Source organism: Athene noctua, chromosome 1 (assembly GCF_965140245.1).
Source record: "Athene noctua chromosome 1, bAthNoc1.hap1.1, whole genome shotgun sequence".
Classification (NCBI taxonomy): Eukaryota; Metazoa; Chordata; class Aves; order Strigiformes; family Strigidae; genus Athene; species Athene noctua.
Genome location: NC_134037.1, coordinates 261,515,638 through 261,586,833, shown reverse-complemented (window position 1 = coordinate 261,586,833; position 71,196 = coordinate 261,515,638). Strand labels below are relative to the sequence as shown.

The 71,196-nt window shown below is 47.4% G+C and overlaps 1 protein-coding gene across 5 annotated transcripts; it reads left to right on the top strand.

Moving 5' to 3' along the window:
- The first annotated feature begins 20,871 nt into the window (after window positions 1-20,871).
- TSKU (tsukushi, small leucine rich proteoglycan) lies at window positions 20,872-37,865 on the top strand. 5 transcript variants are annotated; one of them, XM_074933039.1, is made up of 4 exons: window positions 21,013-21,027; window positions 22,767-22,891; window positions 23,519-23,600; window positions 36,794-37,865. In XM_074933039.1, the coding sequence occupies exon 4, from the start codon at window positions 36,801-36,803 to the stop codon at window positions 37,857-37,859; it is 1,059 nt and encodes a 352-aa protein (XP_074789140.1). In that variant the 5' UTR covers window positions 21,013-21,027; window positions 22,767-22,891; window positions 23,519-23,600; window positions 36,794-36,800; the 3' UTR covers window positions 37,860-37,865. The 5 variants fall into 5 exon arrangements, with proteins under 5 accessions (XP_074789122.1, XP_074789140.1, XP_074789160.1 ...); XM_074933021.1 differs by lacking the exon at window positions 22,767-22,891 and having other exon boundaries at window positions 20,872-21,027; XM_074933059.1 differs by lacking the exons at window positions 21,013-21,027; window positions 22,767-22,891 and adding an exon at window positions 21,829-21,848.
- The last annotated feature ends 33,331 nt before the right edge of the window (window positions 37,866-71,196 follow it).

Sequence of the window (71,196 nt, the reverse complement as noted above, 5' to 3'; positions counted from 1 at the left end):
AGGGCTGGTCTGCACAAGGAGCATCCTGGGATGGGATTTAGGAGAACCATACTCATCAAAAGGAGGGGCTAACTGTAGCATTTTGGCAAATCATTGCTGTATCAATTACTATTTGCACAAGGCACCCAAAATACAGGAGGCAAAGGAGAACTCTATACTTTCTTTGGAATACTTACTTATTATTTATTAATTATAATTATTTATTAATTATACTTTACTTATTATTTACTAAGACTTATTTAACCTATTTATCTCCTTATCTCATTCATAGGTTACTTCATTCCTTCAGGCTAAAAATCCTACACCTCGTCCAGCATTTGGTGGTGCATGTTTTCAGCTCGGGTGTTTGAGTCTGTTCCACTGCCCAAACAAGACAGCTTTCCTTTTGGGCTGAATAGGACCAACCATGACACTTCTCAGATTTAAGAATTTAAGATTTTCTTATATTTTCTGTAAAGAAATACAAGACAATGATGTAAGAAGTTTCCAGTCTCTCTCGTAATGCTTCTACGCACGTGGAGCTGTAGAGATCAGTGAAGATCCCGCGTTACTCAGAGTCTGGTTTATGCAGTCAAGCACAAATGAAATCACAACTGCTTGTGCGCAATCTCTCTTCCTCCCTCCCTTCCTCTGTCCCTCCATATACCTCTGTATCTACCTACCATCTCTGCTGTCCTTGCAGTAACTGAACACCTTCCCCCTAAATTCAGTGCCAATGGAGAGGCTCCCAGTGATCTTCCTAGAGGCTGTGGAGGGGTTGGCAGGGTTAAAACACTTTCTGTGGCCAAGTTCAGGGCTTGGATTTTGAGATTTAATTTTCTTCACTTCTTGATAGGTTTTTATTGGGCAAAATCAACCTACAGAGTACAGGAGAGTTTTACAGAGAGTATGTCAGTCCTCAGCATCATATAGACTCCTGCAAGATTTTATCCGAGGTCCTAAACCAAACTCATTGTTGTTGGTTGGATGAAGCTGTGCCTGGTGGGAAGTCCTCCAGTCTTGTGTCTGAGGACCTCCCATGCCTCTCTGCAATTCTCTTCCCCGAGGAACTTCCACTGCTCTTCTTATTTCCTCCTGGTCTGAATTTCTCAAATTTCAGTTTGGCAAACTAAACTCCTTAAGCAAGAGAAAACAGCTTGCTGGGACTGGTATCAGTTTACATAGAGGTGCTGGGGTAAAAGACACACATTGTTTGGAGTATTGGAAACAAGGACTGGTGCGTGAGAGGGGTCAAGGCACGGTCTAGGGAGGAAAGATGAACACCGGCTTATTTTTCTTTCTCTCCCTGAGCAACAGCCTTGGAAGGAATCAGTGAAGGAAGATGTGACCCGACGTGTGTGTAGAGAGCTGCACCAAACTTGCCAAGAGAGCTGAGGAGGCTCTGAGGTGCCCAGGTCTGAGGGAGCTGGGCTCTGGCTGGGCTGTTTGTAATTGGTGCTTGGCTCTGGAGATTGATTTTGGAGTGGAATTCAGTTCTCAGCCACCACTTAGGGCTGCATAGAGGGATGGGAACCACCAGAGAGACCTTTTAGCAGCTACCGTCCCCATCCCAGCTAATCTCCCTTTCCTCTCTTCTGCCGTCCTGTTGGCATTGCAGCTCTTCCCATCTCAGATCTTCCCATCTCCTCCTAAACATGGAGCAAAGGATAGAGAAGGCAGAGGAGAACAGTGGGAATGGTGTCAGTACTTGGATACAGTAGGGGAGGGAGGGCAGTTGAAGAGCTAAAGCTCTTTTAGCCCTCTCTAGCACACAGTGGTTTAAGGGATGCTTTACACCACGAGTAGTTCTGGACCCAAGGCAGAAACAATCTGGATTGAATAATGTATAATCCCTGCCCATCTGGGCATTTCTCCGTGCATGTCCCCAGAAAGCCTATGTACACATCTGGCTTGTCTACACGGTGCTGGGTCTTTGGTGGGGATCTGCTTTGCTCCTGCTTTTTTCTCTGGGATAAGGGGTGAAAAGGGAAGGTTGGTAGGACAGAGAGCAGCATGTGATGAGCCAGGGAGGGGGTAAGAAGAGAGGACATGGAGTGTTAGGGGACACACAAGGAATTCTTTGTAAACTGCAGAATTTTGTGGTTTCAAAAGCCAAACATCTTTGCATTTGTCTTGCAAACAAAATATGTGGGGTTGGTTTCTCCTTTATTCCTGACTTGGTGTCTAGAGGCAATTCTGGCTCTGTGAGAGGCCGGGAGCAGTGTTACTGCTCCTGGTATGCGAAGATGAACTTGTGGTCGAAGGCCAGGCCAAGGAATCTGGCTCCTCTGCCAAGCCCTGCAGTGGGCTGGCTGCCTCAGACTCACAGCACGGCAGCCGGGCATCCCTGCAGCTCGAAATGTTTAACCATCAGCAGTCTCCAAGGGCATGTGGCTCCGAGGAGAACGAGAAGAGGGAAGGGGCAGCTTGCCCCTGTCAGTTTGGTAAATGTTGAGGAGCAGCTGAAAAATTTTCCTGGTGAGACGGACACCTTTTCGTAATGAGGATTCACAGCACCTTCAGATCAAATTCTGAACCAGAATATACACTGAGACTTTCCACAACGTTAAATTTAAGAGGAAAGCCTCTCTCTGTTTTCTTCATGAAGGTCAGTGCCTAAGTGCAGTCAGACACATCAGATACTTAATTTTCTTAGGCTCACCCATCATTCCTTAAACCCTGGTCAGGGTCTCCTGGGCACATCCTGGTGCTCCAGAGCTGAACAACGTCTTCTGCCATGTGGTTCCTGAGCTCTCATCTCCATCAGCTTTAAAGAGGATCTGAGATGACAGCACATCATGAGTTCACAGGTTATTAGCATATTTTAGCAGGTAGCGGCTGTAATGTACTTTATGTATGTGTTGTTGTGTCATGTTTTATCATGTTAATGATCACAAAGCCCTTGAGACCCTTAGGAGTAAAAAAAGATTAGGAATCAAGTGATTGCACCCATTGAATATATTGATTTGCTGAGCAGGGAATGGATTTAAGGTTTAAGAGGCTTAAATGCAGCCTGAAGACAGCTCAGTTTGTTGTTTTTATACAGTTCTGCTATGACAGCACCTGCTGTAATATTATTCACTGCATTATTCACACCAAAACTTAGGAGACTCCCATACCTCCAGAGTAATACAGGGTGGTATTTTCTTTCTGTTTTCTGTTTCGATTCCTCCCTCCTTACACAAGCTGTTACATGTGGGCTGTAAGCTGCAGGCTGCCCACCCTTCCCTCTTCCCGAAGGTATTTCTGCTATTTCAGGTAGAGTTTTCCTTCCATACTCTCAGTTCTTATTCCATGTCAGCAGCTGGGTTAAATTTTGAAGGGTTTGATCTGCAGGGAGGGAAAAGCAAGCAGCCACAGAGACAGGGAGATTTCTGAGCCTGGCAAGCCAAAGCGATCTCTTCTTTCTGTATGCCTTCCCATGGTTTTATTGTCTGCATCAGCCAGGCTCTTGGTTCCAGCTGCAAGTTTTTATTATTCCAAGAATAATCGTTTGGCTAACAGAGACCTCTCCCTGCAGACAGAGGGAAGGAACAACCCAAATTGATATTGCAGATGGAGGTTCACTTGGATCTGCTCACAATACCAAAGTAAAATAGAGAAGGCAAGGGGGTTTTTAAGAGAAGAATCTAATTTTTTTTTTTTTTTTCTTCTCCCAGTTGGCCTTTCTTCCTCTCAAAAAAAAAAAAAAAAAAAAAAAGATAGATAGAAACAAAGACGCATGAGTGAATAACTGCATAACTGGAAGGAAAGCAGCAGAGGAACCTTAAGGTCCCCTAAAAGGCAAATTCAAAACTAGTGGCTTATAGCATATTTGGGTCAAGTCCTTTGGAAGAAATGGAAAAGATATCCAGGAGAGGCATCTACAGCATCCAGTTGCCATGGGTTGTTATGAGTCCTAGAATGGCTGAATGGCTCCTCACTCCTTGAACAGAGGCATCAGAAAAAGGGCTCAGAAGATGGTCCTTTTGCCCCAGTTCTTCACCCATCAGATGGGGGTCAGCACCAACACAGCAATGGGCACAGGAGCTAGGGAGGGCACCAGTTACTACGGCAGTCAGGCGATACGGGTGCCCAGGACTGACAATGAGAGCTGTGCTGGACACAGAAACATTACTCAGTCTTGTTTCTCTTTGGTTCTTGCCTGATTTTGCTGACCAGGTTCATTCCCTTCTCTGCGCCGGGTTAGCATTAATCCAGAGCATCACTGCTTCCCTCCATGGTGCACAGCCAGACTTCTGCCATTGTACTGGGGAGCAGAATATATGTCCAAAGTGTAACGCTGTCAGTCCCAAACAGGCTCCTCTGCCTGCAAAAACACCCGAGACTTCACTTTTGCTAGTCTCGTAGTCTGTAGTGCTGAGGTCCCCAGTGCTCGATCCTGAGTTATTGTTGCTAATATGAACTCTACACTTAACCCACAGATCCCAGTTGCTCTCCACAAGGGATCCAGATGTATTCCTAGGCTCCACAGACCTCACTTTTCCATAGTCACAGCTGCATGACTCAGTGCTGCGCAGCAGTTTTCATTTCCAAAGTGTTTTGCAAACACGAGCTGACTAAGCCTTGCCAGACCCCATCCTTTGCCAATTGGATTGAAGGGGCCTCTGAGGAGCACGGCTGCAGCTCAGCCCAGAGGTGTAATTTCATTTTCAATTGTATAAGCATTTGGGGGGAGGTTGAGAGACAAAGGAAATTGTTGTTCAGTTGCTGCTGAGATTTTACGTGTATTTCTAAAATGCGTTTGACATGCCTCCTTGTTCGGAAATGCAGCATCTTAGGTGCTGGTAACAAGCTCCCCTCAAAGCATGGGAACTTCTGTTCCCCCGGGGAAGCTAAGAAAGGTGATATTTAGTGCCTCTCCAGTTTTAAAATCTGTGACTATAAGAAAGCTGATATCCTGCTTCTAAATCTGTAATCCATCTTTCTTGTCCCACCTCTACCCCGAAGGCTGGAGGGAATTAGAGCAGGGGTTGCAGTTTGTGCAGATTAACAATTCTGGCTGCACTAGAACCAACGAAAACACAAGGTCTGGTCTCTCAGACTTTTCATGCTATAGCCTCCTCCTCTCATTTTATACCTGGAGACCCTCCCCATGTTGCACCGGTGGTGGCACTGCACGGACAGATTGATGATGTACTGGGAACAGCACAGCATGGGGAGAGCATCTCCACTACATGTCTTCACAGTTATTTAATGATTTTAATCTTCTAACACCTAGTAGGATCCCAAGTTGAACTAGGATGAACTTGATCCTGGGACAAGAGTTGGCCCAGTGGTTTAATACTGTGAGAGACGTGACAAATACATAAAAAATAAGTTCTAGGACTGAGATAGGAGAGTCAAGTGCTCAAATCCCGGAGAAAGAAATTCCTTGTATGAGTTCAGACCACTTGCTTTGCATCTCTGCAAAGACCTGGGATTTTCCAAGTGGCCTTTGTATTTGGAGGTTTGTTTCATTAGGAAACACACACCCAGATGCCCACAGGCAGCTTGGAAAACCTCTCCTGTAAGTGCTAAGCTTTATCACTTTTAATGTGTTTTGATAGAAAAAGGAAGTGGAAAGTGTCACTGGAGTCCCTTCCAGTGGAAACTGTGAACCTTCCTCTACTCACCGTCACAGACATCACAGCACAGCATCAAGAAATGCTGAGCTGTGCTTTGGTTCTCATTAACACTCGCTGTGATTTAATTAGGCATCCTCTGGTATTGAAGTTTGTGGGCCGGTGCTTTGAATATGGGAGGCCCAATGCTCTAGATGCCATCACTACCTTCAGCTCTCTCCTGCATCTGTTGGGATGGTTCAGTTTTAGGGTCTGTGAAATGAAGCTCAGGAGGAAATAAGTCTCTGCTTAAAATACTGTCACAAGACATGAATCTATCTGGAAGAATTCATCAGAGAAGACTTGGCCTGGGGAAGAGCATGTCTAAGCAAGCCATGGTCTGGTCTGTATCACCCTTCAGTCTAAGTCACTGAATGCGTCTATATCTTGACTGTGCAAGAGGTCATTCAGAAGCTCAGCCCACCCCTGAAGGCATAAGCAGAAAAGAACAATCAAGAAAATCACCAGGAGAGGAAATCATGTGTTGGCAGCTCTCTGGTCTGACCGTGGTCTTACTGATCATTACATCCTGTAGAGTAGCTTTGGTAATTAGATACGTTTCATTGATTTTCCTAAATGCAGACTCTGAGTTATGTATTTTTGAGAATTGTCTATCAGTTTCTCCCATACCTAAGTATATATTTCTATTAAGGTATTGACTGTTCCTGTAAGATGCTGTGAGTCAAGAGTGGAGGTCTCCTGAGAAGACGTGCTCTGGCATAGTCAGTCCCGTATCGGTGGACTTCATAATGAGTGAAATTTTGTTGCTTTAATGATGCAGCAGGTCAGATTAGATGATCATGCTGGTTCCTTCCAGCCCTGGGATCTCTGAATTGTTGTTGGGACTTTGGCTATGGCTGGTTAAGAAAAAATATCAGTTACAGATGGTGATGTCTTTCATTGTCCTATTCCAGCCCTGGTTAGGCCCAACTGTATATTTTAGCTGTTAAGGAGGGCAGGTGATATGCAATGAATATACACATTGGCATAAACGATTCACAGAAGGGAATGAACTCCATGATCACAGAAGGATCACAGCTGATCTACATTTACATCACCTGCCTTAGATATATTTCTCTTGAAGCACTGCACATTGCTTTTTCTACATTGAACATGACAAAACATGGACGAAGCGCCTCTGCTCATCACATTTCAGCTCTTCCCTCCATACAGTGTTTTCTGGTATGGTCCAGTTGTTCAGAAATGCCATTAGGGATCACTACTGTTTCTGGTTTGCTGTGCATTTTGAACCCTACACTCTGGGATCTCAAGGAGTGTCAGTCTGCGGGATACTCATTAGGGCTGGTAGGAAATTCCCAGTGGAATTCTGGGAATTGCCCTGGATTTATTCATTTACACTCCACAAAATGAGTATCAAAGACCACCGTCTGGCCATATCTCATGCCATTTTTCAGTGGTTTAAGTGACAAAACTGAGAGCAATGCAATAGTGATTTGCGCTTGGCTGTTTCTGGGAGGACTCTACAATAAACTCCTAAAAACTGCATTGAGTGTCTCCTGTTAATCCAAACTCTGGATGTTTTGAGGTGGTAACGGAAGAGGGTTAGTTGAAGCCGATGACATCATTCCTTGAGGTAGCTGACTACCCTGTTGCACCCTGGTGAGGCACATAAGTGTAAGTGTCTCCGTGAGCATCTGAGACTGCACCACAATTAGTAGAGACTGGGTCAGCACCGTTGACGGGGCTGCAAATGGCTTCAGGTTGCCTCTAAAACCCAACACCTGCGTTTGCTTAGCTGAATCTGGACTACAGCGACCGTGTTGCCTAGAGGCTCAGCTAGAGCAAACGAAAACACCAACTGCCTTTTGAGGTGGCATCGGGTGTCTGACACGTCCGCATGGTGCCGGATGATATGACACGACCTGTTCACTCCTGCGCCCTAAGGGACTGACAGCAGTAAAGCCCAGCCAGCATCTCACATAGCACTGCATGGCTGTACTTAGGCAGCAACTGCATTTCTGCTCACTGCTGTGGGAGCTTAGATGCATATTTCACATGCAGACACCTAATGCAGGTGCCTAAATGTAGGTATTTTGATTTCAAACTGAATCTCAACATTTTACGTCCTCTCTGTTCCCTGTGTTTTCTACTTTTAAAAGTGAGTGTAGTGATAGAACAAGGGGTAATGGCTTTAAACTGAAAGAGGGTAGATTTAGATTAGATATAAGGAAGAAATTCTTCGCAGTGAGGGTGATGGAATGGATTGCCCAGAGAAGCTGTGGCTGCCCCCTCCCTGGAAGGGTTCAAGGCCAGGTTGGACGGGGCTTTAGGCAACCTGGGCTAGTGGAAGGTGGCCCTGCCTGGGGCAGGAGGGTTGGAACTAAATGATTGCTAAGGTCCCTTCCAACCCAAACCATTCTGTCATTCTATGATACTTCGGAATATTTTAATAAACAACTTATTTTGTAGCCTAAAAATTAAAGGAAGACATATTGTTCCTATGCCGGGACACAAACTATTTGCATCTCCATATTTAGGTGACAGACAGGAACGACCCGGAAATGTCACATCAAATATTACTGAATACAATGTCAGGAATTTTTCCAAGGGAAAAAAAAAAAGTTTCATCTTCTGTTAAAGAAGTTCACTTCACCTCGTCTGGGCAAGATATGTAGGCGGAGAAAAACTCCAAATCTGGAGTCAAAGCAGTACAAACTTCAGTTGTGAAAGGCAAGATATGAAGGTAGCACTGATACCCATGCTAACAAGTCCTGCAAAGGATGGCGAGGCTTTCACATAAACCAGGTGGGCACAGCTGGTCATTACATCCAGAACTTGCTGCAGAAAGAATTTTGCAATTCAATCTGACTGATGACCCAAACACATGGAAATGGTCATGGAGGTTGGAGAATGGCTGAACGTGCCACACAGCTTCTGCGATGGACTCCTGGACCTCCCTCTCACCCCAGACCAGTGAGCAACACAGCTGAGTTGTGCATCCACAGCTGCCAAGCTGGAGACACCCTGAAGGCATGGATAATCTGGATATTATACTTTTTTTTTTTTTTTTTTTTTTCCCCAGATGAGTAACACTGCCTCCATGTGCAAAAGGAATAAGGACTTCTGTGAACAGGAAGATAATGCCTGAGAGGATCATCACAGCAATATTTACTGCAACCTGCACTAATCTTTGCCTAGCTGTGATTTGCTGTTATGCACCAAAACAAGTTGCAGAGAAGGGAAAATATAAATTTTATCAATATGGCATCTGAAACGAGGCCCCAGCTTATGAGGCAGTTGTGAAAGTGAAATCTGGGAACATAGAGGATGAAAGCAGAAATAACAAGCAAAATAATACTCTGGGCCGCATGGGACTGGAAGGAGTCGAGCTGCTGAGAAGTTGAGTAGTTGCTGTGAGGTGCATAGTCTGATCACTGGTGGCATTTGGCTCCCTCATGGATTTACAAGGGGTCACCAGCTGGTCACACACAAAAACAGATGGACCACATGATTATCTGCAAAAGGCACAACAGAGTCACTGCTGGATGTGAAAGTCTATAGCGATGCTGAAGGGCAGCAGAGATCATGAATTACTTATTGGAAAGATCACGAACACATTCAAGCCCAAGGGAAAGATGGGTGACACTGGAGTTAAATTTGATCCTGCAAAGTTAAAAGGCAAGTCTTTGAGAGAGACAGAGAAGGTAACGCTTGGAGAGTGTTTCAGGACATTAATCTGGAATGATAAAGAAATCTCAGTGGAGACCAGATGGGAAATATTTAAGGAAGCAATAGAGAACACAGTAGGGAACTTATTGGGAGGCCTAAGCAAACAAGGAGGAGCTGGACAAACATCAAAACAAGAGCATTAGAGGGAAAATGCAAACAGAGCCAAGGATTATGGGAGAGTGGAAATAAAAGCACAAAACAAAGCAGAGGAAAATTTCCAAAGGCAAGTAAACCTTCTCAGGGTATAGAGAAGCACCAGGAAAACAGGGTGTGAAATTGAGATGGAAAAAGATTGTGTTCGATAGAAAAACAGTGTGCCGGTGCTAGGAGCACCAAGAGGAGTCCGGGTGGCCCGAGAGCAAATGTGAATGAGAAGGTGGAGCTATGGAAAGAGCATCTGGCTGAACACTCTCGTCTACCTGGACACAATCATGCCAGACCAAGACCAAGAGCACAGCCTGCGAAACAAAAAAAAAAAAGTTACCAACTCTGAGCCAATGTCAGATGATGAAATAGAAAGGGCTATATAGCAGCAACAGCCCTTTCCATCCGTTGAGCAGCATATGTTCACATACTCTTAGAGAACACCTCACACCTAAGGAAAAAGGAAGGTATCAAACAATTGGTCAAAAATATTACACATTTGACTCTTGTTTACTTGTGTTGTCTCCAAGGGCAACATTAACACTTTCCAGGCATTCAAGAAAATCCACACATTATTGCCACCAGTGAAATTATGAAGACATATATTACAGGGCAGTGGGAAAAATCCCAATGGAAATAATTGTTGACTGCTTAAAGTAAATTACATAGGAAGCAACAGGTGGAAAACGCTAACGTGTGTGAACGGGTTCGATCAACTGCTTGTCTATGAGTAGAAAAATATTGAGGATGGCGGTTAGAGGTGGTTTTGAGGATTTATTTTATTTTATTTTGAGAGAAGCACCACAGAAAGTAACAAAATCAGATGTGTTTCAGCTGAAAGCATTGTAACTACAATGGCTCTGCGGAGCAGTAGGGGCAAGGAGAAAAGTAACGCTTCAAGTCAGAAGGCTGCACAGAGTAACTGTTAATATTTCATCATCTTCCCATACAGTGTAGTAACAACCCAAGCTGAGATGAATCTCATGACAACGGGTGTTATACCATTAAGATCCTTATCTTATGCAAATGACACCGAGCAACGGGCAGACATATGCGAATCGGTGATGATGATTTTCACACATAGTAAAAATACTTTTGTTAACACAAACAAGCTTCCAATAAACACTGAAGTGGCTGGTGCAGGAGTAGGGACAGCACTTGGAGAGAGAAAAATGCAGGGAGAGAACAAAAAGATTAATTTGTATTTCTCAGACAGTGTACGCATACCTGAGGACTTTCTCCAGAAGGGCTTTTTAAAGACGTCTTCCTTTAGTAATGCTGTTGCATAGAAAGTCGCAGCCTCAGAGTCTAAGGGCATCTTCATGGGGCTGATTCAAAGATACCTATAGTATTGTCCTGGGCAACAGGATCACCTGCCTTCAGTGGAGTAGACATCAAACAGAATGAACCATGGATGACTTTGGGCCAAAGGAGATGCAAAGTAAACCAATTTTAAGATTAATAAATAAGCAAAGGGAGAGGACACAGGTCAAGGGAAGAGGAGAATCAAGGAGCAAACTGGAACTGCTGAAAGATAATGAAGGTAAAACAGAAAGCATGGGGGTGGCAAAAGACCAAAGAAATACATTCAAGCTTGATAAGCATGGCTTAGTCAAGAGGTTATCAACCATGAGCAATTATGCATTCCAGCTCCTATGAGTGACCTGGGTTACTGGGTGGGAGCGGACAGAGAGAGGGGACTAAACCCCAGCATATATAAAGACCCACAGAAGTCTCTGTCTGCTCCACCCATCCTTTGGCTCTTGTTTACTTGTGTTGTCTACAAGGGCAACATTAACACTTTCCAGGCATTCGAGAAAATCCACCTGACTGAGTTTAAAAAATAATTTTTCTTGCATCAATCTGACTGTGTGAACCTTAAGGAGATAATCCATATTCCCACCCTCCGAGGAGCTGCAGCACCAAGGCTCCAGCTATCACTTAAAGCTTGAAAAGAGCCATTTTTTCTCATTAGTGACAAGAACAAGATGACACATGGATGGGAAGAGACCCCAGGTTATCCCAGCCATGGCTTACCCACACTGGGAGGAAGAGTGGAGCAGAACCCTTTGCCACCCGACTTGGGAGCTGCCTCCTGTGACAGCATGAGCTATCTCCATTTAAAATGAGAAAAGAACAGTTTACAATCAGGGAAGGATCAGAAGTTGCAGTCCATCTGAGGCCCGTCAACCTCATCACACTGTTCAAATGACAAAAAGAACAGAGAAACCTTGAAACTACTAGGGACCCCTCTCCCCACCACGTAAGCCAGAGCTCCTAAGAAATCCGTGTGTTTAGCCTGTTTTTCTATGAAACTAGGCTTTTGCATCACTTCTCCTCTCTGCTTCTGCCCTCCATGTGCTGTTGGCCAACAGAAGGGCTCAGGGGTAATTATATTTCCTTGGGCTTGGAAAGAGCAGGCTTCTCCTAGGAAGCCCAGCTTTCAGCTATTCACTCATTCACCCACAATAACGTCTAAAACCATAAACAATTTGGACAATAGGGTCCAGCAGCCTCACCAACACCCTCACCAGTGGGAGGAGGTTATAGGCAAAGATAGCAGAAAATCTTTATATCATTCAGGGGGAAGGATAATCTGCCAAGAGAGCCAGCTCTGTGGGAAATACAGCTTCATTACAGCTGGCACACACAGACGTCTGGTTTTACCTTAGCAGGAATAACATGCACAACCCCCGCCAGCCCAGGTGTTTATATGTTGAAGCGCAGTGGCAATTCCTGCAAACGTGCCTCCCGGTAAAATGGAGCTGCCTTATTATCTTCCTCGCCTTTTTATCTCAGGATAACTCGGGCACCTTCATTACTCCATCAGAAAAACGCAGTTTTTCTCTCCCGTGGAGCCCACTCTTTGCTGCACGGCTCTCTGGCACGCTCTGAGTCATCAGTGCACTTCAGAGGAAACCGCGGGGCTCAAGGTTTGGGATTTGGGGTTTGGGTGGGAAGTGAGCTCCTGGGGAGCTCTGCTGCAGGCAGGATGGCAGAGTGAAAAGGGTAAAGGAGGGAGACGAAACCCACCAAACAGATATGCTTTTGCCCACAGATACAAAATACGATATTCCTCCAAGAATTAGCAAAGCCTTCTGAGGCATTATATCTATGCCTTGCTAGCTCTATCTCACAACCTGAGACAGAAAACATTGCATTTCCAGCTATAATACATTTCTGCCCCATCACATCCAGTTGTTCATGTGCCAGAGGCAGCTTTCAGCTTAACCATCTCTTTTCCATCCCCGGTGTTAACATCCCTGTGCATTTAGGTAGAGCAACTGTATGTTCATTCAGCTTCTGTTTGGCAAGGCAAGGCCTAGCAAGGGTCGGTCCTTCAACCTTAAAAGGGTAAAAAGGATTAAAAAATAGGCAGGCAACACAGCAAGCTCAGTGCTCTGGAGGGGAAACGAGAGGACCTTTGCTATGCAGCGTTACGGAACCAGCATCTTACTGCCGGACTTCTTCAGGCCACCCTGGCCAAGGCTGGTGTGAAGTCTGGTTAATGTCAGGGACTTCAGCAAGTCCCTTTCCTTCTCTGTTCCTCTTCCCATCTAAAGTCGTGTGTGCCCGTCCCCGCTGACATGTAAGCTCTTTGCAGAAGTCACCATCTCTTACTAATCCAGCTGCTGTCTCAGTGAAGGCTTCTGGTGATCTTATCTCTTGCAGCAGAAATAAAGTCTACTTGTTGCTGAGGGACTCCAAGAGTGGGGACAAGCTGTGTTAGCAGCTATACCGCCCCACACACCCTTCTGTGATGGAGAAGACCAACTTCTGCCTTTACCATTAAACCTCGAGCTTTCTCTGCAGGTAACTCTTTGTGAGATGATGTAAATCTTCTGAGCATTGCTGACAACTGTCTGCTTGTTTCTTTATGACCCCGTCCTTGGGTTCACAAGGCTTCTGAGCATTGATGGGTATGTGTTTGGGAGCATGAACAAACAGCCAGTGGATCAATGTTCGCTGGTGCAAACTAGCTGAGATAAAATATTGGCTTCATTTGTTAAACTTTAATGAGTGACCTGCCTGACAAAGCCAAGAATGCAGTAACTCCCATTTCTCTAGGCATGTTTAGCTGTTGGGTAATTACGCTTCAAGCTCAATGAACATTGTTTCTTTTAAAATATTTTCCTGCCACTCAGTTAAAAAAATACATGTAATTAAACCTCAGAGGAATGGATCACGAACGTATGGTCCGTGTGAAGCTGGTTTGAATGACAACCCACCAGGCTCCGCGGCGCCAGCGGTTCAGCGGGTGAGCGTGGCAGTTGCCCTCAAGGAGATGCAAGCCCATGAAGTCAGCTTACGCACGTCCTTTGGGAAACTCGGCAATGAGGGAAGACTGCAGCCTAAACAGAGGAGCTATTAAGGCAGGAAAAGATGCATATGTCATCTTGTCTGTGATACATACCATGCTCGGTTACCATAGTGATGGACATTATAGGTAGCTTCAGAGGAGGGAGAGAGTGATTAGCAGACAGATAAGGGAGAAGGCTGTGCTGTACCCTCTGTAGTCAAGAGTATTTTCATTAAGATTACAAGTAACAGGATCTAGATATTAGGCAGTAGGTGTTTTCATTCTTGTCTTAGTCTAACTTTAAAAGTATTAGCAACAAGAGCATCCCTTGCTTCCCTCAGCAGGCGATTCCACCAGATAAAAGATTTTCCCAGTATTTGGCCTCCTATTTTCTTAATTTCCCACTATATGGTGCTTAATCTTCTCAAGTGACAAGCAAAAGCACCCCAAGCCAATGTTTTCTTTTGAAATTTGGCTGCTCAAAGGCTAACTTCATCGAGTAATGATTTTGTGCTTTGGGCTAAAAACTTGCTTCCAAATCTTCAATGCATAGGTGAATTGTATCTTTCAAATTAAAAGAAGGAAAAAACTTTCATAACCATTTTATCTTAGACTAGATTCCTTCCTCCACAGGAATATCCAGGGAGGGAGACACATAGGGGAGAAGATTAATGTTGGGGAATGGAAATGGAAAACATGCTATCTTTTATTGGACTGGAGTTATTTTGCTCTCCTAGCCTGGTTCCTGAACAAAATGGTGCCTGTGTGGTCTTTTGCCTAGCCATTAAGCATCAGCACTTTTAAAACTGTTGGCCAGTATCACCCCACTTTCAGAAAAGGGTCTTTGCTGCTCTGTGCGGGTATGAAGTTCCTACAAGTTTCATTAATGTCGGCAACCAGGGAAAGGAGAATTAAAGGCAAATTAAAGGAGAATTAAATGCAAATTAATCTATGTTAATGGGCTCACTAATGGAAAGGCAATTCCTTACTCATCCTGCGAGACAGCAGACAACTGATCAGTCAGCAAACGCCTACAGGTCCACCAGCTGGTACCTCAGGGCCCTACCAGCAATCATGTAGGTTGCCCTTTCCTGACCAAAATGGTGGGGGACACCGGGAGGAACTGGGAGTACGGCAGGGTGCAAATGTGCACGGGGATTAGGATGCCAGGTTTCATTGCTTAGGGAGCAAGAAAAGTGTGTCAACAGCTTTCTCCGACAGCAGCATTTAAAAAAATATCTGAATATCGTCCATTGTTTCCTTTTTTTTCCACAACACGTGTTGCTGCAGGGCTTGTCTCAGCAACGTACTTGTAGCCACGCATTTAACAAAGGCCACAGGTGTTTAGTGAAACTCACAGCCCTCTGTAAAAGTGAAGTCAGTGGAGCTTTAGCAAATGCAAAATGTTAAGTGAGTGTTTAAGAGCTTTCTGTGATGACAGTTGGACGTAAGTTTGGAGTTTTGGACCAAAGACCTCCAGCCTAAATTATTCTTTGAGTCTGCATCTTGAGAGCTGTCTCTGTGTTCTGTATGCACGGTACACAGCTCTCACATTACTCCTCCCTAGTTCTCACCTTGTCAATGTAAATTAGTCTTGTTTTCCAGACTGTCCTCCAAGAGGATTTTCAAGTGTTTAATTGCCTGGATAAAGGGCCTCAACCCATGCTTCAACATCCTTTCTGGGAGATGAGATGACCAAAGTAGCTTGCAGCATACAAGTAGGGTGCTGGCTCCCTGAATACACCACACAGACTTTCTCAGTATGGATTGATGGGGTAAACAGGGGCCACACAGTCTGGCTTTGATTTTCAAAGATTTCCACCTTCTCGGAGGGATTCTGTTTCCATCTAGTTTCTATGGGAAAGAGACATGAAGAAACCTCTGGAGGATCCAGAGGACTGGAGGATCCAAAGACATAGAAACCCCAACATGACATTAGAAAGATGCCAACACTCCTTCAATCTACAGATTGATCTGCTAATGCCAACATGAAGCTGCTCAAACAAGACAGAAGAAAAAAAGAAAAAAATCCCTGTGTTTTACTTCCTTCCTTGTGTGATCTTATGAACCATAACGACTCCAGGTAACATTCAACACAGCTGAGGATGTGACCTTTCATGAGTGGAATGAATTCCATCTACAAATACCATTGCAAAAACAGGTCTTGAAAGCATGACAAGGTTTTTCCCACCCATTGGCTCCAGGACTTAACCATGAATGATAGCAGAAAGAGCTTAGGACACATTGATTTAGTCTAAGTAAATCTGCATATTTATTAACTCAAGAGCTAAATATTGACTGATGTCAAAGGGAAGTCAATATCTGCAATGAGAGACTCAACATATATAGAAAGGAAACAAACAGCCCAGTGAGCAGCTTGCTGAGAAACAACCACCCACTTGCTGGAGCAGCTAATACAGCCAGATGGACAAAAGCCCACACTTCCCTTGGACAGGCTATTTAGGCTCCACAGTACCTGAAAAGTAGATGTTTGTCTCCAGTGGGATGATAAAACTATCACAAGTGCCCAAGCCACCTCCACTGTCTGTGGAGAGAAGGGATCTAGGGATGATTCACTAGACCTGTACAAGACCCTTCTTTCCTCCCTCAGTGGATGAGATCGAGGTGATCCCATAGGAAACTCAGTGCTCCTGCATGATATTCAGTGAGCTAGGCTACTGAATAGCAAGGGGAGGGAGCTGCCCTCCCTTCCTACAGCTGAATTTTTGTTGAAGTGCAGAAAAGAAGGCCTCCCTAGCCCAATGGAGCTGAAATCCATAGATCCCGCAAGCCAAAACAGTGTCAAATCCAACAGACTATGGAGCAACTGGGGTGAGGGGACAGCAGGAACAGGGGATAAACAGTGAGGAAGGGGCTCTTTCTGTCCCTCTTGCTCAAGCTGGGTCACCAGGCACTAAGGAGAGCAAAATTCATCTGGCCAGACAGGAAGAATGAGCAAGAGGAGCCTTGACCTTTGCCGACAGCCATGGGGCTTCCACCAGGAGGAGCTGGGTTCTGCCTCCTTTCCCAAATATTCTTTGTGTATTTTTCCTACTGGCCCTCAATCAAGAAAGAGACGTTCAACACGGTGAGCAAAGAGGTGACACAGTTTTCCATACAAGAAACTTGGTCAACACAGACCGAGCGAGTTGACTGCAGACAATCACTGATGAGCGGACTTCCACCCATAAGACATGGTCTAGTGACAGAGGGTGAGGATGGACCTACAGAAAAACCCGTATAGAGTGCAATGTGTTTCCAAGATTGCTAAGCTTCCCTGAATGCCACAGGCAAAGCTGCAGGTGTGGGTTTTTTTAAGTCTCGCTTGTTACAGGAGTTTAAAAAATCTCTACTTCGAGTTCTGACTTACTATAGGACTCTCACAAGGGTAGGAATCATTCCCAGAGCAGATAAACAGACCTACCTCTTTCACATTTTCCCAGTGGGAATTGGTGGCAGTTGTTTGCTATTATTGTGGTCAGCTTTTTCGCTTAACTTCTTGCAATAACCAAACTCTTCCACAAGTAATCACGCTGACTGCTGCTGTGGATGCTTCCTTATGAGAAATCCCATCAAATGCAAGCGAGCTTGGAGAACTTCCTAAGACATCTGCTCTATCTCAACCACAAGGGAGAGAGTTCATGATCAATCCCTTGCACAGCAGAAGGGGAAGGCTCCTTCCTCCACAGAAATGCCCGAGGAGGGAGACACGCAGAGGAGAAGACTAGAGTTGGGAATTGCAAGGCGAGTGGCTTTCTGGCTTTTTCCAACAGTTTTTGGTGCATGAGAAACTTCCTTTGCTGGGATTGCATAAGAAGAGAAAGGGAAATGAGATCTCAGGGAGGGACTCAAACATCACAGGGCAAAACTCCAACGTTAGCTTTTCTTACTAATCCAGTTTATGTCAGCCTCATTCACTCTTTAACCCCTTTTGTCTGATACGTGTCTATCAGAATTTATTCAGGGGAAACTCAGAGCGACTCGGATATCTTTCCTTTGGCTGAAGAGTTGTCTGGGCTTTAACAAGCCAAAGCAGGCATGATGTTATCAGATGTTGAGAAACAAGGAACTGAGCTGGTGTCTTCTTGGAACAGAAGGTCAGAGGAAAGCTCAGCATGGTCCTGGAAGAACTGAGCTGGAAGAAGATGTCTTATGGTCCCCAGATATGTCAGGGTCTCTGCAGCAGCACTATATGAGGGCTATTTGGAGTGATGCTGTTCAGGGACAGAGAGAAAACTGAATGTCCATCTGTGCTGGTGTGGAGCTGAGCTGGAGAAACGGGCCATAAACACAGACCAAACCCTCACACTTGGACACAGCAAGAGAGGAAAAAAGCTGGGCTGAGGGACAGCACAGATATCTGGCTCTCAGCTTTCTGATGTCTAGCATGGTGCTGGCAAAATTCTATTACGTCTAGACCTTAAAATCACGGTGAAATAGAGTAAATTTAGCAGAATCGCCCTCATCTACTTTTCCAAAGTGAAAAGGAAGGTAACCCATTGCTACAGCAGTGCCTAAAACCCCCAAGTGAAGTCCTAGCATCATTTGGTACTGCATGGCCTCAAGCAAATCCCCTTCCATTTCCACCTTTCATCCTACCCTGGTGTATTGTGGACTGAGACAGGTGAGGAAATTCGCCCAGACACCATGTGGCTGCCTTTGCCTGTAAAGGTTCAGCCCCACGGGACCACAGAGCTCTAGGAAAACCCTGTTCTATTTTTAAGAAGACCCTGGTTTATCTGTAAGAATATGTGCTCCCGTGTGGGAAAGAAATAGAAATAGTAATGGTGGGAAACATGATCTTAAGACTAAATATCCTCTAAAAATGACGTTGGGGTTATCATGATAATTAATTGGGTTTGATCTGCTGGAGGGATCATCCATCTATGGACTGTCCAGCCAAGGCGCGGTGCAGCGGGGGGGTTTCAGGGCAGAGATGTGGGTCATGGCAGCATGAGGCATCACTTAGTCATCCATCCCTGCAGGGCGTGGACTGAGCACCAGGAGGAGGACACCCCACTTCCAGGAGAAGTGCAGATTTCAGTGGAAGACAGTTGAAGGAGCTAAGAAGCAGAGATGGACACACACCAGGACTAATTTTCTGTTAACAACACACCAGGGCTAATCCCTATCCCCAAATAACCCAGATTTAAATTGTCACTCCTCTCCCCGGCATAATTTTAGCCAACTCCATTAAACTGGGGAAATTTTATTAAAATCTCTCTTAGCATTAGAAGTTCAAGCCAGAACACCTCTCAGTTGATTATTTTTTCATCTGAGCAACAATATTTCTGAGTACACAATTTCCCCATGTCCATCTACCAGCAGCTATTGCAAAGGCTTCGAATAAAGAAAAAAAAATAAAATAAAATCTTTGTTCAGCAAAATTCAGAGGTTTTAAGCCAGGTTCATGTTTTCCAGTTCTTTATTTCAAATCACCAGACCTGGCAGTGCTGACTGCTGGACTTTATCTCAGCTAGAGGGTTTAATTCCCAATTCCTCCAGCTTCAAACTGGCGTTTTGCTTTACTGAAGCCAACTTTGACATGGCGAAGGCCTAGCATGAGGCACGGAAAAATGAACAAAATGGAAAATTAAACAAAAGCTTCCAGCTTAGCAACTTCCCCTACCCAGAGCTATAAAAATGAACAGCGCAGAGACCTGAGTAAATGGATCCTTAAAGCAAACTGTTCATGTCTGGAGATATCACCGCCACCATTACATGGAAAATCACAGCCCAGATTAAGGGGTTTTCCCAGGGTTTTCCCCAAAAAGCAGTGGGCTCAGCTGAGTCTTGAGCACAGATTTCCTCTGTCTGGCTCCCCAGGGCTGCTCGTCCCTCCTTGGCAGAGCTCTCAGAGTCTGATGGTGATTCCCAAAAAGCAGCTCCTGAGATGTGGGTGCAGAGGGAGAACATAACCCGGATAAGCCACGCTCAGAAATTCAGAGGGTGCAGAATAAGCACTGTGATCTCTCCAGAGGCCCGTGGTATCTCCTGACTTGACCCCCAGCCCCTCTGATCAGAGCTGTGTTCCTTTGGGGGGGTAGTGTTACCCCAAAAACCTGCAGGCAGGTTGTGGACTGATGGGCTCGGAGAAAGGGGCTGGGCAAAGCAAAAAACCTGCCTTTTCGCCGCCTTTTCATCACAAAGAGATGCTAAATGCAAATCTCAGCAACACGCTGGCTTGAGGGGTCATGGTCTGAGCAAACGTTGATCACTGGTATGGGGCATGTGGTGTATTTCTGAGCAACGGTGCTACTAAAAGTAAACACAGGGAGCCGGGTTGTACCTTCTCATCCCAAACTTTTTAAGAAACACTAATCGTGGCCAGCACACGGGGGGGTGCAGTGTGGGAAGCTGAAGCCAGTGGCAGGATGAGTCCCTGTCACTCACGGACCCTTGGGGTCCGTTTTGCCTTGTCTGCTGTCACACCACCACCACACTGGGAGGGCTCCTGGTTCCTTTACCAGTACCAGCATCACCACTCGAGGCAGTGCCGGGCCATTGCACAAGAAATTCTGCTGCGGGGCTGCTCTTTCACAGCCTCCTTGGAGAAGCCCCAGAGACTGCTGATCCTACAGTGATGGGGTCCAGTTCCCCAAACTGTGGACTACTACCCGATTTTATTTTTTTTTTCTTGCTTTCTCCTATTTCAAGGGCTTGCACCATACGATTTATATGCCCCAGCCTCCCCCCCTGCCTGCTCAGACCTTGGTGCTGCCTTGTCCTACCCTGCACCCTGAGGTGCTGGTGCTGACCTGGGCTCTATACGCCTGGAAAACTGGGTGCAGGTGATGTTCAGGAATAGGATTTGCTCCTGCGAATACAGCCCTGCAGAGGTCAGGGCTGGAACCAAGGCTGTGCTGGGAGGGGGACCCTGGAGTGATGCCCAAGAAAGCAAAGGGACAACAAGGGATTTTACCCAGGGGGGAAAGAGAGCAGCAGGGAGGGGGGGGGGGGTGTGTGCAAAGCCGGCTTGACACCCCCCTCCCTTTTTTCCCCGTAAGGGGGGGGTCTGCCAGCTCAGGAGTGGCACAGCCGAGCACAAGTCCTGCCTCCTTCCTCCTCCTCCTCCTTCTCCTCCTCCTCCTCCCAGATGTTCCCTTGTGTGCAGCCATCTGTTGAGCTCCCTCCTCCTGCGAGGAAGGGGGCAGCCCGTTTGCCCAGCCAGCTGCACGCCTTGGACGAGAAGGAGGAGGAGGAGGAGGAGGAGGAGGAGGGAGAAGGAGGAGGGAAGAAGGGGACACCCGGCCCCAAGCCTTGCTGCTGCCGGCTCCCCGCTCCTCGCCGTGGGAACCGACCCCGGCCCCGGTGAGTCCCCCCCAGCCGCCCCCATCCCCTCCCCGGGCTCGCAGGCAACCGCCGACGTATTGCACACCCCCGCCCCCCATCACCCCCAATTCTCTTTTTTTTTTTTTTTTTTTTTTTTGGTGGGGGGTTAGTGCTCGGTGTATAGGGGTGAGCTGAGCCTTCCCTGGTGCCTCCCCGGGGAGCTGGGGATGCCCTGGGGGTGTCTGCTGGGGAGCTCCCCCCCTCTCCCCGCAACCTCCGAGTGGGGAAACTTTTTGGATGTGATGAGTTTGCCTCGCGTTGGGGCTCAGCAGCCGGCGGAGCGGGATAGGGCGGGGGGGGTTATCGGCTTCAAAACACCCCGGGTGGGGAGGGGGGTGAAAAGACGGACGTCTGGGGTGGAGGTAAACTACTTTTCCCCCACCTCTGCCCTTTCCCAAAGGGAGGAATTTTGGGGTGTAGCGGGTGAGCAGGAGCCCCCAGTCCGGCTTCCTCGCCCCGGAGGGCTCCAGCCGAGATGGGGGGGGACACACATGAAGAGTCTCCAGCCGGGATCTCTTCCCTTTTCCTCCCCCCGGTGCAATGGTGGTTTGTGGAGTGCTTTAGGATTGCCACGGCTGCAAAGTAATCCGAGCAGCAGCTGGAGGCTCCGCACCGCCTCCCCTGCCCGGTTTCGGGGCTTTGATTTCACACAGGGCTCCCTGTCTCCCCTCCTCCCCCCCCCCCCTCCGCACTCCCTTTCCCCAGCCCTCCCCTCCCAGCGCGGCGGTCGGAGAGGAAAAAAAAAAAAAAAAAGCTTTTTGGTCGGGTTTTGGTGCTGGGAAGCTCGCAGCTCACCCAAGGTAAGGGGAGAAAGGAGAAGTGGGGGTGTAAAGCTTAGAAGCGGTCGGCTGGATGGGGTGAAGAGGCTGGAAGGTGCAGAGGGGGGGTCCCCTCCCCCGGGTTTCAGAGATAAAGGCAGAGCAAAGCTCCTTGCCTGGGAATTTCCCATGCCTGTAAGTGGATTAAGCTGGAGGGGAAGGTGTGTTTGGGGAGGGGGGGGGGGGAAGGGAGAGGAAGCAGACTAGGATTTATTTGTTCTCTTCTTGCAAGAAATAAAATAAAATAAAGCTGCTGGTTGTGACTTTTGAAGCAGGAGGTCAGAAAGCACGGGGTTCCCCTGATAACGCACACACCCTGTAAACTTTTAAGCAGCTCCATGGAAACTTGTTATTAATGCTGCAGTCATTAAAAGGCGCAGACCACGGCAGATTTATTAGCCCAGTAAACCACAACACGTGCCAGCTCTCTGGAAACAAAAGGGTCCGTCAACTTTACTCCTCTACTTTGGGATTTGGGAAGGCTCTGGGAGGGGAGCGGCGAGGATGGAGCTGGTGGCTTGTGTCGTAGGGAAGTGGCATCGCCTCCGTTAACCGACGCTCCCCATCACGGTTAGCTAACGTAATTCGGTGGCAACGAAGGCATTCGAGCAGGGGTGTAACAAGGAGAGCACGGCGAGCCGTTGCCGAGCTCACGGCGTTTCATCGCGGCAGCCGGGCAAAGAGCCTCCAGTCTCCCGAGTCGAGATCTGCCATGATAAATCAGCTGCCGTTAGCCTGAATAACCGCATTCACTGAAGTTACAGTAGGAAACTTGTCTGGGTGGACACTGTGCCATTGCTCTGCAGAGAGCAGCCAGTGCCGATCGCTGGCGTTGAGCTGAAATATTGCATTGATCGCGGCTCCAAAGCTCGCCTGGCAGCGCGCGGGGTTTTATTGCAGCCGTAGAGAACAGAGCGGAGATCGGGAGAAGAGGCGCTGTGGAAAGGCCAACGCCTCGCCGATCTCTCCGGGAATAAGGAGCACGCTGGATGTCTTAGATGCTGAAAGGACCGAAGGGAGCCCTGGTATGTCCCTGGGAGAATTTGCTGTCTAAACTTGGCCGGCTGCTCGCCGCCAGCGGCCAGGCGCTGCACCAGGCAAAGTGGGTTAGTGTCTGCCGTCGTGTTGGCACGGGGCATGGCTCGTGTCCCTTCACGACCCACGGGAGCCAGTCCCCGTCCTGGGAGGTGTTTGCTCACATGTGGGCTATAAATGGCCCGGTGAGGCCCTGATCCGTCTCCTCTCCGGAGCTGGTGGGTGAGTGACGCTCTGGACCGGGGTAGGCAGGAGGTTGGGTGGCAGCGCCCGGGCAGGTTTTCCCTTGCAGCATCCTGGAGCGGGTGTGCTGCGGGGAGACGCTGCTGGTTTGTGAATGAATTTGAGCAGCTGCTGGCAGAGGCAGTGGGGAGCAATTACAAAACGCTCAGAGGGAACGAGGACGTGACGGACATCCCAGGGGACATTAATTTTTGACAGCGAGATGGGCTGGCAGGGAAGGCTGCAGGGTCGGGGTGAGGGTCTCCTGCACCCCTGTTCTTTAAGGTTGAGTGTAAGGAATAAAACAGCATGGAATGGGTGGGAGAAAATTGGGAGAGCCGCGAAACAAAAAACATGAAAAAGTTGGTTTGCTTTTTTTTTTTTTTTTGATACAGAAAAAAGCATCTTGTGCTCCCCCAGCCCCCAGTGAACAGCAGCGTCTGCCACCCCGGTGCGAGACAGAGCTGGGAAAAAAAGGTGAGCCACCATCTTCCGGAGGTTTAGAGTTTTCCCTCCATCCCTAACTGCTTTTTTTTTTCTGCTCTTTTGGTCTCTTCTCCCTCCTCCTCCTCCTCCTCACTTGTCAGCTGGTTGTTGGGGAGAAGCAGAGGCTGGAGGGTGGGATAAGACAAGGCATCCTTGTCCGGCAGCCCTTCTGACCCCCGGCACCCCGGGCCGTGCGCGGTAGCCGCAGTGCTGGCCGCCTGGCAGGCTATCAAAAGAAACTTCCGAATGCCGTGATGATGTTGAGGGCTGGGAAGAGATAAAGGCTGGCTTGAGCAAGCTGTTTCTTGTCTTAAAACTTGGCACCTGGACCTATCAAGGGGAACGTATGAACGGCTCAGTCATTCATTACAAGGAAGCCTTGAAATTTTCATTTGTATTGCAATTTTTATTTTTATTTTTATTTTTTTAAATTTCCTGGGAGTTTTCATCATTCTCCCTTGGACTATTTAAGATGTGGAGCAGGGAGGGGAAGGAAATACGTGCTCTGAGAATCACCCTGGCCTCCCCTCTGGCTTGCAGACGCTTTCAAGAGATTAAACCAACCTGGCTGCCTTAGCACGGGACATTCCTGAGTTGCATTAACCAGGCTGGAAATCTGCCTGTTGGAGCAGTGGCAAACTGGAAAAAAGCACTTTATCTTTGCTGTAGCTGAGCAGAGGGCCATGTGCTGTGTGTAATATCTGAGTGCTGGCATCTGTGGGTTTTCTTTTCCTTCCCCTTTTCCCCCTCCTGCTTCTTTTTTGCTGTCCTTGTATCTATGATGCTGACTCCTTTCTCCTGGTTCGTGCCCAGCAGCTCAAATCCAGGGTGGAGAGAGAAATAAGGATTTTTATTTTATTTTTTTTTAACTTTGAATAAGATAACCCTCATCAGGAAAAAGTGAGACTTAAAGGCAAAGCTCTGCTGTGGCAGATGGGTCAAACCAGATGTGATTCCTCACCCCCATCATGTCTGAAGTGACAAATGTGCACAGAGCTCTCCGAGTAGGGCAGGACAAATCCAAAGACCCTGACCCCAGAGTCACCCATTTTTTTCCCATCCTAGAGAATGAGATGTCTTTAGCAGGAGACATGGCAAGGCTCTTTCACACAGCAGGGTGGAGGAGACCCTTCCTCCAAAGCCCTTTATTCCTGGTGCAAAGGCTCGGTTCCCACCCAAGGTGCAGCCCTTGTATCTACCCATTGCAGTCTCTTGCAAGAGATCTCCAGCTCAAAGGATTACAGGATCATAGGGTAACTGAACCTGGCCAGTATCATGCACTTCTGGACTGTCCCCAAATGCCCCATGGTGATGTCCCTATCTCTTGTGTTCATAACATGGTGCAGCGTGACCTCCTCTGGCTTTGGGGGAAGGAACAGGGTGCAAGGGGCCAGCACCGTATAACCCATACAGAGGACACACGTGAGGATGCTGTAATTTGGGAAGTCTTACTCTGCTGGTCAGTGAAATCAGATCAAACTAGAGTTAGGAGGTGGTTTAAGACAGGGTTAAATGGTAAAGGAGAACGGTTGTGTGCACCCTGGGTGACTCACGGCATCTCCATGGCGTGGCAGAAGTGCCACAGAGCTGTGCCGAAAACAAGGGGACGGGGATGGGGACAGGATGGAGCCAGGGGAGGCGAGCAGCATGGGTGGGCAGAGGTCCCGGGGCAGGCAGGCCTGTTGTTGGCAGCCACCGAGACTGCAACCACACTTCAGAGTCCACAGATGCTGACTGGAGAGGCACTTAGATACTTCTCCACCGCAACCACCTCCCCACGTGTCCCCTTCCCTGTCCCTCACCCTGGCTGCCCATTTTGCAGAGAGCAAAGCAGGGCTGGTGTCTCTAGAGTGTCCAGGCAAGACAGGAGCTGGACATGAGGACAGTGTTAGCATTTGTCTGGACCGGTTGTGGCAGTGGTGGTGTTGGCAGGGGGCTTCTCCATGGGGTGACACTGGGATGTCTTGGCTTGTGCTCCGTTCCCAGTTAAACTGGTGGGATTTGAACCTGAGGGTGAGACCCCCCATCCCCACTCAGGGACGAACGCCTCTCGGTCCTGGGGTTAGTCAACCTTAAGGCATCACGAGGGAAACTGAGGCACGTGAATGGCAACTAGTGGCAAAATCAGGGGAGAGAAGTGGATCCTGCTGGGGATGTGGCTCTCCCAACCCACTTTAGATGACCCTTCTCTCCAAGATCCTGCACCAGCCAAGAGGGACTAGAGGATTCTGGGCCAGGGAGGGGAGGCAAAGAGCTAAGGAGATGCCACAACACCACATCACTGGGGCAGTGAAGCATCATCTGGGCTGGGAACCGTGGTGAGGACAATGCCCTGCTGCTAAACCCTTTGTCAGCTTTACTCAGACCCCCTCCCCAAATCCTCCCTTCCCAAATCTTGTAGGAGACCCGCTGGGCGTAGCGAATGTCTGGCGCGCTTCGCTGGGGTGGGGGCAGCTCCTGAAGTCCCAGCTGATGCTCTACCGAGCAGTTTCACTGGCGTTCATTGTTCGCAGCGTCACGTTGCAAGAATTATTGGGGGGGGGGGGAGTGGTGGTGTTGAGAAAAGCTGAGAGGAGAACGAGACAGGAGCCTCCAGCTGTGCTGTTTGCAACAATAACGGCCAGGATTGTATTTATTATCTCCTCGGTGGAGGGTCTGCAGCTGCACGCTGAGAGCCACAGGCGGCAAAGAGGCCTGGAGATTATTGTGCATGAAAAAAAAAAAAAATACCCAACCACAAAAATAAATAAAAAGCCCACAAAGAAGCCCTGGGCCAGCTGGGGCAGTGCCGAGGGGCACCCAGCCTAATGTTGCCTCCTCTCTTTGCCCTCCGTTATTGAAGCCAGCGGCTCCACAGGGCTCTTAGGAAAAGGGGAGGTTGGGAGCTGCTGCCTTTCAGAGAGCTAAACCCGCATGGGGTCCTCTGAAAACCCTTCTGCCAGGGCTGGAGGCGTTGCCCAGCTGGAGTCCCACTGGGGCGAATTTCTTTCCCCTCTGCTTTTTGCATGATTTCGGCTGGTGCCAGCTGCCTCTGCTTGCTGGAGCTGGGCAGAGCACAGTGACCAAGGCACGCTGTTGGAGGCAGAGTTTGGACAGCTGATTTGCAGTCACCTCTGCTTCAAGGAGAAAGACCTGGAAAGCCCTTAGAGATGCAGGATGATGGGGCTGCTATGAGCTATTCGCTCCCAGTGGGCCGTATCTCACCTGGGAGGGAAGAAGCATCACCCTGGGATGTATCACCTTCCCCCAGCACCATCCTTGCTCTCCCTTCCTTCCCCCTGCCCAGCTCATCCTCTCCAGGGGAACCCATCCATGCAGCACAGTCCTTCTGCAGCTCAGGCCAGCCCACCGGGGCGGTTGCGAACGAACTACATGGGGAATGTGGGGTACAAGCACAGGCACTGTGCTTTTCCCTCACGGACCAGACAGCCGCTGGTGGGTCCTGGCATCCTGCCCTCTCCTGGGGTGGGATGCGGTGTGTGTGCCATCCCAGGGACATGCACGGCACGTGGCTTTTCCCAGCTGGGCACGATGATATGGCCAAGCAGCTCTATTAACAGTTGAAACCAAGAAGCATCCATCCTGGGTAGGAAGTTTCCTCTCCCTGTGCTGCACCTCTTAATGTTTTTTGCTGGCCTGGTGTGTGGTGTTCGTCCCTGAGTGCATTCCTCTTGAATTATATCACGTCTCTGGGAGCCAGAGGGCTACAAAAATGTATGGTCATAGCAGGAGCTGGCACAGGAACCTGCTGGGGTTGGGGGTCAGGTATGGGAGGGCATAGTCAAGGGCTGAGGCTATAGAAGCAGCTTGCTAGGATAGTTTTAGCTTTCAATAATTGACCAGCTAAGATGTAAGGCCCTGCCTCAGCTTTATCCTTAAAAAAATCACATCAGCTTGTTGACTTTCTGACGCCAGGAATGGTCAGAGAGGAGGGGGAAGCATGTGCAAGCATGTGCAGATGAAGCTGTGATCCATCATTTTTAAATTGATCTTTTGCAAAAAGGGATGCAGCCCCCAAGGAAGGAAGGTTTAATCCTCCCAATGTTACTGCTGTGATTTGGATAAAACCTGCGGCCTCACTCCCTCCACCACAGTGAGCCCCTGGGCATCGGAGGTGATGGGGCAGGGGGATCTGTTGGTAGCTTCACCATGTCCCTCTGCAGCAAAATGCATTAGGGCTGGTGTAAAACTCGGTGTAAACCTCGCCGTTTCCTGTGAAGTGCCATCCTGACAGGCTGGTCTGTCCTCCCGTTTGTGCCAGAATAACTCCTCTGCAACAGAGACCTCCGGTTCTGGGAGTGTGGCTGGGTTTATGATAAAGATCCTATCTGGGCTGAGTTTGAGGCGGTTAAGAAAATATTTGTGTTCCCGGCTGAGATGAGGTCTCTTGCGCTCAGCGAGCGCCGGGATAGCGAGACGTCTTGTTCTTGGAAACGTTCACGGTTAAAAAGCAGAGGGTGGAGGATGGGAAGCAGGGGTAGTTGGGGGTAAAAGCATTTGGGGTGGTCACCCCCAGGGTGATGCTGGAGCAGAAGAAAGCCCTGAGCTCCTACATCCCTTGCGGGCACCTTGTTTGAGCCTGTGCATCCCGGGCTGCTGGGAACCAGTGCGCAGCTGCTGATGCTCCCAGTTTGAGCGGTCCTGCTGCTGGCATAGCCAGGAGGCAATAGCAGGGCTGGGATGCTTGTGTCCCATCTGCTCCCGGCAAGCCCCCCCGTGTTGCTGGGAGGTGCCACGCTGCTCCTTGCCTTCCCCTGCCCGCACAGCTCCAGAGGCTTGGCAAACTTCATTTCCTTTCGGGAACGCCTCCTCCGAGCACAAGCACAGCTCGGTGTGAGGCTGGTGAGAAAAATTGCTTTCAAAAGCCACGGGAGACTATTTCTCCCACCCCAATAAAACTGCTATTAACCTGAAAGCTTCCTGGGCTGAGCAGGGAAGGGGGATTTTTGTGCAAAACCCTGGTGCCACAGTGATTTAATTCCTAATTTGCCCATGCTTGAGGTAGCACCGACTTTTTCCCACTCAAGGCAAAATTCCCAGGAGTTGGGCTGCCGTTTGCTTCCAAGATGTGGCTTTTTAAGGTGTGCAGCTCTTGGGGCATCAGAAATTGTCCCTATTTCAGCCATGGATGTAAATCAGCTGGAACTCACTGTATGGGCTGGCAGACCTGCCTGTACAGGTTTCCTTTTGTCAGAGCCCAAAATACACCGCACTGCGCCTTGATTTCCTCCTTGGAGGTGATGAGGGATGCTGGAGGGGGGAGATTGCACAAGTGGAATAAACTATTAGCTGTTTAAACTCTAGGATGATAAATTAGCTGTGGCTTCTTGCAAAGCAGATGGGATTTGTGACATTAACAGTTGGAGCAAAGATTGTTTTAATAGATCTCTCTGTTTCTTTTCTAAAAAAATTATATTTATTGGGTTTTTACTTTAAAGAAAAAGAGCAGAAACTGTTTCAGCTGAGCAAGGGATGTCACATGTTTGAAAACAAACCCATGGTGTGGGGCTGTAGGGTTTGGAGGTGCTGGGTTCCCTCCAGATCAATCCCATATGTTTTCTCTGCAGCCCATGTGGTGGGTTGAGGGGCTGTTTGGTTTTGGCTCTGGGGTTGTGAAAGGCTTCTGGTGCTTAAGAATTTGGCTTTGCACTTGCTAATCTTATCTGTCCCATTCCCTGTAATATCTACGAAAATCTCCTCAAAGGATGGACAGCATGGGTGGGATGCTGGTTCATCATTGCTGTTTTGGCTCAGCGGTTTCTCTGTATCCAGAGTCGAGAAAAGTGAATGGAGATAACTGAGATCTGGGAAAATGAGGAACCGTGTCTTGGTTTGGTTTTTTTTTTTTTTCCTTTCTTGCCTAGAAAGCTGTCCACAACCCAAATTCCATGTGTTTTGGTGAGATTCGAGTCTTGCAAAGACAGACTTAATGCAGAGCAATGGGGTTCTTGTCCAGATCGGGGAGCAGCATCTGATCTCTTGTTTATGGCATTTTTGTCCCCTCTTGAAATCACTGGAATGGGGACAGAGCACTCCCCAGAGCAAATAAACCATTAGCTCAAGGTCTGCTTGTCTTGGCTTCCTCCTGTGATGCCTCTGGGGACCCTCAGCTTAGAGAGGATAAATCCCATCCTGAGCCCATCCGTCCCCATCACATGGCCCACCCTGGTCTGCCTTAAATACAACCGCATCTCTGCACTGAGGGAGGAGAGACGACTTTTTGTTTCCATCCCCAGTTTGGTGCCTGCTGTATTTTATTCTTCCATCGCCTGGTAATGTAGATCCCTGATCCCACTGGGTTAATACTTACTAACAGCTCCCCCTTTGGTGGTGGGGCTCTTGACTGAATGCAGAGGAGGTGCTTTTACATCCAGTGTTAGAAATCATTAAAGCAAAAAGGAATTCGTAGAGAAATCTTTGATTTTTTTTTTTTTTTTCTTCGTTTCCTCATTCCTGTGCTCTTTCTGATTGTCCTCAGTGGAGGACGGAGCAAAAAGTGTTCAGGTACCTGCAGGATGATTTGAGCTCCTGTTCAGGCCCTTGGTGTCTCTTTACATTGAGCCATAAGGGCTGAAGCCACCAACCCAGTTGCTGAGTATCCCCCCATCCCAGTGCTTACATGCACTGGTGGGGGAAATAGGGTGAGGAGAAGGGTTGCACATCCCCTTCTTTATATCCCGATGAGTAACTGGGGATGGCTGTGCTGTCTGAGCAGCTTTGCACTTCCCACTGATAAAATTACCAGTGTGAAGTGGAGGGTGATAACTTACCACCCAAAAGTGACTTGTTCAGTGGCTTCTGATGGAGGGCTCCATGAAATCAAGCTAAATTTGGAAGAGCCAAGGGACTAATTCTCATCCTGCTGTTGTTGACATCTAGAGTAATTCCACTGAACTCCTCCAAACCCAAATGCGGGATCAAACCTAAATAGCAAATACTTCTTGGATTCTCATTAGCTCTCCTCTCCCTAAATCCACAAAGTTATGAACACCGAGTATAAAACCGGGACAATGCGTACCCCAAACCAACAAGCAACGAAAAATAACAAGTGGGTCAGACAGCCCTGTTCCCATTTACACCAAAACTCCTTTGTGAGGAAGCACTAACTGGTTTAATAAGCTTTATTGAGGGGGTAAACGCAGCTCTTTGCTGCATGAATGTGGGGACCCCTTCTGCAGGGAAGAACCGGTCTGAAGCAGGCAGAGCAAAAGCCTGGATGACCTTTACTTTCAATGGATTCACACCAAAAAAAAAAAAAAAAAAAAATAGAATAACTTTGTCAGCAGCAGTTTCTTTATCATGTGAGGGGTGTGTGCCTGCGAGTTAAGGGATTAATAGTCTCTGGTTGTGGGCTGGTTTGAACCAGCTTTGCTGTCTGCTCACATTGGCACATGGGATCTGGAGACCGGGCTGCGATTGCATCTGTGGCGTCACTTGGACTCAGCCCGGGAGAGTCTGCACTGGAAAAGTGTAGCTGTTGCTAGTGCTGCATTTTACTTGATAATTATTCTTATTTTACAGAATAATTAATGGGAGCAAAGGGGGGGAAAGGTCTCTGAAGCAATTTTGTTGTTGGAGAAGCAACTCAGGAGCATCCTGGTGCTCTGGAGCTGCCGTCCCAGCTGCCTCTCAGAGCCTCCTATTTAAAGAGAGAAAGAGCCAACTATCTTTTTTTTTTTTTTTTTTTCCAGTCTGGAGGATTTATGGCCTCTATCATAACCTATGCAGCTTGTTTCACTTTCCAATAGCGTTCCCTTTCCCCTGCCCCCAATTAGTGAATGCAGCCAAGTGGGCCTTGTGGGCCTTGCTGTAAAGACTTTACTTTTTTTCACTTGGCTGATGCAAGAAACAGAAGACAATCCCCAAATTTTCTTCCCAGTGAAATATTGTTGCTAATCCAACCCCTGCATCCTTTGCTAGAACAGCAAATCCATTTAGGATAGGCAGGGTCCAGACCTTCCTTTTTGCCTCTTTCCGTTAAAGGGTGCGATATTTGTTATTAATCCAGCGTTACATTGGCAAGAAACCTGGAAATTGCCAGGAACGGTTTGCTACGTCTTAGACCCATGGGGATTCATGATGTACCTGATCTGCTCTGATGGTGGGCTGCTCTTGAGAAGACAGGTCCTGTTTTCCCCATTCATGTCTCAGAGCTGGTAACCCTGCGGCTGGGCAGCTCAATTTGCTTGAAAACTGACCCACCAAAGGGGAGAAAGGAGGATTAGGGGTTTTTTTTTGTTGGATGAGTGAACTGGGTTGATTCATCCTGCGTGCATAGGGTTGCTGGTTGGGATTTGGGTTGGGAGGATGCAGCCAGGGATGGGTTGGGAAGCAGCAGCCCAAGGAGAGCAGGCATCCCGCTCCACCATGGTCAAGGGGGAGATGGGGCATCTCCAAGAATGGGTCTGGTCTTAGGTGGGTTTCATCTCCTTCTGGAGTAATTTCCTTCTCTTCACACCACGGTAGAGAAAACCTGGGGTTTCTGTGCTTCTTTCTTATCTACTTTAAGCTTCACTGGGTGACTTTGGGTCTTCGGCTCCAATCCCAGCTTCATTTCAGCTGGTGCTTTTCTAAATCACACATTCAGGGAAGCCAAGGGGTGCAGCATGAACGGGGGGGGGGGGGGGGGGGGGGGGGGCATTTCCTGACCATCAAACAATTAACTTTCAAATATTTGGTTTTTTTTTTTAATTAGTCCTTGATTTTTGGCTATAGGGATTTCTGGCTTGGTGGTTGCCAGGGCAACTGGAGGTAGTCTAAGTAGCATCCTCTTCATCTCCACATTCCCACGAGGTGGGGACCAGTCCCTGAGCAATGGGCTGCCATCCAGGGTAGGATGTGTTAGCATATCTCCCTTGAGTAGGAACGAGGTGGCAAAGTCTCAGCCGTGGATTGAAGAACACTAGTGAGAAAAGTCTTTAAGGAAGTGGAGAGGGAGGAAATAAAATGCAATGAGAAGAGTGAATTTGCAGCCACACTGTAGCAGGTCTTTCCTCTCTCCCACCTCCCCAACCATCAGCTGACACCTAGGTTTCCTCTGCAGTCTGCTTTTTAAATCAGATTTTTTAACAGGTTCTTTGGCAGGGAAATCTCAGTGTGAGGTTTCCGCCCGGGTCCTGCCACATGACGGTCCCAGAGATGAGCAGAGCAGGGTAGAGGGGTCTGGACATCTGCAGGCTTGGGGAGAGATGTGGGATTTGGGAAGGAAGGCTGGTACCCTGATGGGAGCTTGGTCCTACCCTGGCTCCATTACCCACCACTGGATCTCCCTGGGGTTGTCTCAGGATATTTTCTGTGCAGAAAGAACGAGCAAGATGCAAAGACCAGAGCCCTGAAGCCACTCCGGGCACCCGAAACACGGGGGATGATGCTGCACCCCCAGCAGCTCCAGCTGAAATCAGTGGGTATAACAAACCTCCCAGACAAGAGCTGTCGGTTGGCCAAAAATTTATCCCTGGGGTCTCTCCACACCACAACAGCCATAGAAAAGAAGAGGTCATGGCTGAACCAGCCTGAGAGCAGACTGTTTTCTCCTGGGTGACTTTTTCCCTCACCATCCCAGGTGATGGGGCTGGTGGTTTCTGGCCCATGGTGTTTCCTCACGGTGAATCTCCCCAGTGAAGCAGGAGAAAAACTCATCTTCCTTTTATGAGGGGATACCTTGGCTTCCTGCCTTTATCAACAGAGCAGCTCGTAGGCAGCGATCCAAAGGCAATTTGATGCGGTTTCAAATGCACGCTGTATACAGATGAACTGTAAATGCCTGTGGCATGTTTCTTTACCCATTTCAAAGAGCGCTATCGATTGCTCCATGCGATGATGAAGCATGCCTGTACCCGACTAAGATCTTCGCTGATTATCTGGCAATGCAGGTGTCTCTTTCTTGGACTGGAAGATGACCAGTACCTTTATTCATCCTATCCTTTATCAGAGCTATTGTCCAAGTGGCTTGTTAGCCTGTGAACGCTTCGTGCTGCTCCATAAGGGAGTTTTTAACTGGTGGTAATGGATTGCATCTCATCTGCAAAGCAATTGCAGAGCCGGGAAGGGAGAATTTGGGGCAGTGCTGCGAGGAGGGAAGAGGCAATAGATGCTGTGCAAATCCCTAAGCTGAGCTTTGCATACTGCATTTCAGCTGTGTGATGTTTTCCTGTTGCTGCTCTCTGGAGCCATGGAGGTTGCAGTGGGAGTCATTGTACCTGCCCACTTCTGGTGATAATTTTTGGGGCTGATTGGGAAGGGAATTCCCATGTCAAAAGGAGTTTGGGCAGTCGCATATCGAAGACCAGCACTGGCTTTGATTGTCCTCTCAGTTCATAGAACCGTAGAATCACAGAACAGTTTGGGTCAGAAGGGACATTTAAAGGTCATCTAATCCAACCTCCCTGCAACGAGCAGGGACAGCTTCAACCAGACCAGGTTGCTCAGAGCCCCATCCAGCCTGACCTTGAATGTTTCCATGGATGGAGCATCTACCACCTCTCTGAGCAACCTGTGCCAGTGGTTCACCACCTCATTGTAAAAAATGTCTTCCTTATATCTAGTCCAAGTCTACCCTCTTTTAGTTTAAAACCATCGCTCCTTGTCCTATTGCTGCAGTCCCTATTAAAAAGTCCATTCCCACTTCAGCTAGGACTTTGGAGATTGCCATCTTGCTGTTCTTCAGGTGGCCCAGCAGGAGCCCATGAAGGTCTTGGCAGTGCTCAGAAAGCCGAGTCTCACACTGATGTGTCTTTCGACCTGCTGGGTTCTGATCCAGCTCCCACTGGAGCCAAGAGAATTACATGAGGAACTGATCTTGGCTTTTGAAGGAGAAGTTAGGAGGTGCTTTCCCTGTTGAGACATCAAGTGGGAATAGCCACTGAGTGGGATTTGGGAGAATGAACACCAGTAGACTGAGCTGACATGAATGCAGATACTTTCCTGTATGTGAGACATTTAACATTTGAGTTTTTGCTTTTTTAGTTTCCAAAGAGATCCCCACTGCTGTCATTTCCCCTGGTAATAAAACATTTCAGTGTGTTCCAAATGCAGCTTCATGGAAAAAAAAAAAAAATGTAGTATTTAGTTTAGGAGGGACTGCAGAAGTGAGCAAGCTATGCTCTGTCTGCACAAACCCAGAGGGGATCAGCCTTATGTCATTAAGAAAGGGATATCTGGAAATGTGTCTGCAGAAAGGAGTTCTACCCCCTGCATCCCTTCTGCACACATGTGTTTTCTCAAGAAACAGTTGAGATGGGCCGGGACTAGGGCTCATCTTACTGATTTTCTGTTGTTTCTATAGAATAATGGACCCCAGAGGATTGCGTGCTGGCCTTTAGCAATGCTTTGGTTGCAGGCACTTTGGCCAGAGTCCCAATCTCTGCTCTTTATTTGCAGGAGGTCTGGGAGTTACCGCCAGACAAGACATATCAGTGATCAGGACAATATTTTTGCAATGCTTTTCCCCCTTTGCACTTCTTTTGCACATTGGCAAGTAGTCCCTGATCCTGGGAAAAAGCACAGAGCTGGGAAGACCATGCTGGAAAGGGAGAGAAACTGCTGCCAAGGGGTGGGTGAGGGAAGATGAAAGGAAGCATGGACTTCTAGGAAATGGTCCTGGGAAGGTGCAAGGGCTGTGGGGAAGGCGCCTCAGCCAGATCAAAGGGTGTGTGGGAAAGATGATCCTGCAAGGAAGTCAATAAAGTGCTTTTAAACAGCGGTGGGAAAAGGTAAGAATAGAGACTGGGGGGGGGCTGAGGTGGGGATGGAACACACATTTAAAGGGGATTTTTTTTTTTTTCACCCACTAAATGAGTGCTCAGCACATGAGCCTCTGCCAAAGAGCGGAGCTGATCGAGCTGCTTGCCTGCTTTGGTGAGAGCTTTTGTTGCCGGCCTCCCAGAGACTCTGTAAGACACAAGGAGCCATCACCCATGACTGCAGTGGGAACCAACGAGGACAGACCTGTCTCTGCAGACCTGCAGAATGCTGTCACGCTCCAGTTTAGCCTCTCCAGAGATGCAGAGCTAAAGCTTTTTTTGTCTGGCTCTTGAAATCACGCAGCTGCTGTTGGGCGCAGTTGTGCGGAGGAGCTGTAAGGATGCAGCCTAGACAGGTCCAGCAAAGGCAGTGAGGTGCAGATCAGCTCTCCTCCTCCCTTGGCTGCAACGATGGAGGGACAGAAATGTCTCAGCTGGAGGAGGGTCAAAACCAGAGAGGTGGAGAGAGCTACTTCCTTGCTGGTATTGTTAATCAGAGATAATACTTAATGTAATTAGCAAAGACTCCCCAGAGGCTCTGTATGAAACAAATTGGCTCTCTGCACTAAGTGCCTGTGGAAGAGGCTGGGCCAACCACAGCAGTCTGGGTTAGACTGAACAGTTCTTGGTTCCTCTGTTCAAGCAGACATCGAGCTAAGGTGGCCGTTGTCTGTCCTGCCTGCCACTACCCTGAGGAGGGTTGGTTTTAGCCATAAAACAATGATCCTTTTTAGGTAGGTCTAAACACGTCTAAATTTGCATCTGAAGTCTAAGCAAGGGAGGAATGCTTGTCTGCTTGGGCAGTAGGCAGCTGGCCCTACAAGCTGTTCATCCTGGACGATGTTCTGATGATGCTGCTGTTTCTGTCCCTTACAGGAAATTTGAACAAATCTTTGGTTTTTCCATCCCTGATAAGGTTTTTGGACACCTAAGGGTCCCACTGGGCACACAACCTGAATGACTTCTCCAACCTGGCAGTGCAGAGTCTTGAAACCAGCACTCCCAAATCTCACATGGATGCCCTGACATGAAGATCTCTGTGTGTAAAATGCCTCAGTGTGTAAAATACCTCAGTGTGTAAAATCCCTCAGTATTTGAGCTGTTATTTAGTCTCATACGTGGTCCAGTCAAAAGGGTGTGTGTCACATAGATCTCACTTTAAGGCAGCCTGCAGTTCTTAAATCTAATTTCCAGATGTGCCTTAACTTGGGTATATCTTCAAAGGCTCTTAACCCTTTTTTTTTTTTTCCTTCATTAATTTCCCAGTGGGGTTCACAACATGAGAGACAAAGCATTTCGGACATCCATGCTGTTTAAGGGTATACTTAATCTAATCCTTCAGAAAGACAGAGGAGAAGACCACATGACTTAAACTGTTACGCATCTTCAGTAAAGTAATTTCTACCGTAATTAAATGTATTTTCTTATCATCTTGTTTTCCAGGTCAACAATGCAGTTCCTAGGCTGGTTCAGTTTGCTGCTTCTCCTTCCCTGTTTTGGTACCACCAAAACCTGCTTCCCCGGCTGCCACTGTGAAGTGGAAAGCTTTGGTCTATTTGACAGCTTTAGCTTGACCAAGGTGGACTGCAGTGGAATAGGCTCACACATTGTTCCTGTCCCAATCCCTCTGGATACCTCCTACTTGGATCTGTCATCAAACAAACTGGAAACAATCAATGAATCAATGCTTACTGGCCCTGGATACACCACCTTGGTGAGCCTCGACCTGAGCTACAATAAAATTGCCAAGATTTCCTCCACAACCTTCTCCAGGCTGCGGTACCTGGAGTCCTTGGATCTGAGTCATAACTCTCTGGAAGTCCTTCCAGAGGACTGTTTCTCCAGTTCTCCTCTGGGTGACATAGATTTGAGCAATAACAAGCTTTTGGATATAGCAGTGGACATTTTTGCTTCAAAAGGTCAAGGAAAACCCCTGAATGTGGATCTATCCAATAATATGCTCAGCACAATTACGAGGCACCGTGAAAAGAGCATCCCCAACATTCAGAACTTAAATCTTTCCGGAAACAGGCTCACATCTGTGCCAAACCTTCAAGGGATTCCTCTCCGATACTTAAATCTTGATGGGAATCCTCTAGTCAAGATTAAGAAAGGAGACTTCACAGGGATGAAAGATTTGATTCATTTATCCCTCAGTGGCCTGCGTGGCTTTGGAGAGTTATCTCCTTATAGCTTCAAGGAACTACCAGCCCTCCAAGTCCTGGATTTATCCAGCAATCCCAACCTGAAGTCACTGACTGCTGAAGTTATCTTTGGTCTGGACTCCCTACAAGAGCTCAACCTCTCTGGGACCGGTGTGTCATCCTTGCCAAAGACAGTGCTGAAGTACCTGCCTTCCATCAAAAGCATCACCTTGGGGAAGAATATACAATGTCTTAAGACCATCAAAGAAGGACAGTACCACCGACAAATTGGGCTGACCAAAAAAGAGGTCCTCAGTTGCCACGACAGCCATGGGTCTGTAGCAGCAGCGCCTTATGTTTCGTGATGAAAGCTGGGGAGAAGGGGTGGGGAAGGGAGGGAAGGGGGGGGGGGGGGGGGGGCAGGGATTTGTACAGGTGTCGGACTGAGATGGCTTGCAGTGTGCCTTTTGTAAAACTGTCAATAATTTATATATTTGTATATGCCAATACTTGATTGTTTGTGGATTTTATAAACTCTCAAATCCTGGCCCAAATCACCTGCAGGCTCCAGATTTTGCCCAGTGCATTGAGGTCCTGCATGCAGCCCGTTAGCTCAAGAGTGGTGATGCTAGACAGCGGGGACCAAGCTGCTCTGAGGGTCCCAGGGCAGAACAGCCGGTCTGGAGCAAACCTTCATGCCCCAGACACGTTTGTAGGAGCAAAGCTACGTCTCTCCAGAGCACACACCAAAACACACCAACTCTGTAGCTGCTTGCTTCCAAACCCATGCATCATTCTTTTTTTAATTACTCCCCAAGAAGTGCCTTCTGGTTGTTGCCTTCATTAGCAGCACCCTGTTCCCTGTCATGCACTTTCAGTCTTGAAGAAACATTTCCAGACAAACCTGAATACAGGGTGCTCCTAATGTGCTGCTTTTTACATGTTATTTGCATAGGTGTGCAATGAACATTGAGTAAGTCAAGAACTTTTCCCACAATTTTCTCCCTGTTTTCCCATCTTGATCCTTTTCACATCAAATTACTTCAAGTCCAACCTTGGCAACCTCCTGTCTTTCTAACCTTAGCGGGCTATTGCTCAGAGATGATGTGCGGCAGAGCAAGGGAAGCAGAGAGGTCTGCCAACAGCCGCATCTCATCCAGGAACCAGCCTTCAATGAAGCAAATTATCTGAGCTGCAAAGTGAAGAGATCATGTAGCCTATTTAAAAAAAAAAAAAAAAAAAAAAAAAAAAAATCCCTCTTCCCTTTCCGGGGAAGCTTGGAAGAAAACCTGGACAGGGATTCTCTTCTTGATGACCTTATCAAACCAAGACGCAGACCCAGAGGATGTGAGAGTAAAGCTGCTGTCCCATGCTGACGTGCCCCATCTGAACACAACATCTGTGACTCAGCTGGGCTTGTGTGAGGCAATTTCCAGTGCCGAAACATTGAAACATTCTCCAGAATGTGCCAAGGGAAGAATTAATACTGACGCCTGCAGCCCTGGAGTGCTTTGCTTATCAGGGGAAAGATCTTGGGGGTTTTTTTTCAGAGTTGTGGCTTTTCTTTCTCTCACACAGCTCCTTGGCTGCCAGCTGAAATCTGATAAAAAGCCTGGTCCTCGGAGATTTGCTCATTTTTTCCTCCATTGCGAAAATATTGGCAAAGCAAAGGGGAGCCCCTCTCGTCCCTCTTCTTCTCCAGGCTAGAAGAAAGTAGGGGAGGGCAGCACAGTAAGCTCAATGCCGTGGGTGAAGCCTTCAACTTGCTTAGAGGAGCTCCTGCAATGGAGGTGTCTGCTGAGGTCTGGGCCACATCTGGCACACTCTGTCCTGGGGATGGGAAGGGATGTGGACGGGGGTCCTGCTCGGGTTGGGCTGCAGCTTGGTCTCTAAACCCAGCCTGGCATCAGGGCAACCTTCAGGCTCTGAAGATGGTTTAGGGAGGTCCACGCAAAGGTGATGCAGATATAAAACTGTCCCACAACCCTCCTCGGGAGCGTTGTGAGGAGCTCAGGCTTCGTCCTCACACCCCAACAGGTCTTTGCAAATGGAAACCCTGTTGCCCAAAGCAGCTCTCCAGGGATGGTTGAAACCCACTCACCCCATAAAAGCCCAAAGCCACCTCGCTTTGGATGCTGAAATCACTCTCTCACATTTTCACCCATCTTCTTTTCAATCACTGGTCTTAGGGTGGGATTTTAGTCCTTTCTTTCAGTGCTGGGGGTTTTCCCCCTCTACTGAGCCTTTGCAATGTTCAACTAGCCTTCACAGTCACAAGAAATACTGATTTTTCTTAAAAAGGCAATGGGACTGCCTACAGGCAGGGATCTGGAGGGGAAGAGCAACCAACTGCAGTGCAAGATGGGGGCAGTTTGGGAGGAAAGTGTGTTTTTTTAGTGGATCTTGCCTTTTTAAGAGAATTCTTTTCTGCTGGCAGAAAATGTAATTTTTTAAAAAGTTGTTTAATTTTATAAGTCTGTACGTAGATGAAATGTTTCGGGAATCACATACTGTCAGAGTTACTGTCTTTGCGCCACTGTGGTAAGTTTAAAACCCAATGTGACAATCCAGTTGAAGACTGCAAGATTTCCTTGTGTAATCTCATGCTAGCTGCTAGCTAAACAAGCCTTAGCAAAAGCTGGCAAATACCGTCGCTGTGTTAGTTTGTTTTTTTTAAAGAACCTCTGCAGCATTGTAAGGCTTTGTGATTACTCACAATATAATAAAGTGATTTGGAGGAGAATAAACCCAGATCCCCTGGATTTATTGCCTTCGTGCTGGAAGGGCGCCAGCTGTCCCTGGGTGCGAAGTGCAACGCGGCTTCTCTCCTTGCTCTGCTCAGCTCCACCAGCCTCATGGGTGTTGCATCTCCAAACTGGGGGCAGGATTTATCCTGCTGTGTTTGGCTCGCTGGGCTCCTCGCTGGCAGAAAGGCTTGAGAGCTTCACTGGCTGACTCAGGGGAAATTATGGACATGTGGCAGTGAAGCAGCACAATAGTATCTGGAGCAAATTTTCTCCCTACAGGATCTGCTCCAAACCTTGTCAGAGATGGTGGGGATCTCTTCATGGATTTGGACAATCTGGGACACAGTCTGCTAGGGTTGAAAGGCTGGATTTGCAGAGTGGGTGATATGGGGAGAACCCACGAGCTGTTTCACAAGACCATGGAAGTGGGAGGCAGTGAATGAGCGCAGGAGCAACGCCACGGCACGGCAAGCTGCATGCTGCCAGACAGCTTTAGGTGCTGAGATACACGTGGTCTTCTCAGCACCTCAATCCAAGGAGCGGGGGCTGCTTTGTGGAGGGCTAAGAGCATGCAGAGCCATTGCAAATAAAGAATAAATAGAAACCTCTCAGGAGGGCTTTGCCTGCTCTTAAATAGCAAATTTAATTTTAAGCACTTCTCGGTGCTGCCTATAAAAATGGTGCAAGCAGAACCCCAGTGAGGAAACCGCCTCCAGGAAGTGTTCCCGGTTCTCCCAAGCCTGAAGGAACAACTGCATCTTCCATCCAGGCAGGCAGAGCTGCAGGCTGCCCGGGAAGAAGCTGTTGGTTCTCCAACTGCCTCCCAAAACTGCCCTGTCCTGCAGACTATAACCTGGGGGTTAACGTCTCCAGGAGAGGACAGATCTTGCTCCCAGCGGAATTATGGACTTCAGGGGATAAGCCATCACCAGCCCTTGGAGATGACTGTTCCTCTGGTGGCCACCATTAGGTTGTGACCATTAGGCTTACACCACCATGATTCTTCTGGTTGGGATCCCTCCTGCCTTGGGATGTGGGCTCAGTTGGAGCGGTGGAGAGTGTCCTGCTGTCCTGGTGAAGGACACCGTCCCAGGAGCAATGGCTCTGAAGCTGGATTCTCCCACTCCTTTGTGAATGCCCCACTTAAACAATGCTCCAGTGCTGTGCTGGACCTTGTCCCTCCCAGTACTCCTTTGCACCCTTGCCTTAACATCTTATTACTTTGTTAGTGATTTTTATTAGTATTTAAATATCCTTTCCGAAGCCCTCTGGATGGGAAGGAGGATGCAAATCTCCATCAGCAGCGTGAGCCCCCACATTGCCCACTCATGGTGTCCCTCCCCATGGGACGTGGACACCTGAAACACAGCACTAAAGTCCCCACAGAGGAGGAAAAGGCTTGGAAAAGTTGAGAAGGTCCTCACGCCAGCTTCCTGAGACTGCTGTCAGCTTGATAACACGGCGTGATGGACTACACCCTGGTGTCAGCCACCATCGCAGCTCCCCGTGCCAGGAGAGCCTGGTAAGCTGCAAGCTCTGTCTGTCTCCAAGACCAGCTCAGCTCTGTGGCTGGATACGTTTGCCCTGGCAAGAAAGATGGGCGTTTTAATTAGAGGCTGAATATTTTTAGAAGCAGGAAAACCTCAGTGGAGGCTGGGCAATAAAGATAGGCTGGGTTAGAGAGGGGAAGAAGTGGCTGAGCTGGCATTTGCTTGCAACACTCTGTCTCCTGGAGGGTTATCAGCATCTCACCCCGCTTTCCAGCATGCCGGGAAAGACATTGAGGGTCGATTCCTCTCATCTGCCTTGTGCTCAGGGAAGCATAGGACAACTTTCTCTTTATTTGAAAACGTGCACCTCTTGGTACCCATAAGCCCGCCTGCTGGAGCTGTTTCTCCTGGCTGTCAGCTGTCAGCATACAGAAGTCCTTCGCTGACTGATTATGTGACTGACTTTACAGCAGCAGTAGGTGCCGTCCCTTTTAAAAATAGCTGCTCCTCTGTACATTTTCCATTTTGCAGGAGGTTTTTATTTCCAGCACGTTTGTTCCATACACCCTGTCTTGGTTAGGCTGGAAAGCGCAGATGCACTCTTGCCATGCCAGAAAATAATGCTGCATGGTTGGGCATAATCCTTCTGGCTGCCCTCGGATCTGCCTCCTGGGAAAGCTTTAGGGCAACGAAACCCTCTGCCCCACACATATTTCTAGTGGCAGCACAGTAGTATTATTCCTGCCCCATCGACCCTGGGACATCCCCTTATTTCTCTTTTTAAGTGGACAAGCAGACCTGGGAACCAGACTAAAAGGTGGAAAATTGGAGCTGAAACTAGGCCATCAGATAAATCCTTTCCTGTAATAAGCAGGGAGTCAAAGCACCGGCCCTTAATCACAGTCTTTGTCTCTTAGCATTTGTATGCCTGTGTGCACGCGTCCCTCAGCGCCAGAACAAACCCGCCCCCCTCCTGCCCCATCCCCACCCCGGCACTGCCTTTCATTAATGGTATTAAAATAAAAGTGTTTCATTCTGCCACAGAGGAGCACCCTGGAGAAAGCAGCAGCCTGCTGTGCCAGGCGCTGTGCATCCTTAAAAAAAAAAAAACCAAACAAACCCTGCCATCTGCAAGGGGGTTTGGGCAGGGGGATGTGCTGCCACCCTGCCCAGCTCCATCCCCTCCAGTGGGCCAGCCCCCACTCCAGGTGCAACCCCAGGAGGATGAAGCAGCCTGAAAAAAACCCGAAGTTTTGCCCCCTGGAAACTTTCCCACCCCCGTGGTGATGTCCTTTAACCCCCAGAACTGCCCGCCTGGACGTCTGCACCATGTGCTCCCCTCCTCTTCCTCGTTAGCAGTGGATGTGTGTCACGGTGCTTGCTGGTAATTGACTGGGGCCGTGCTGGGAATTTGAACCTACATTTCAAAGAGATTGTTAACCTCCTTTTCCTTCTCTTTGAACTGCTTCACGCTATTGTAGGTTAAAGGAAACACAGAGCTTCTTCCTCCCAGACCCCCTTTTGATGGAAGCACGGCACGTTAGAGACAGTGATTTTTTTTACCAGTGATGATGGTGGTGGTGGCATGGTGCTCAGCGGCATGTGATGCATTTTGGTGGGATCAAGCTGCCCCTTGATTTTTGAGGGGATTGGAGGTAAAGGGATGGTCCAGAGATGGCCAAGGGACTGGCAGGGGCACATGACATTGCTGTCCTGGCAGCATGTGGAGGGGCTCTCAGCTGACAGAGGACCAAGGAACAGCCACAGGTTTTGGGTCAGTCACCCAGAAACTAGGTTCAAGCCCCTCTGCCATGCTGGACTTTCTGGGTGGGCCTGGGAACATAAATGACAACTTTTCTGAGGTGTATTTCCACGGGTGGTTTAAGTCACCGTGTGACTGCAGGGCAGCAGAGTGAGGTTGTCCTGACCTTCCTTGCCATTACATCAAAGCCAGCATTTGCTCAGCCCTTCACTGTATCAAAAAAAGAAAAAGAAGACCAGATTTCAGACAGATCAGTCAGCTGAACCAACCCATTAGGTGGCCACGGAGCCGCTAGCAGAAATATGCACCAAGAAGAGCAGAGTGTCCTGCAAAATGAGCACTGTGAGTCCCTCTTCACAACAAAATCTGGACTCTGTGAGAAATGTCTGCATCCATTTTAGGTTCAAAACAGGTGGACTGGATGCTCCCAAGTACTTCTGAGCATCTTGCCTGCTTATAACCTGTAACTTGGCCCTGGTTGGACTGCTATGAAGATACACAGTACATAGGACTGTGAGGCATTGGATTATTAGATTAGACAATGTCCTGAAAGAAAAGCTCTGCATTACCAGACCTGACACCTGCATTGGTGGGTCTCCATTGACAACCAGGGTCATCCTCGGCCCTATAGTTCTAAAATCCTTCCACTGTTAATGGCACTTTCTCAGCTCACATTAGCTATCCCCTTTGCGCCCATGGTAGATGCTCTACCAAGCATCTCCGAGGGGCTGGAGTATGTTCAATATCCATCTTGTCCAATAAGTCTTTAAGAGGAACTATCTCAACACCTTTTCACCACCTGGGGCAGGACCAGGTGTGATGGGAAGGAAGAAAGTCAGGGATGGAGCAGAGCTCTGACATGGCTCCAAAACTGAATTTGGGGTCCTTCACGGGGCACACACCTCTACGGCTCTGATGAGAGCTGTAAGGCCTGAAATCCTTTCCAGCCAGTGCTGGTTTTCATGTCATTTTGACTTCATTTCAGCCGCTCTTGAATTTGGACAGCAAGGCTTCCATGTCCTCATGGCTCTACTACTGTCCATAGTTCAACCCCACCAGGCTGTTAAGTGCCCTTCTGCCAATGACTGTCCTTACCTTTTTGTAGGACTCATGTACACAATAATTATCGCAGCTTAGGAAATCCCTAGATTTCAACTAAGCCCTGCTCACTTTAAAAATCTACGCTCTTAGCTTCAGCTGTTATGAGGGAGAGCACATCAGAATAAACTTCAGTCAGACATTTACGCTAATACGTCCTACCTCATGGTTGCAATGAACTAAGTGCATATAGTTACCACAGGTCAGCCAGCATTCATAAAACCTCATTGTGTTGATCAAACATCTAAGAACTCATATTTAAACATAAATCAATCTGTGCTGCTCCACAACCTTAGGATACTTCTGAAGAACAATATTCTACAGTCTTTCTTTGCTTTACCCGTACTCACTGCCATCGTTTCATTTATCGCTTCAGTGATTACAAAACCTGAAATAATGGATAGATTTATTTGCTGGAAGAACTGGACATCTCTGGAGGTAATTCTCAGACCTGCTAATCTGATGTTTCTGTCTAAGGTAAGAAACTCCTGAAGACAGAGTAGCTTTTCCTGTGAGATATGCTGAGGAACACATTCCTGTTTGGTCCTTACCTACAGTCTCTTTTGCAGGAAGACAAGGGGGAAGATTTTTTCCTATTTTGCCGCTAATCCTAATCACCAACATAAAAAAAAATCTCCATTTTCTCCAGGATTAATCATTCATGGAATTTTTAAAACTTATTTTTTTTGTAAAGTGATTGCTTGTCTTAAAAAAAAAAAAAAAAGCCCAAGATCCCAACAGCTGTCTGCTTGTCATAGTGCCATCTGGGACCTGCATCCTAGAGACCGCAGAGGTGAAAATCCCCTTGAATAAACAGGAAAGGAGAAGGGCACAGAACATATCCCTGTGAGATCCCCTGGGAAATGCCTGGGTAATCCGTGGTGGTCATTGTGCCACAATGCTATTTTTACCACTGGTTCTTAAATGTCCTGTGGCAGCATCCTCAACCTCACAAGACCAACGTTCCTCCATGGCTAACTTGGGAAGGATCCTGCCCCAGAGATCTTGCAACCAGAGAAGACCTCCAAAGAGGATGTTATCATAGAAACATGGGAAGATTAGGAATGCGTTTCAGTCAGTTCTCCTGAAGCCTCATCACAAAGCTGTATCTTTTCCTTGGTTTGGGTTTGGGTTTCATTGGTCTGGGGGAAAAACAGTGCTTTTGTGTGGTGACTCTGCAAATAATGTTTGCTGGGTTTCAGCAACCCCAGAAAAGCAGTGGCAGGTCCTTTATGCATGGAGAACATCCCCCAGTCACAGCCTACAGTCCACGGGCAATCAGTTTACTCAGGGAAAAGCTCTGTCTGGAATTGCTTCAGCTTCCTCCTTCCAGAAGCTAAAATGTGTGTTATGTGAGCATCCCAAAGCAGAGTGGAAGCACCACAGCTGGCAGGGACCCCATCCTAGAGTCACAAAGTGGATATCAAAATTATGGTAACAGCCCCAGCAGCCTGATGGAAAGGAGGTGGTAATTCCTTTGCTTTCTCTCTTCAAGACACAGCAGAAGAGAAGAGCCCGAGGACAACCCTTGCGTCAGGACATGTCCCCGTTTCGGTGCCACAGATCCCTGCGTTATCGGCTGCAGAAGAGAAGCTGGTTGCCCCGTCTGAAGCAGCAGTTTCACATGGCAGAGCAGAGCTATGCAGTTTCCAGCAGAGCTCTGGAGCCAGCCGAGCACCATTAGCCTAGTTTTTCATCCAAGCAAGGAAGTCCTGGCTCCTGGCAGGATTATTAGCTTTGGCACAGAGCTCAGCTGACACCTGGCCAAGGCGTTTTGGCTGCAGCTGGACCTGCCTGGCTTCTGTCCCACCAGCTTGGGTCTCTCCTCATCACACTTCCCTACCCTTTTGGTTCAGCATGGACAGAGCAAGCTTGTGCGCTTGCTCGGCTGAGCCATAGGGATAGCTACAGACTTGGGAGTTAGAGGGGCGGTTCAGACTCCAGACGTCTTCATATATCCAAAGATCGCTGAAATTCAAACACTTCCTTGCAAAGTACTTGGATGTCCAAGAACAAAGATTTCCCTTCGGTCTGTTGAAGGTGGTGCCGGACAGCTGGGCACAAGCAGGGATGAACAGTTTGTTCTATATGCTTTCATTGCTTATCTTCCCTCTTTCAAACTCACGATATGTTTGAAAGCCTAGAAGAAAGCTGCATGGGTGTCCCCAGAGATTGAACTAATCTCATAAGCAGTTGGAATAGAGGGCAAAATCCCAGAAGCTGACAGGCTCTGGAGATCCGGTACATGGTAGATCTTCCCTAATAGTTGCAAAAATCTACAGTCTATTTCCTAATCCACTTCATGATTGCTAGGGAGAGAGGAGGACAGCCCGCGCCAAGGGCAGTCCTCCTGCACACCCACCTCTCTTCTCTCCTGGCCTCTTCTACCTGGGCAGAAATACCCTTGGGGTGGCAGAACGGTTTGTCTGTGCTCTAGGAGCCCAAGGGTATCACATTGCTGTCCCTGTCACTGTGCCCTGTTGTCCCCATCAGAGACAGCACCTGGCTGGGCAGACACTCTTTCCATGTTAGTTCCACCATACACCGAAGACACTGAGAGTATCCCCTACCCCTCACACCCTCGTTTCTACTCGGTGCGTACAACATGTGAAGGCCATAGAAACGCTCCCATGCAATGGGAACATTTGTTTTCAGCGTGGGAGCTCTGGAAGCAGGAATGCAAAGGATTCAGTGTACCCTGAGCTGTTTGCTGCATCTGCATTGCTCTGTTATGGATAAAGCCCAGCACTTTGGCTCAGGTCCTAGAAACAGGCCCCTCATCCATGGCGTCAGCTTGGCATCAGCCAGATATACACTTTCTGACAGGAGCGTGTCTCCACTGCTCTTGCAGACCTGCAGCAACGGAGATGCTGTATCCTCTCTAAAGAAGAAAATTTCAGCCTTTATTTTGACCTTTTCATCATAGAATCATAGAATAGTTAGAGTTTGAAGGGACTAAGAGACCTTTAAAGATCATCTAGTCCAACCCCCCTGCCATGGGCAGAGACATCTTCCACTAGATCAGGTTGCTCAAAGCCCAGTCCAACCTGGCCTTGAACCTTTCCAGGGACAGTTGTCAGCCTGTTCCAGTGCCTCAGCACCCTCATCATAAAAAATTCCTTCTTTATGTCTAATCTAAATCTACTCCCCAGCATCTAACCTGAATCTTCCCTAGCTGCATCCTGAGCAGGTGACTCCTTGTCCTTACCCCACAAATGTGGTTATGAGGTCATGAAATTAAAGACTGACAGGCAATGACGCTGCGTATCAGCTATGTTTGAACTGCTGAGCCCCTGCTGAAGGCTGGATCCCTCGTTAACCACCTTCCAGCCCCAGGCACAGTTTGGGATGCAGCAGATAGCATTTTATCAGCTTTGCAAGACATTAACTGTAGGACCTGCTTTTCTCCCAGGCACCTGCTACGTGCTGCAGGTTAAACAGGGAGCAGACACCATGCACAGAACACAAAGGGGATGCTCTGTTGAGAGGAAATAAGGATAGAAATTGCCCCGTGATGGTGACCTTGGACAGAATTTGCCCCATCACTAGATAAAGAGTGATGGCAAGAGGCAGAGCTTCTGCTAGCCCCGCTCAGGATCTCTTTGGGCTGGGACAGGCAGAATGGAGGCTCAGAAGGGACCTGGTGCCCAGTTAGGGGCAGATGGATCCCCATCACAGTCACTGCAAGCAAAACAGTGCTGCCAAGACACCGACCTGCCAAGGGGGATGTCAGGGTGACATGGGTTATCACTATCTGTTAGGAAGTTGCATGCATTCGTGGGGGAAAAGAAGTGATTCGATACCACTTCTGTCTGTAAATATTGATACTTCTTCTGGCTTTGAGATAACTTTGTCTGGAAGACATGCCACTGCTTCTTCTCGTGGTGGTGGGTACCAACTCTGCTGCCAGGAGGAGGGTCCAGTGTTAGCATCATCAGGGGTGAAAGTCATCACAAAATACAAAGCACAGCAAGTGTCCGGGCTTCCCAGAAGCAAAAGCCTAGTGTATGTGTCTGCAGATCACTTTGTCAGGCAGTGCCTGCAGTTTTCCTGTGACAGCTGTATTGACATGAGACTGCTAGATCACCAGAGAAGTAGCATAGCCATCAAATTCATCCATGCAAAGAAATAGCACTTTACCAGAGAAGAACGCATCCATCACAGCTAAAGACAATGGCACTGGGAAATGAAGGGGAGCGCCCATGCTCTTTCTGCCCTGACGACAGGCAAACGCCCTTTCCTCCTGATGTATCTTGTCCAGGAGGGCTGATTTTGCTGGGAACAGAGAATGAGTTGTAATTAAGATTCAACCCTTGTCTAAGATTAAACTCTTTCTAGCAGAAAACTTTAGGTGAGCATGGCTGTGATAGAACTTTGATGGGGCATGACAGTCTGGCTCAGGTTCTGAAAACTCCAGTCAGCAGAGGCTCAGAGGCATGTCTTTATGCAAAGTTCATACACACAAACAGAGCACAAAGTCAGGACTAGGCTGGTCACAGGATGCGCTCAGCAGTATCAGACAGTGAGTCAGAAATCCCTGATAGACCTCTCTAGTCCCTGTTTCGAAGAAGGCACCATGATAAGGTGGATGAAGCAGAAAGCTAACCATCTGCAGCAAGGGAGAATTATCTGCTGTAATGACATCTTTCAAATCGATAGGCCTGGATAACTCACTGAGAGGAGCCATCAAGAAATGACCCCAAAAACCATTAACATTAAATCTAACAAGTCTTGGGGAACCTCAGGGAAGAGCTATGGGCTGACACAGGGCCTGGGTCATGGCAACATGGGCAGAAGAGAAGGGGACAACCAGAAGGGTGAGCACCATTGGTTCTTAGCAAAACAATAGAGCAGTTAATTTGGGATTTCATCAACAAGCTTGCAATCTGGACAAATTCACAGTCAGATGGCAGAGCAGAAAGCCTTCATCAGCATTCATCACGTTTCAGCCTCTGAGCCTCTGCTGATAAAGGCAGCTGTGGTGGTTTAATACATCACAGTTCCTCCAAGGCATTCTGCTTTTTTTTTCCTTCTAAACTGCATTAGATGAGATTAACAAAACATGCATTAAGTGGTGTCATAACTGGGCCCCTGACAGATCTTGAAACGTGGCTGTAAGGGGTTGTAAACCTTTTCTTACCAGAGATGGGTTAATGTGGACAGCAGTGGAGAAGCAGATGGAAGCAGGTCCAGGCATGGAGGATTAAAGGGATCAAAACCCAGAGGCAGGCTCAGGAGGATGGGATGGGGAGGAGGCACTGGAAAGAGGTGCAGAAGGACTCTAAGGGGACTGAGAAGGGGATGGGGTTTGTGGGAGCAGTTCAAAGGTTTGTGAGATGGGAAACTACTGGTCTGATACACAGGTGCATTCACGGATGGAGAAACAGTCAAAGGGGTGTCAAGGTGGAGGGCAAACACCCTGTCAGAGGGTATTTCACCCCTAAAGGGTGAGAGGCTGCCTTGAACAGCAGTGAGCTGGGGATGGGTGAGAGCCAGCCAAGCTGATGTGTCAGAAGAGGCCCACAAATACTGGGCATCCAAGATGGCAAAGGTCCCTCAGAAAAGACACCTTCTTGGTTTAGTAGACAGTAGACTAGGGCTGCTAGGAGGTGACCGGTCGGTTCTGCTGGCCACACCTCAGAGCCTGGGGAAACAGCAGAGGGCCAGGGATTAGACGAACAACGTGTTAACATAAAGATTTAGGAATGTAACCTTAGTCATCGAAGAGAAGGCTGAGAGGGATTATTACATATGGGCATTTACATAGGGAAAAGATGTCTGATAGTGGGGCAGAGAAGGGGAGGTTCTTCAGCCATGCTGATAAGGGGAATAAGAAGGCATGATGGGTGGAAGATAGCACTAGATTAATTTAACCTTTGAAGTGGACACCAACTCACTGCTATGAAGGTAATTAAATATTGGAACAGCTTATCAGAGAGGTTGCCAAGTCACCAGTGCTTCTTATGCTGAAATAAAGATTAGGTATCTATGAAAAGAGATGCTCTAATCCAATTTCTGGGAAAAATCCATTTTCTGTATACAGAAGGTCAGATAAGATGATCCTCGTGGTGCCTTTTGACTGTGCAGTCTGTGAATTTAGCAAGCATAAACTCCCTGCTGTAGGGATCCATCTTCATCTGGTACATGACGTATCAGGCCAATCAAGGGGAAATGCATGACACAGGCTGAGATCCCAGCTCAAGAGCATGCGGCCAATGCTGGGAAGAGAGCTCAAAAATTCCTGGCTCTTATCCCATTAGCCTACTGGAAGATAGATAAGCCTCCACATTTCTTTAAACCTCATATGAATCACAGAACTACTTAGAGGTTTTTTGGTTTTGCCTGGTATTTATATTGCAACAGAAATAAAGCGATGCAGTCTGACTGCGCTAAATTGATAGGGGATGGAAATGTGTCCTCTGCCCCAACGAGGTTTAAAATCTTGGTGAGGACACAAAGCAAGCAAGAAAGGACCTACCTGCCGCTCAGAAGTGGCAGCCTGCAGACACAGTCCTCCAACAACTCAACTGGATTATGTAACCATTCCTCCATGCCAGAAACAGCAAGAAGAAAAGCAGGCAAACCTTGAAGGAGCAGATAAATAGAGTGGTTGTGAGGAAGAAAGGGATGCAAACCCCAGTGGGATGTGGCCAAAGCCAGGATCTGTCCAAACAAGGCAAACTTCTGGATGGTGTCCCCTCCAAGGAAGAGAATGACCACGAACCACCAAGAATAAGGGCTGGGAGTCATCCAGCCACATGGGGAAGTGCCAAAATATGTCAGATGGAGTAACTCTTGAAAGTGCCTGTTTCTCCCCGCTGACATTAAAGGGAACGAGGGGTGATCGGCCCAGATGAAGACATTAACACTTGAGACATCAGAAGTCAGGTGAGATGAACTGCAAAGAGACAGAGGAGGCCCAGGCTGAAGCGGTCACAGCAGACAAAAGGTTCCCTCTGACTCAGTTTCTCAGCTGTGAAAAAGGACTTTCAGTATAATCTGTCTAGAATAATCTACAACTCATCTGAGGAGAAATGGGAAATTCAGAGGGACTGAAACTGCCTGTGAAACCAGGTTGCTGTGCAGCTTCCTACACTAGCTGGCTAGGGAGGATGCTCATAAATCCCATTCCAGTAGTGTCAGAAATGAAGTGTGGTAACCAAAAGGCCAGACTGCTGCTGCTGTTTTGGGTTTTTCTTCCCTTTAATGATATATGAATCTCTAAGAGGGGAAGAAAAAAAAAAAAAAAGATAAAATAAAAAAGGTAAAGCTAAGACATGCTAAATAATTGAGAATAAACCCAGAATGTTTCATTATGGACAGAAAGGGAACACTGAGCATTAAGCCACAATGAAGTCACATTCGGCGTTTTTTATTATTTGGTGGGGCTTTTTAATCATTTCACTGAAACCCCCTTGGAAGACCCCTTTTGCTTCAAACAGAACTGATTTTTTTTTTTTTTTTATCTTCTTTATTTTGGTCACTGAACCACAAAATCCAATTTCAGCTCAAGTCCCTCAGAGAGCCCTGGGTATTGGTGATACAGAGACATCCTTGCACGGGAGGGAGCAGAGAGAAGGTGAAGCAGTTTTACTGAACACACGCACTTCCACACTGTGGGAATGTGTCTGCAAGGATCAGGGCATGTGGAGTTCCATCCCTCCCTCTTCCTCTGCGATCTCAGGTCCCTGTTCCCAATGGGAACAGGACCTTTTTAACCCTCTCCTGTGTGATGCTGAATGGATCCTGTCTCCCACGGGCTGCACTCACTGCAAGGTGACCCTGCTGCCTACGGGGCCTGATCCAGCTCGGCAGTGGCAGGGCAAAAGGGATCCTGCAAATGTTGACGGGTGACCATGCCACGTTGCTGGGATGGGCCTGGTGGGAGGAAGGGACAAATAAAACCATCTATTGGTCATATCAAAAGCTTCCCTCAGTACCCCAGTAAATGCCTGAGAAGAGGATGAGCAAAAGTGCTGCTTCACAGAGTGATTTCCTCAGCTCCAGCCACATCCCTGGATCTTCAAGAAGCTCCTAAGCTGGGGGTGGTTTCTAGTAGCCCTCAATGGATTTCTCTTCATGAACCTGATTGGTATCCCTTAGAACCTGTGCGACTTCTCACATTGCTATGGCTCTGCAGCAAGGAATTACTCATGAAGAACCACCTTTTTATTACAGAGAGAGGGCCAGAGGGGAAGAAAGAAATAATGAAGAGAGAGAAGAGCAGAGAGAAGGAGCAAAAAAGAGCAAAGAGGAGAGGGAAGGGAAGGGAAGGGAAGGGAAGGGAAGGGAAGGGAAGGGAAGGGAAGGGAAGGGAAGGGAAGGGAAGGGAAGGGAAGGGAAGGGAAGGGAAGGGAAGGGAAGGGAAGGGAAGGGAAGGGAAGGGAAGGGAAGGGAAGGGAAGGGAAGGGAAGGGAAGGGAAGGGAAGGGAAGGGAAGGGAAGGGAAGGGAAGCAATGAGAGGAGAAGGGAGAGGAGAGGAGAGGAGAGGAGAGGAGAGGAGAGGAGAGGAGAGGAGAGGAGAGGAGAGGAGAGGAGAGGAGAGGAGAGGAGAGAAGAGAAGAGAAGAGAAGAGAAGAGAAGAGAAGAGAAGAGAAGAGAAGAGAAGAGAAGAGAAGAGAAGAGAAGAGAAGAGAAGAGAAGAGAAGAGAAGAGAAGAGAAGAGAAGAGAAGAGAAGAGAAGAGAAGAGAAGAGAAGAGAAAAAAGAGGAAAAAACCTAGCCTAAAGCACTGCCCCTGTAACTCCCTCTCCATCCAGGGCTTTCTGCCACAGCAGAGATGGAATTACAGCGCTGGAGGAAACTCAATGAAATAATGATTACCCTTTGGATTTAATTAGCACAAAGCTGAGGCAGTGTCGAACAAGCATGTCTGTGCATCAAAACATTCCTCGTGGCGCCGGGGAGCTCAGACCCAAACCGCTGGGGCCTGCCAGGTGCAAACCAGGCATGGAGGGCAGAGACCTGGCTGTCTGGTCCCTGCCCGTGGTGCCAAGCCAGGCCAGGGCATGTGCCCCAGCAAGGACATTTGGTCGGGGATGATACTTCAACCCTCAAATGGGTCCATGGCTGGAGGACCACTGATGATCCTCCAGGAGAACTGCACAAACCTATCAAGAGAAACATCCCCCACCCCAAAAGACCAGGTGGTGATGGAAGGAAGATCACCCCATCATGGGGCTTCATGTCCTTTGTCTTACAAGGCACAGTCCTTTCTCCCCAGGGAGAAATTTCCTCCCCTCACCAAAAAGACACCAGTTGTTGACGATTCACAGTGAATTGGGATGAAGTAGGGAGGTATTTCCATGCCTGAGACATGGGAGAAACAGCCCTAAGACATCCAACCTTCTCCAACACCAGGTGGGGAAAGGGCAAAGGGGTTGGGAGGGCTGGGAGAAAGCCCCAGACATGTGAAGCCTGGAACATGTGACTCCCCATGTTCTCCAAAGCCAGTGCCACTTCCTTTTACTGACGGGGAAACTGAGGCCAAAAGCAGAGAAATGGGATCATAATTTCCCCATAACACCTCCCACAGCACAAGGCAGCAGGAGGAATAAGTTCTTGCCTGTTCATTCCCTGTGGACACCCTGCAAGACCAATCCTCTAATTATAAGGGCCAGTAATGGAAAGATGTTGGAGGAGAGTAAATTAAGGCCAGGCTTCATTTACAGGCAGAAAAAAGACACTGGAAGGAAGTGGCAGGTCTTGGGTTTCTAAGTCAGGCTGCTGAGACCAAGAAGAGAGACACAACTCTTTTAATTTTAATTAACTCTTTTAATTTTAAAAGATTGCATGCTAATAGCTATACTTACACCAAGAGCTTCTGCCTAACCACAGTCAGGGAGCTTTTAGAAATTGCTCCTTTTATACCCATGGAACAGGAGCTCAAAATTGATGTGAGACCGGAATTTGACCACTTCTGTCCTGATTTTCTGTCCAGTCCCTTTGTGCTCCTCTCCTTTATCAGAATTGTATTTATCCTGCGTGTGTTTGACATTTCTCCTGTGTGTGTTCGTGATGACCCGGGGGACGGCAGCGATGTGTGGGCACTGTCCCCTAAATCACAAAGCTCCCCACTCATTCTTCCATCACCTGGACGCATTTTTTAACAGCTTGGCAGGGAAACTGTGGTACAAATGACACTGCTTTAGCTGCATGTGCAGCTCTTGAGATCCTCACACCATGATCACACCACCAGACAAAATCCACAGGCTCCAGAAGCTGCTTCTTCATCCCTCTCCCCACAAGGATTCTCCTGGGATATCCAGAAAAGAAACGAGTTGGTTCCTACAGCTGGTTAACTGTGGGCTTGCAGTAGCAAGATGCACAGTGTGTTAGGTTTAAATGAACAACATTGTCAGCTCCAGGGTCTGCTGAGTGCTGGCAGATCTCAGATGGCGTACTGCCGTGGTCTTAGGAAAGAGCATTAAAACTGGTTGAAAAAAAAAATTACAGCTAATTGCACTGTCACGACATTTAGCACTGTAGTTTCCAAACACTTGCCACAAAAGACTATTGTCACTTCTGGCAGCTTCCAGCACCATCACACAGGGCTGAAATTTTCAAATTGTCCCATTTAATGGGGATCTATGGAGTGTTTTCCGTAGCCTGGCCAAGCGTGACTGTTCTGCTGGCTCAAAATAGCCAGTGTCCAAGTGTGATTTGCTATTTTGCATTGCTAGGAAGACATGCAACCTAACAAGTAGAAAGACAGTCACAGAGACCCGAGCAGTTTAAATGGGCCAGAATTATTGACTTTTTGGTGGGTGGGAAAGTAAGAGATTAAGGAATCCACTCCATCATCCTCTTGCCAGCATGGCCAAGAGTTGAGCCAGCATCTATTAAATCCTTCTCTATACAGTGATTTCTGCTCTCTCCCACGATCTGAAAGCAGAGGACTTGGGACTGGAGTTGTTTTTCTAGTATCATCCACGAGGTGGATTTTATTCCTTTAAAAACAAATAGCTGTCTGCTTTATTTTCCAGCTTTCCATGCTCCCCCTTTCGCAATAAATAGGATTTGACCCTGGAGAAGAGGGGATCTCAATGTGCCGTTCCTAATTAGAAAGGTGTTCAGGAGAAAAGAGGACAGAATAAATAACCTCCTCATAAATCATTTGCAATGGAAGGGGCGGGGAGGCTAATGATTTTAAATGGATACTTCGGCAATTCCTTTAATGAGAAGGAACAGGTAATTACGTTGACCTTGGAGATCGCATTATTCTCCTTGGGCCAGAGAAGAGAAATTATGAAGGATTGCCTAGTGCTAGCTAAGCAAGGGGTGATGTTACAGAAGACTAACACAGTCAATGGCTAACCAAGAAACAGAGCATTTGCTATGTTGTCTCATCTACCTCCTAAGTGTTTGTTCTTGTGCCTGGTTTTCCTTGTCTTTTTTTTTTCTTTTCTTCTTTTTTTTTTTTTTTTGAGAGAGAGCTTAGGGCCCTCAGGTTTGATTACTCATTCCTTCTTGTGGAGGCACATGCAATGGCCTGGTGGTTGGGTTCCAAGCTGTCTTTGCATCCAGAATTTTATCCAGAAGCTTCAGTGAGACCTGCACAACCCAGAGAAACAGGAATTATGCCCCCAAACCAAGCTGGTTCTAGAAAGCAGCCTCCCACCACCCCAGAAAAGGGAGAAAACCAGCATGTTCCCAATGGAGCAGAGAAGTCCTCAAGGTTCACCTCTGAGCTGATCCAGTGTCATCATGTAATCCCAGACCTGTGTTACACTGAGCAGGGGTCTTTCTGATTTAGAGCCACCAAAGGACTAGTCCTTTACTATGAAATTCTGACTTCTTTGAGAAGCCACCCCACTATGACTACTGAGGGTCTCTATACCATGAAACAGCTGAGCACATTGGGCCAAAAATAGAGATGACCTAGGAGCCAGGTCAAGACTGAGGGACAGAAGGTGGGTATTTGTTTTATCCCATGTCAACATCTCCACTCAAGCTAGCAGCCCAGATTCAATGTAGGGGAACAGGCACTGCTGTGTATGAATCAGATCTGAAGCAGGGCAGATCAATCACACCACAGGAATATCTATTTCCCTCCGTTGAGTATTATGGAAACCTGTGGTGACCAGCTCCATGATAACCCAAAGAGGTGAAACAATTCCCACCGTGGGGCTGTTCAGAGAAACAATTTCTTCCATCTCTGACCCCAGCACTTAAAACTTCAGAGCAAGCACAAGCAGAAATTACTCCCACTTTCCTTCCGATTCCACTTAATTTCTGGACATTTCACAGTTCTACGTGGTTTTCCCCAATGGAACAAAGGTGCAGGCAAAGATGGGAATGTAAATAAAGCTATCAGCCAAGCCAATCTCTTCTTCATTTCTCATCTAGCCAAGAGCCACCAAAGGTGTGAGGCCAGAGAAAGAACAATTTAGGAACTGAAGCGAAGCTGTGCGGAGTCTCACTGTATGATTGCCTCTTTCAGAGACTGATGCTTTGGGCAGACACTGTCAGCCACGTGTCTTAAAGGTTAGGACTGAAATTCTCCTCCAGAAGAGCCTTTGACAGCTTGTCACATCGAAGTTTTGCTCTTTTACATATCACCTGGAAAAGAAGACAGACTTCAGCATCATCTGTCACCTCTGTTCATTAAAATATCACACAGAAAAATGAGTTATAATAGCTGGGCAGCAGTAAGGTGGCACAGTAAAAGGCTGAGGCTCTGATAGAAGCAGCATCTGCTACAAGAAGATAGGGCAGGGTCACGTACAAGCTTGAATGCCAGATACACTTGAGATATAAGAAACTCTGCTGTTAAAGGTGTGTGAGAATAGGTAGATCGTTGCTATTCTGTCATTTATTTTCCCCCAGGTTACCCCATTTATGCCACAGACACTTTCCAAAGAAAAATCTAGTCCAGTCGCTACACTTAGATGCTATGACCATCCAGTCCAACATTTGAGCTTTGTCTAAATTTGCCACGCTGACCCCTCATATCTCCATCCAAACAAATTAATTCCTGTCTGGCAACATCCCAGTGGGAACCACTGCTGGCTCTAAATAAAGCCCAAAGGAAGTTTGTTAAGAACTGGAAAGGGAAGGTTAAACAAAACTAAGCCATCTGAAGCTTGTGAAGTAGATTGTGGGTTTGACGGGATAAGGAACTGCTGTTTTGCAGCGTGGGTGGAGGAGAGGACTTGGCCGGGTGGGAACATGAGCATGCCAGTTTTCTCCTTCCCTTTCATTCACACCACCAAAGCTTGTAGGTCTTGCTCAGGGAAAGACTCCTGCTGCCAGACATCAAAATACTGAACTGATCAGTGAAGACCTAGTAAGACCGTGCCCAAAGATTTGTCCAAAATATGATCTCTGCCAGGTCTGGGGAAGAAAGGGGGGGCAGAAGAAGTGTGATTAGCTAAAATGTAGGAGCCTGGAGCAGAGAGAACCGTAAGCCTATGACCAGCTCATTCATATTGTATGGTTTCCTTCCTGCTTTGGGTTAGATGTTCTCTAAAGAATGGCCTCACTGAATCTGGGCCATAGTCCAAAGAAACTTAATGGACTGTTAACATAATTGCAGCTGATAGCAGAAGGCATTTCTTGGTCTCCCCTGAAGGTCCCATGCCTCTCTCTGCATCCATCTTCTCTGCTTACCTACAGCTGCACCCAGGTGGTCACACCAGCCCACCTCCCCATTGGTCTCCACCAGCAGAGCTTTGCACGAGGGGAATTTTCCCCACAAACCCACTTGTCTGAAAGTGTTTCTGCCATCAGATTTCATCCTGAGAGAGACAAAAAGAGCTTAAACATGTGACGGGGATGAACTGGGGGGACATGTAAGCAACAGAATGGAGAAACACCAAAAAGCGTGTGGTTGTAAGGGACAGAGACCAGCAGAAATAGGGTGTGCAAAGGTGCGGTTGGGCATATGTGGGAGCAAAAAGTGAGAGTAACCACAGGATTGCAGGAGGGGACAGCACAAAAGTGTGTGTTTGAAGGAAAGTGATCGCAAAACCCCATCCCAGTTTGTTTCAAACAAATTGCTCCCCACTGTTGTCAGAAGGGAGAACTTGGGAGCTGCCCTCCAGACGTGGTGGCAACCAGCCACTTAACGTTGCATGTGTTGAGCAAGCCACCACACAGCTCCCCCAGGGAGGACAATCATTGTGGATCTAATTAAAGCTTGTCACGCAGCTCTGCTCGGCTGACCAGCCTCCATGTGAATGAGATGACCTCTGTTAATTTTATCTGACAACTATGGCTGCATCAGGGCCAAATCCCTACATGGGACTCGATACCCACCAAGAGACAGACACAGCAGCCACAGCTCTGAAGGTGCAGGAGACAAAGATGATCTGGAAACCCCAGTTGTGCACATGGATGGGTCTCAGGGTCTCTTGTCCCAACAGGCCAAAGATGCTGCCTGCTGCCGTGTATGTCAGTTGGTGAGACAGCAGGCTGGCAGAGAAGAGCAGGCAAAACCAGCAGAAAAACTGGGTCTCCTCTATGCAAAAGCATCATCAACCCTCTTCTAGAAACATGGGACCACCCCCCACTGTTATTCAACTCCACTAGTGCAGCCTTTCAGAAAGGACGTTGTTATTTTTAAAATGATAAATCTACTAGGATGTGGAACAAAATATAAAGTTATGGCCTATGCTTTGCTAATAATCACTGGGCAGAAGTCTCTCCCTACCAATCTCTGGAAAGGATTCTGAGGCAGGTGTTTCCACCCGTGCTCCAGGGCTGCACGCAGTGTGGCTGTGTTCCTGTGCCTGTCCCTGCACAAAGTTGTGTCAGGGCTCAGCACTGAGCTAACCATGTCGTGGTGGCCCCAGACAGCTTGGAGCACCAGGGGAACTAGCATAAGGTTGGTCTAAGAGAAGCTGTCCAACGTGGCAGAGATATAAACGTCTGTGACACTGTGATACAGCCCCTGCATCTCTTCCTGTGCTCCCTGAGGTTCAGCAGATGAGGGAATTAACATTACTGACCTCATCTGCCTACTGGGAACAGTTCGCCCCATGTTATCCCTTGAAACCTGCTCAGAAATTCAGCAGAAGTCAGAGCCAAGCCACAGACCAGCCTGGCAACGTAGCAAGAGATAATTGGATGAATGCTCCAGGCTCCAGAGCATGCCCTGGCACTAATTAATTGATTAATCCTGAAAAATGGGAGCAGATTTTTGATCAAATTGTCCTTCATAAGATCCCTGAAGGAATGAGACTCACAGGAACAAGAGAGGAATCTCGTTAACCAATGTCACTTACTAGTAGCATTTAAATAATCTCTCTGTAGGCCCATATACCCCTTAGGAACAACAAAGGACCAGGAAACTGTTGTGCATCTGATGTCAAACACAGGCCTAGGTGACCTCTGGGACTTTGATAGATCTGTAGTGCATCTGAGGTTGAGTAAGTGTGATGGACTTAAAACTGTTGCAAATTCCCAGGTAAATAACAGGGAACACAAAAAAAGCATTACTCTACATGACAGCAAGACCAGAACTGAAAACCTCAGGGAGTACCTGACAACACAAGGTCTCAGCTTGTTATTCTCTTGTTAGAATGTAATTGCCTTTTTAATATAAAAGCTTTTAAAATAATTTTCTTGGAGTTGGAACGTGGAGCCCCCATAAATCTCTCAGGATCACGTTGTCGCATCCACAATTCTCTCCGACCAAAAAAATAAATGCATTGCCAAAATCCAACATTCTCATTAGCATGATCAGTTAATTAGCACTTGTCTCCCTGCAATTAATTTAACAGGTACTGCACGGCAAACGCTTCACCTGCTCTACTTCCTCTCCGCCTGTAACTGTAGGTCCCATTTGTGAAGGGGCTCAGCGTCTGGACCGCGAGCTGCTCTCCTGGCTCACATGCTGTGTGCAGGCAGGAGTTGTGTCTCCAAGCCATCCTGCCAGGTGGGCTCTCAGATGGTTTGTGTGACACCCACGGTCTGGGATTTTATAGCAGAGCCTTCAGTATGCGAAACTGCAGCTGAAACTTGATTAAATCTGGTAGTTTCCGTCTCTGTTCTCATTGCTGATGGAAGCAGATAGTCTGATGTCACTGCATATGGGGACATTACAGATGATCTAGTCTTGGAATCCAGAATCCACCGAGATAATTCTGGGGGCTTCTCCTTTTGTTTTGAGTAGACACTCAGAGCGATCTTGTCTGGGAATCCAGGTTCCATCTGGTGAAGCAACAACTGACCTCATGCAGATGCAACCATCAAACTGTGGTGTCTCCTCCGTCTAGGATGTGAGTGGGTGATTACCTGAGCTCATTGAAGCCGGTACAGGAAGATGAAAACTTCAGGGATCTCTCAGGAATGACATAAAGACTGGGAACAACACGAATGACATGAAGACCTCGGAAAAACATGAAGACCGCAAGGTGTGGAGCAACGCTCATTTGCTTAGCTCAAAGTCATTTGACTGTAGCAAGATTTTTCTGACTCCTGATGGTCTACCTGAGAGTGAAATTATGAAGTATTTTAAAGTCAACCAATCTGAGAGGATCCTATGCATCCACTCACATCCAGGGATTTGTGAGGCAAGGCACAGCAATTAGTGGGTACTTTGATGCTTCTGAAAGGAATTTTAAGAAGACATGTAAAACCTGTTATTGAAGAAGCTTTCCTGAGAAGCCAGCTTCCAAGGTTGATTTGAAGCTCATTCCTTGGTGATGGTGATAGCCAAAATGGAAGACACCCAAGTCAAGTCTTTGATATGAAAATAGGTGAACACTCAAAGGAAATAATTTGGGAGGAGGAAGGGGGTTGATTTGTCTCCTTCAAGCTGCTCACTAGGAATTGGTCTCAGGCAGGAGATTCAGGGTTGCTACATTTTTAGTGTAAGGACTCTCTCCATTCAACATCACCTTTTCTAGTAAACACGCTGACTTTCTGTTTGTCCCAAAATCTCCACACCTGAGGAATTTGTTCCTTTTTTCTTGTGTTACTTTTTCTTTCCAGTACCTTTGCATTGTTTAATGCACATATTGTCTCACCATATCCAGTGTCCCTAGTGCCAGGCAACCTGATTCTAACACTGATACTCTGATGCATCACCTCAAGGTAACTACCGAAAACAATGGGCTAGATTCTTTGTTTAATCAGAGCAGTAGAGTCCTGGTTAAATAAATAGCTTTAGCTTTTCCCTTAATGGTAAACCAACCAGCTTACCCCATCTGAAGATCCATCCATATGATGCTACTCAGGCACCAAGCCACAACACTGCAATGGAAAATCAAGGCCACTTAATACTGTTAGGTTTTATTACAGCAGAAATGTTGCTTAAAGTTGGAATTACAACAAAGACATTCATGTTCTGATCTGACTCCTCCAGCTCCATGTATTATCTCTGGAAGATAAAAAGATATTAATTCTATGTGTAAAGAATGTCTGGTAAGCTGCCAGCTTTTCTTTTTTTCTTTTAATTACTGAAAAGGAAGATGGAGAACTGGCTCCCTACCTAAGATCTGGAGTGAAAAGCACTTCGTGATGAGAAATAACTTGAGCAAACATCCTTTCCCTTATCTCTCACAGTTCCTCTAGGCTCATTTTGATTTATTTTTTGTTGAGAGCAAATCCTGTGTAGTTAATAAGCAAGGCGATAAAAACAAATCAATGCTCCATATCCAAGCTGATGTACTTCTGCTCTGAGCACAATTTTTCCAGGATGTCTCTTAAGGTCTCAGTCATCTTTCCTTGTTTCATCTTTTCTTTGGTGGTTGCACATCAAATAAAAAGGGGAGAAAAGAAAATCAGGCTGAAAGGTGGCCTGTAAGATGCTGAGATGTAGAGAAGGAAGGGTACGGGAGCACGGTCCCCACAAATGGACTGAGGGAGGGGGCAGCAGTGGTCTGCAACAGGCTCTGGTTTGCAAGCATGAGAATTTCACAGGCACTGCACTTACCCTTTATCCCAGTCCTGTCTCAATGTTTAAAGTCTCAACCTGCCACGACTCTGCCCTTGGGGTGAACAGACTTTTTGTATCATTATTGATGCCATTGATTGAGCCCTGCGCATTTCAGCTTTGAGTTCCTCTGTCTTTTCAGTGCTTGCATGAATTATATTTCCCCTAGGAACAGAAGGACGCTCCAGGGCATAAAGGGATGAGCTCCTTCGTCGGAGCGGGGGGGGGGGGGGGGGGGGCACCATCAATTTACTACTTTTGGGCTTGCCTCTGTCTTCCATGAAGGTTCCCCAAAAAGTGGTTATTGGTCTCAGAGCACATGGGCTCGGAGCCTCTACATGAGACTCCTTCTTTGCTTTTCCTTTTAAGCCCAAATAAACAAGCAGCCGCAGATGTCATATGTTCCTAACGCCCGAAGACATGAGCACAAGGTCACGTTACTCTGTCTTGGGATACTGCTCATCATCTGCCTGCATTTGCTTTCCAGCCTGCAGATAACAAAAGGTAATCTAGTTTAGGCTCATCCTCTTCGCTCATGAGCTAAGCTCAGACCAATAACAGTGCTTTTGCCTGGCGACAAGTTTACACCCAAGAAATTGCTGTGGCTCAGCTGATTTGTTGTAATCTACTCACGCAACAAGCACCAACCATTTCCAAAGCTGCTGCAACAGCTTTGCTCCAAGGGCAGCAGTTACAGCTTGACAGTGAGACCATTTAGCTTTAAAGCACAGGCTCCTCCAGGCTCCTCGAGGAGCACTGCTGTCTTTAAGGCTGGTAGTAATAGGCTCTTGACCTCCATTTGGTTCAACAGCCATTGCTGAGAAGAAATAGGACTCCAGTGCGGCGCACCGTCTTGGCAATGCTGCATTCAGGCAGTCCCTTTGCAGCAGGGATGTTTACAGAGCAAGGGGGCAATACATGGAAACGTCACCCCTTGTTTAATTCACGCCATAAAAAGAGAGCAGTTTCCTGCCTGCATTTTCATGAGCAGGCATTCCTGACTCAAGCAAATTAATGAGTTTCATCTTGTTCTCCTGCACATTTGATATCACATTGTCCTAGGGCATGTAAAGGAATTAGGTTGGGTGGTTGCTGGTTTGTTTTTTTTTTTTTTCTCCACGAGAAAGAGACGTGTCGCCTCATTCTTTATCTTTGATTTCACCAAGGGTTTCCATTTGTTCAGCTTATTAAAATCCAGCAAAGGGAGGCATTTGAAAACTCTGTTGTGCCTTGCAGAGCTCGGTCGCAATGGATTTCACAGGCCACACTGCCCCTATAAAAGAGGAACAGGGTTTAGTCTCACAAGACCTTGCTGAAATCCATCAGTTTAATTAGGGACTATTTTGTAAGGGTGGAAAATTATTGTGCATACAAAGTGGAAATGACCAAAAATTGCCTCATTAATGTTGATTCACTGTCTCCGGCACATAATGAGACTGGAGCCCCTTGATGAATGGCGCCTGCTCCACGCCAACACGCTCCGCATCCATAATGGCTGAACACAGCTCTTTTCTTGGGAGCAACCGTGCAGAGAGGAGGCAGGGCCACAGGCAGGCAACCTGCACACGAACCAACACAGTGCTGCCATCCAGTTCCTGTGTAGGAGCCCAAAGGCTGAAGCTTGGGGCATCCCTGAGGGGATGGCTCTTCCCATTCACAGCCCCCCCCACCCTGGGGTCTGCCCTGGAGAGGGGGCAAGAGCAGAAAATTAAGGAAAGGAAAAATTTGAGGATTAAAATCGGGAATTGTCTCCAGTGAGGTCTTGCTGCCCTTTTATTACCGCTGGCCTCAGATACAAATCTTCCCTGGGCCAGGAGTCTCTGATCACTCTGTGAGTCCTGGCCCATGGCTCAGGGATGGCAGATGTTCCATGGCACCTTTCAGCATCAGGGGTAGGTCACACAGGGCAGGACACACCACCCCACACATGCTTCTCCCAGATGGACAAATCAACATGCCCTGGATGTATACCTGCAATGACAGAAAGAACCAACATCCCTGAGTCTGAATCATGATGCAGGAAAGGGTTTGTCATCATCAGCTGACTTCAACACAGATGTCAGGACAGCCCAGAAGAGGATATGTCCTCTCACAGTGGTTTTCAACCTGGACTGGGCAAATTCCCCCATGGAGCTACAGACTCTTGCACAACACCTGAGATGGCTAAGCCCATTGTTTATACTTTCCACCAGCCCTTTCAGGAGGTCTCGTGGACTCACGAGCATCTGCAGACCAGAGGATTAAACTGCTCTCCTGGTATAATGCATGGAGTGTGACCTTCAGAGAAAACCAAAGCACTGCTCAATATGTCCAGGTTAATAATTGTGTTAAACTGATCTTTATCTACATTCTTAAATACTTGATGAAAAAATCCTTTTGCTGATTAGGCACATGAGGCTCTGTGAAGTGGGGCTGTATCTCAAATCCTTTACAATTGTCATAGGCAACCCAAGCCAGCGACAAGTTGTCTCATTTTATTTTAGAGGCACGATACATCATCTGACATCCTAAGGCAGACACCTAAAATGGGTTGTGGAATTGCTTTAGCACTGGTCATTTCTCTTCTGTGACTAAAAATGGGAGCTGAGGGTGACTCAATCAAATGGAGACATTTGCATTTAGATGTGTGAAAGAAAATGAAGTTAATCCCACCCTGTGATGGACGTGGCTTGTGTATGACAACACAAGGATGCTGGGTAGGGTCAGAAAAAGGAGACTGATCACACAAAACACAGTCAGTGCTCAAACTGCAGAGCTGCTGCTTACCCAGTCTGTCCAAGAGCTCAGAAATGCTCCCAAAAGAGGACAAGACAGCACTCAGACCTCTCCTCCCTCCTTGCTACACCACAGCTGGCTCCTAATGCTGAGGCTTTAAAACGTGATCAAATGCCTGAGCGTGGGTCTGCTGGCACTTGCTGGCTGGATTTTGCCCTGCTGATTAACCCCTAGTGTTGTAATGATGACTGCAAATAGGAATGATAATAGTCTCTTGTATTGTATGCATACATCATGGAAGAAGCTGGAGGTTGTATCAAGAAAGCAGAGGGCAAAGCAGAATAGAAGAAAGGAGTGATGCAGCCTGCAGACCATGCTCACAGTGACCCAGTGAGCCAACTGGTTGAATTTGGAGCCCTTTGCCATTCAAATCATTGCAGCTGTGATTCACTGTTAATAACAATCAAGGCATCTTTATGAAACTTAATGGGTGGTTGCCCCTTTATCCTATGAAATAATGTCACCTTCTGTTGCAGGACAGCAAGGGAAATACCTTACTGCAAGCAGTTTACTGAGTACAAGTTTTCCTCCCTGCTTTCTCCTGAACTTAATTCAGCAAAAGACATCCTGGATGAAGACCAGCAGCAGCTTTGAGAACAGCTGAAATAAGCAGTGAGCTGCACTCTCCACTCAGGACCAAGGTTCATCCATAATCAGGAAAAGTAGAACCTGAGGGACATTTTTCTCAGGGACTGAGTGTGATCTGAAAGCCTGGATCCCTCAAAATCCCAAAGGTCAGTAAACGCCAGTCCGGTCTGACAATGAAGTTTCTATCAGTAAAATAAATTCTTCCTGTCCATCCCTGAGCAAAATGTTTCCTTACCCAAGGAGAAGACCACTAATTTTCAGGCTAGTGATACTTAATTTTATTTTGGGTTGTGAGCAATGGCAAGGAAGAATAAAAATAAGGAGAGTGCGCTGGCTGCACTTCTAATTGAGCAGTTTCTGATCAGCTCTCTGTCTGATGACCTCTTCAGATGGATATGCCCTCTTGAAAAAAAGCTACGATTTCTCTTATCCCGAGGAATGAATCAAAATGGGAGCTCCACTTTAAAACAAGTTCTTTCTAACTTTGTTCCTCTGGAGAGAAGGAAACCAATTTCCCTGTGTAGACAAGGATTTATACACACACAGGCACCCAAAGCAGCAAATGACAACCCAACCTTCTCCAGGCTCCGCATATCAAAGTCATGTGTTCAAAAATATCCATTAAAAAGAACAATTTTACATTGGGGTGCTTAGAAAAGAGCTCTCTTTCTTTTCCTCTGGGAACTAGGTGGTGCTGGCAGGCCAGCAAGGTCCTTTTCATCTCAAACATCTACATTTCCATCTCTTTGCACATGTAATTTTGCACTTCATTGCTCCTAATTGAGTGATTTTGAAAACCTGTCCCGTAGAGCTATCCATTACTCTGACATGGTCACAGTGTCAAAAAAAAAAAAAAAAAAAAAAAAAGTTCTCAGACACTTCAGGCTATAAATAATTCTGCTGCTATGAGGTTATCCACAGGGAGTGTTGACAGCTATCTCATTACTGGTTATTTCTCCATTTTCTATCAAATTGCTTGTTTCTTCCCCCAGCTTCCTCCCAAAAGTAAAGGGGCAAGAGGATTGTAGGGCTTCCTAAGCAGCATTTCCATCATCTTCTTCCTCCCATGATGGATGCCACAGCCACCACGGGAGCTGCCCTCTCCAGGATGAGACTCAGGAATGAGACTCATGTTCGCCTGAAATCCTTCACAGCATTTTTCCGGAGAGAAAGAATGTTAGCTCTAGTCACACAGCCAAACTCCAGCTTTGGTAATTATATCCTGCTAACTGAAATTTCCCCTTACACTTTCAGCAGGACGCATGAGTCTTCTTGCTAAGCAGTTACACAGCGTTAAGCCCCTGCTGTGGTTTATCTCAGAGACAGCTGCATTTTGGTGGGGAAATGTGATTTTTGTAGATTTGGCCATGAAAAGCAGTTGAGCGTTTTGGAGAAAACACCACAGTGTTGGCTTTTCTTGAGTGAGCATCAGCAGCTTGGTTTTCAGCAAGGAGGAGCTGTTACTGAAATGGGAGCTTGGGGGATGCCCCACAAAATAATAAATGTATTCATAGCAGCTGTTGAACAGAAGGACTCAGAAGCTGCAAAGCCACAAAATCTTACTGTCTGACCTCCCAGCCCAAATACACAAGCAACCATGCCCCAGGTAATGCAGGCAAAACTTCATCTCTTGCTATCACTTCCCCACAAATCACTGCCATAAAGCAAACGGTAGTGCAGCACAAACTGAAAGTTTCTACACTGCTTTTGTGCCAACACATCAGGTACTTGCACACTTTGGTCTCTACCCCCGATATATTTAGTCCATAATTAAACAAGCAAGAGCTGACAGATTAAAAGAACTTTCTTACACTCTTCTTACTTTGTAAACACAGACTTTACTTCTCCCATAAACTGCAAAGCACAGCTCTAACTCACTCATCCCAGCACTGCCTTTTTTTTTTTTTTTTTTTTTTCCGAAGTCTGGGGTATATTAACATCAGCCGAACTCCTTTCTTTGCCTTGAAATTTGTCCTTTTTTTCAGAAGATGGCTTTGTCCATCCCTGAGGATTGCTGGGTACATCTCTGAGCCAGAACAGTCTCATCAAAGCACTGTAGAGGAAAGAATTAGTTGAACTTCTCCAGAACTGATCAGCTCTGATGAAAAAAGTTAATAGAATTTTAAACTTAGCTTGAAAATCCCCCCTGCCAAGGAAAAATGCTGCTGATGCAAAAGGCCCTGGGGGATGGATGGAGCTAGAAGATGTTATAACACACATAACTTTGAAACGTTGTCTTGAGCATTTGGCCCTACAGACGCTTCAAGGTGCATTGCCCAGGGTGGGAAAGGTCTGAGCAAAGAGGGTGCTGTGGGGTGCTTGTGAGAAGGTTCCCCTGCCCTGGGATGGGGGGCAGAAAAGCTGAATTTGGGGTCTTAGAGCACCATCTGCTGGCACCTTTCCCCAGAAGGAGCCGGGGTGGGCTCGGAGCCAAACCACCACGACCAGGACTGCGGAGGAGGCATTGCGGAGAGCAGAGGAAGGCTGCTGGAGAAATCCCAAAGTCTCCTTTGAGCCTTCATGGGGGAATGGAGCAAGGCAAAACAATCAAAACCCACTCCTTTTGCTGCAATCGGAACAAGCACTGAGGTGGGGTGGGTGTTACCCACCCAGCAGAGAGGGCAAGGGATGGACAAGAGAGGATGATGTCTCCTGCCGCACAGCAGGGAGGGACAGACCAGGCTTGTCTGGGTGAGCCCACTATCCCAGCAAGGATTTGGGATCGTTTCAATACAGCTACTTTGCTGCTGGCTTGCTGGTTATCACTGGGAGAAGGGTAGACTGCTCCCACCCCATCCTGGGAACCAGCAAGCTGTTGGCTGGCAGATCTTCCAGGTCTGGGTAGAAATCCTTGCTGGAACAGGGAGAAATCGAACCTCTGGCTTTCTGAGGTGTTTCTGGCTTCAGGGACAATAGATAGAGGGTGGAAAGAAAGCAACCACCTCCCTGCCTGTTCCACTTTGGGACAGGACCCAGGCTCTACGTGCTGAGTGAGGGAGGCCTCAGCATGGCACATCTGTCCTAGAGATCAGAGGATTTTGCCCTGTGCAGTGTGCTGCTTGCTGCCTCGCTCTGTGGTTCCCATATTTTATTGACTCCTTGCCCTCCCACTGCACGAGGACCTAGGTTTCCTACTCTGCCAAAGGGACCTTCCATCTGAGCCCTCTTCTGTGTCCCTTAGCGTCTGTGTTGGCTTTCCTCTTCCAAGATTTTCCTGTTCCAAGATTTAGATATCTAAATTAGGTGTTAACATGTGCTGTTTTGGCCATTAGGTGCTTCATAGCAGCTCCTTCACCTTAGGCGATTCTCAGTCATTTCCTCAACCATCTTTTCTCTCCTTTGCTCCCTTTCCACGCATCTCTTCCTTCTATTTTTAAGACCACAGTCCCACAGGCCATAGTGGTTTTCAACAACATCTTGGCTCTTCAGTCCCAAAATAGTCTACTGTGGGGCAGATCAGATAGGACACATTGATAGAAGGGATTCTTGGCTGCTGGATCTCAACTTGTCCTCTCCTGTTCCACCACACCTCCAAGACAGAGGTCTAGGAACACCTTACAGTTGAGGTATACGGTCAAAATTTGGTTTTAAGTAAAAGCTTAGGTCTGTGGAAATAGAAAGGATATCCTTGTCCATGGGGACCTGTGGTGCATTGAGGCACAGACTCTCCATGAAGTGCAAAAGGAAAGACCTTTATTATTACAACAATATGTATTTATACTATGGTTAAAGCTCTTATTTCATAATTAGCCAATCAGCAATTAAACAGCTATCTACTTTTTCTCCTATCAGCATAAGACTACTCTAACACACACTGTGCAGACCAATGAGCTTCTTGTTCACGCACTATTCACGTGGCGGTAACTTTCCACAATTCAGTATTTTTCCACAGTTCAGCGTTGCAGCTGTCCATTGTTTTTTCTTCCCCATCGGCACAACTCGGCACTTTCTTATCTTACTCCCAAGGCCTGCTTTTCATCAAAGCCTCACTGCTCATCCAGGGGCTGTGCAGAGCTGACAGACCGAGGTCGTCTTGCTTCTCTCCCACAGGGACCAGTACTCTGTTTTCAGAAGCCACCCATCCTGTAATATCCCTTCACAAATCCTTTTCTTGCACCTATAATTTAGATGGGGCCATAAGCTGGAGCATTTCTCTCATTCATGCAGAAAATAGACAGCGTTCTGCTTGAAGGAGGCAAACTTTCTGCACATAATAGCAGAGCAGAAGTGTCTGGGATGACAGTCAGAGAGGATATGTAAGTGGCATATTGATTTTTACGTGCTGCAAATAGCAAAAGGCAGTTGTCTCGATACACTTGGATTAACAAAGCACAGCATTTGGCACTGGAAACATTGCTGTCACAACGCAGAAGACAGGACTGTAGTTTCTCTGCCTTAGACTCAAAGTAGGCTGAAGCAGTTAAACCACTGCAGTCCCATGTAAAGCTGGTTGTGAGGCATTTATCAAATATGAGTCACAAAATCATCAACTATTGAGCCTTTCACTGTTTTCATCTTCCTCTGTGCTACTGTGCATCCTACACTGTGGAAGGTGAGGAGGCCGGGCTGGAAGAGGGGTGAGTCCCAGCTCTTGGGATTGTGTGAACACAGGGGATTCTCTTTTTAAGTACATTTCTAACTGTCTTGGCTGTAAAAAAAAAAAAAAAAAAAAAATTGAAAACAAGAACCTGCTGTACCTCTTATACTGGAAAAAAAAAAAAGAAAAAAAAAAAAGGAAGAAAAAAAAGAAGAAAAAAAAGAAAAAAAAGAAGAAAAAAAAAAGAAAAAAAAAAAAAAAGGAAGAAAAGTCCTACAGAATGTACTGGTGTTTTAATCTCATAACCAGCAAGGGGAAGCATGGCTGGAGTTGAGACCAGTCAGCTGCTTCAACCATCCCTGCTGAGATGAGATATGGTAGGAAACAAAACCCTGGTTCCTATAGCTCTTCTGCAACATGGGACATGGGTGCCAGCTCCTCTAATATTAAGGTGGTGAGTGAGAACTGTCCCAGGACCTGGGGCTCATATGGTGGCCAACAACAGGCCATCCCAAAAACACATCTGAAGCAGCAGAATGGGAAAGATGTGCCATTGGTTGGACTAGATGGGCTTCAGGGTCTTTTCCAACCTAGATGAATCTGTGATTCTGTGAGACTGGGCATCAGAGACAAAAGCTCTGGTCTTTTGGTCACTTGACTTGCCGTGGAGTGCAGGGGTGGGTCACCCTGCCTCCATGGATGTCCTGTCCCCCTCATCTCTGGTTCATCTGTCAAACTTTTGGCAGGAGGCTCTACCTGTACATTGATCAGCTCACTATGACTCTAAGCTTAGATGCAAATGCTGGTCTTCAGCGCAAACAAAAA

Excerpts from the sequence above, each read along its gene's own strand:
- TSKU (XM_074933021.1), top strand. The coding sequence starts at position 36,801 with ATGCAGTTCCTAGGCTGGTTCAGTTTGCTGCTTCTCCTTCCCTGTTTT.